This window comes from Silene latifolia, chromosome 2 (genome assembly GCF_048544455.1).
Source record: "Silene latifolia isolate original U9 population chromosome 2, ASM4854445v1, whole genome shotgun sequence".
NCBI lineage: Eukaryota > Viridiplantae > Streptophyta > Magnoliopsida > Caryophyllales > Caryophyllaceae > Silene > Silene latifolia.
In genome coordinates, this window is record NC_133527.1 from 158338272 (window position 1) to 158410360 (window position 72089).

At 38.9% G+C, this 72089-nt stretch overlaps 2 protein-coding genes and 1 non-coding gene across 5 annotated transcripts in view; 1 reads left to right on the forward strand and 2 right to left on the reverse strand.

The window, feature by feature from the left end:
• Positions 1-28702: 28702 nt before the first annotated feature.
• LOC141644637 (small nucleolar RNA R71) lies at positions 28703-28809 on the reverse strand. Its single transcript, XR_012544249.1, has one exon. It is a non-coding gene; the product is annotated as a small nucleolar RNA R71 (small nucleolar RNA).
• Positions 28810-68131: 39322 nt separating this feature from the next.
• On the forward strand, positions 68132-68611 carry LOC141641509 (uncharacterized). The gene has a single exon (XM_074450168.1). The coding sequence runs from the start codon at positions 68132-68134 to the stop codon at positions 68609-68611; it is 480 nt and encodes a 159-aa protein (XP_074306269.1).
• Positions 68612-68883: 272 nt separating this feature from the next.
• LOC141643188 (uncharacterized) overlaps positions 68884-72089 on the reverse strand; it is a 3539-nt gene continuing 333 nt past the window's right edge. Inside the window, exons 1-8 of one of the 3 annotated variants that reach the window (XM_074452227.1) lie at positions 72059-72089; positions 71323-71437; positions 70949-71020; positions 70790-70857; positions 70410-70551; positions 69581-69667; positions 69389-69481; positions 68884-69256 (exon numbers count right to left, since the gene is read on the reverse strand). The exon at positions 72059-72089 is cut by the window's right edge and continues 333 nt beyond it. In XM_074452227.1, coding sequence (XP_074308328.1) covers positions 69164-69256; positions 69389-69481; positions 69581-69667; positions 70410-70551; positions 70790-70857; positions 70949-71020; positions 71323-71437; positions 72059-72089 — 701 coding nt within the window. In that variant the 3' untranslated portion in view covers positions 68884-69163. Of the gene's footprint in view, positions 69257-69388; positions 69482-69580; positions 69668-70409; positions 70552-70789; positions 70858-70948; positions 71021-71322; positions 71438-71937; positions 71997-72058 lie in introns of those variants that run through there. The other 2 variants (XM_074452229.1, XM_074452228.1) reach the window with 2 other exon arrangements.

Below are 72089 nucleotides of genomic sequence, written 5' to 3' on the forward strand. Positions count from 1 at the left end.
TAGGATACATTGTTAGTCAACGAGGTATAGAAATAGACCCTTCCAAGATCAAAGCTCTAATCGAAATGCCGCAACCTCAAACAGAGAAAGAAGTTAGGGGGTTCCTAGGCAAGGTACAATACATAAGTCGATTCATATCGAAACTCACCATGATCTGCGAACCTATATTCAAGAAGTTAAAGAAAATAGATCACACTATGTGGGATGATGACTGTCAGAAGGGTTTCGATCGAATCAAGGAAATACTAGCCAAACCGCCAGTGCTCATGCCACCTCAACGAGATCAACCTCTTGGTAAATATCTCACGGTAACTGAAACGACCATGGGTGCCATGCTAGCTCAAACTGTAGTAAAAGAAGAAAGAGCCATTTACTACCTTAGTAAGAAGTTCTTGGAGTACGAGTGCAAATACACACCACTCGAGAAGATATGCCTCGCTCTTGTGTGGGCAACGAAGAAGCTACACCATTACATGCTTAGCTACTCCGTCAAAATATTCTCCAAAATGGATCCTGTCAAATACCTCTTCGAGAAACCCGTTCTCAATGGAAGTTTAGCAAGATGGACTTTGATTCTCTCAGAGTTCAATCTCAAGTATGTGCCTTTGAAAGTCATAAAGGGGCACGCCGTTGCCGAATTCTTCGCAGAAAATCCCATCAATGATACACAAACGATAGACACCTGGTCGTTTCCGGATGAGGATATACTCCAGACGGATGTAGACTCCTGGGACCTCTATTTTGATGGGGCTTTGAATTTAAGAGGATTTGGAATAGGAGTGTTGCTCATTTCTCCTGAAGGCGAGCATACACCAATCTCTGTCAAACTCGACTTCGAGGTGACAAATAACGCTGCAGAATATGAAGCATGTCTCATTGGATTGCAAGCGGCAGTAAGTTTAGGCATCAAGAATCTTCGAATACATGAGGCTTCATCCTTGATCATCAATCAAATTAAGGGATCTTGGAAAATCCGAAGCGAAAGCTTGGCACCTTATCAAGCCAGAATAGACCAAGTAGCCCAATTCTTCGATCAAGTAACCTACTTACATCTACCTCGAGAAGAAAATCAATTTGCAGATGCTCTTGCAAAACTTGCATCTTTGATTAATATGCCGGATAGCATGGTATAAATGTCTTTGTGCATCGAACGACGATCAGAGCCAGCTTACGTGCACCAAATCACCGATGAAGAGGAAATTACGGAGGAGCCTTGGTTCCAAGCAATCCTAAACTTCAAATTCAATGTCACCTATCCACCAGAAATGGACAAAAGGGGACAACGCGCTATCCGCTTGCTAGCTTCCCAATACGTCCTCATGCAAGGAGAGTTATACAAAAGAACACCTCTTGGTGTAATCGTACGTTGTCTTGATCATTCACAGGCACGGAAAGTGATGGAAGAAGTCCATGATGGAGAATGTGGCCCTCACATGAGGGGACCCATGATGGCAAAGAAAATCACACGTTTAGGGTATTATTGGACCACGATGGAATCTGATTGCATCAAATATGTAAGACATTGCCATAATTGCCAAATCTTTGGGAATGTGCAACATGTTCCTCCTTCATTGCTTTACACCATGACATCTCCCTGGCCATTTTATGCTTGGGGAATTGACATCATCGGTAAAATCACTCCAGCCAGAACAGGAGGTCACTGTTTCATCCTAGTAGCAATCGATTATTTCACCAAGTGGGTAGAAGCGGCTTCCTACACCAGTCTTACGGCCAAGAACGTAGCAAAGTTCATACAAACCAATATTATCTGTCGATATGGTTGCCCACATGAGATCATCAGTGACAATGGGTCACATTTCCAAGCTGAAACTGAATAATTGCTAGCCAAGTACAAAATTAAGCATCACCACTCCTCGCCATATAGAGACCACAAGCCAATGGCGCGGTAGAAGCAGCAAACAAAAACATTGTCACGATTCTCAAGAAAATGATTGACAACTATAGAGATTGGCCAAGCAAGATACCCTTTGCTTTATGGGGATACCGTACATCCGTTAGGACGCCCACTGAGGCTACTTCTTTCTATTTGACCTACGGCATGGAGGCTGTACAACCAGTCGAGCTAGAAATACCATCCTTGCGTATTTTACTCAAAGTTAAATCCCAGAAGCCGAGTGGAAGAGGGATAGATATGAAGAACTCATCCTCCTGGATGAACGAAGGTTACGTGCATTACACAATGTGCAAACGTACCAGGTGCGCATCAAACGAGCCTTCAACAAAAGGGTTAAGCCAAGGAACATTAAAGAAGGAGACTTGGTCCTCAAATCCATTAGGGCTCTTTTACCTGTCGATTCACGAGGAAAATTCAAACCCAATTGGGCCGGGCCATTCCTAGTCAAGTCCATACTTCCAGGGGGTGCGGTTAGGATCACAGACCTAGATGGGAACGAATTTGCCAACCCAACAAACCTTGACCAACTGAAACGGTACTATGCCTAGAATAGAAGCAAAAACGCGCCTCGCGTGGCCTCACGTGTCGCTCCTGTGGCACGAAATAAACGGCCCCTTGCTAAGCTGAATCGAGCTAATGTAGTCTTGCTCTTGCATTTTGACAATTTGTCATTCTCATATCACCAAATAAACTAAATTGCATTTTAGGAGTTAGTAAAGCTCATGCTTATTTTCTAAAGTTCACTACAAGCTCTTGCTTAGAATAATTATTCTTTTACATTTACTCGAACTACGCGCAAGGGTTTGATTTCATTTTTTTAAAGAATACGTAGGCAATCCTTCACGGGATACAACCCACTTAATTATTTTAAATGTAAATAGAAGGACATTTGCGAATGCATTTGAAATTCGACAAGAATAATAAAAAGAAATTCACAACGGTTTCATAACCAATTAAACTTTTTTTATGTCATTAATAATAATAGTACGTTACATAATAAAAATAAATAGGCTAGGATTCTAAAAACTCCACCTTCTTATTACAATAATAATAATAATAAATAATAATAAAGACTTAGGCTACTCTTCCATTTTCCTTTTGCCATTGTCGTTCCTATCATACTTCTTGTCCCGACCTCGAGCCGGACGCTCTTGCACCACTTCCGACCTAATCACCAATGGTCTCTCTCGTGATCTTGCTTTGCCCTTCCTGTCAACCACCATCTCGATGGCAGGAGAAGTCTTCGGTTTCTTCGAAGGATGAACAACTCGAAACCCGGCTTCTTCCTCTCCCTCAGTCAGATACTTCTCCTTCTCCTTTTCCACCTCGCGAACCTTGTAGTCAACAGGTTCACGCTTCCTTAACCTCTTACGCTCCTCCGGAGTAGCAGCTTTCCTCCACCGCAGATAGGAGTCTGACACCCATAGAGCACTGACAGAAGAATTCAGGAACCAAATATTCCACTGGGCCCATTTGATGGCCCATTCTCTTCGACTCTCAGTAGTAAGCGCCACGGCAGTTTGCGGGACAGTGTCAAGCTTCGGGATCCTCTGCTTCAATCCAACCCGCCTCATCAACCTCTCCGGAAAAATGCATATCATAAATTCCAAGCCGGGAATGCGAACAGAATGGGTAGGATTCAAGGAAGATACTCCAGTGACAGATTTAAGATGCCACCATGGTATGATCCATCTGATTAAGGGGCCATCTTCACTCTTCAATTTATTCTCCCAGTAATTGCAAACTCGAGTGAAGTCCACCATGTAAAGCCTGGTCCTCATTGCAATTGAAAGAGCACGATAAGCAGGAACATTAACTGGGGGCTCGATCAATCGAAGACGCTCCATAAGCCAGACTTACCAAAAGCGGGTAAAAAAAAACGAAAAAAAAAAAACAAAAAAAAAGAGAAGAAAATAAAAAGAGAAAAGAGTTCTTTTACCTGCAATATAATGGGACTTCCCAAATAAGGTAGGTCGCGATTGGCTTTCCCGTTATCTAAGCCCAATAGGATCTCTCCTAAACACAGACAAGCTGGGCTCCTGCGCAGCTCCATTTGCTCAATCAAGCTCAAGAGACGAGTGTCGCCTCTCATATCCTCATCAACATACCCTTGAAGGACATACACATGTAATAGGCCAAATCCGAATGCCCTTCGCCTCACAACATAAGAGACAGTGGGATCAGCCCTATTGATAAATCGATCGATGAAATCCAACATTCGCACTCCTTTAGAAGTCACAAGACGGTCAACATCAACTCTGGCCAATCCAAGCAAGTCTCTAAACTTGTTCTTATACTCTTGAGAAGTGGGGGGAATAGCAGGCAAATGTTCCGGGTCCCGACCACCAATCGCAGCAATCTCCTCGGGAAATGGGCAAATGTCGCCTCCAGGGAAGACAAATACATGATAATTCGGGTCCCAATAGTCAAGACAAGCATCTAGGAACGGTTTGACTACCTTGATCAACTTCAAGCTCAAAAGCGATCCAAAATTATAAGCACCCATGTCGTGTTTCTCCACATTGGAGAACTCATTTGTCCATTCTTTTAGACGAATCTCAAGAGTATTCATGATGTATGCTTATTTTGGGAGATTTGTGTGATAAGACGAAGAAAGACAGAAGAATTATGCGAATAAAACCTCCCTCGACGTCTCTATTTATACTAAAAGCTGTTTCCTAAAATCCGTCAGGACGGACGCACTGAAGAACAGGCGCAGCAGGTGCTGCGCCACTTCGAAGGGACGCAGCTCTTGCTGCGCCTCTTCCTCAGCACTCTTTCTGTGATTTTCCGCATTGGATCTTTCCTAAATACCTCAGCGAATAATTTCCTATTCATACGGGTTATTATTTTGGTAAATACGACAAGTTGCCATATTTCGTATTTTCTAATTTTGCGGACACGAATTTCGAGACGATATCGACATTTTCGTCATTTTAGCAAACTTATACATTTCTTTTTAATTTTCTTTTTTTGGGGAATCATTTCACCTATTTAATTTAATTTATTCATTTTTTTTCGAATCTATACATTTTTGTATTTAATTTAATTATATCATTTTTTTTTCAAACTTATACATTTCTTTTTAATTTTCTTTTTTTGGGGAATCATTCCGCTCTCCTTCCACATCACATTTCAAACTTATATGTTTTTATTTTTTCCTTTTTTAGGGGGTAACCCTCCCTACCGTCCGGTCATTTCCGACCAAATTTTTGCATTTTCATTTCTGGTCATATTTTTTTTGCATTTTCGAGTCATTGTTTTGCGCTAATTTAGGCCATATGTACAAATATATGTTCTATGAGATTTCTTTGTAAATTTCGGCAGCATGACGGCGTAAACCGTCATCTACCAAACCTGTTCAAAGCTAACCTGCAGGTACAAACAAAGCAACCCAGCAGCAAAGGCACTCAGGCCATCATATATACAACCAAAAGGGATATGTACACCAAACTGGGGGCTCGAGCCCCAAAGCAAGATCCAAATGTCCAAAAGTGGGTCCTAAAATGTATAAATGTACAAAAATACAACCAAAAAACAAGAAGCAACACGGAAGCTACTGCAGGTCGCCGTCTAGCTCAGCAACTTTCGCCTCGAGAGCAGAAACCTCGGCGTCGCAGACCTCGAGCTCCCTCAGCAGGCGAGCTGTCTCCTCTCGGGACTGGGCAAGCTCTCGCTCTAGCTCACGCTCCCTCTGCAAACGACAACAAAACTGGCTCATGTCAATCATTCCAAATATAAAGGAAGATTAGAAAATTCAAAAATGAAGTAAACGGAAGGTTCATAACTGACGTCCTCGGCCACCAGCAAGTTCCTCGACGGCAGTAGCCCGTAGCCGGTTGGCTACCCTCCATAAAGCCACGAACCGGGATGGCGCAACCTGTATTTCAAAAGGAAAATTCTTAGCGATTGGACAAACTTGAGCAAATATGTTCTTACACAAAACTATACGAGTTAGAAGACTCACCCTCCGAATCAGATGTTGCCACTCGTCCAAGGCAGCATCTCTCACCGCCACGTCAAAGTCACGTAGCTCAGAGATCGTCGTCATCCCCGTCGTGTCAGTTAGAGGTGATCATGGGCCGGGTCAGTGCGGGCTTGGGCCGGGCCTTTCTAACAAAAGCGGCCCATTTGAGTGGGTCGGGCCGGGTTGGGCCAAATGCGTGGCCTTATTTAGCAAGCCCAAACCCGGCCCTTATGGCTTAATGCGGGCTTTTGGGCCTAAATGGGCTTTTTTGGGCCCTAAAATTTACGACTTACCCTAGGAAATAATTAGCCTAATACCTTCAGTTACAACTTTTAAAACATACATAGTGTATAAAATTGTACAGAATATGATGAAATGCATATAAACCGTTCTCCAAAATAAAATAAAGACAAACATCGCCACTTTAGAATGCATAATCATGCATTCGTATATATGATTTATGTTATGTATACTTTGTTTTATAAATCTAAAAAAATATACTTGAGTTTGTAAAGAGTTGGATATAACTTTAACGCTACTTTTAGAAAAAAAAATATTCGTTATTAATAAATATGGGCCAGGCCGGGCCAAAATTTGGGCCAATTGCTTGGCCCAAACCCGGCCCCAAAATATTTTGGGCCTTTTTAGGCCGGCCCATGGGTTTTTTTGGGCCAAAACTAAAGGCCCAAGCCCTTCAAAAAAGCGGGCCGGGTTGGATAGGGCCAATGGGCTTGGGTCATTTGATCAGCTCTACTGTCAGTGTACTCAAGGGTCTCGGGGCACTCTGGGGGCTCGATGCCCGCCGCCTCGATCTCCTGCAAAGTCAAATGAGTTCCGTTAACCGATGATCTTTCATCGTATTCTCAAACAATAAAAAATGAAAGAGGATAAAGCACTTACCAAAACCGGCTAGTACGCTAACCTCCCGTAGAGGAACGCCAAGTAGTCCTCGCCAGCCAGGTCAGCGTCCCTCTCAGCCTCAGAAGGCTCCCTAAACATCGTCCGAGGAGGATCGATGGGAACCGTCAAGACGTCCCGAGAGCACTGACGAGCCAAGCGCTCACCCAAGTACCACACAGGACCCATCGACATCCTCAGCAGCAGCCGGCTCGAGCTCCTAGGTCGAAGGACCTCAGCCACGAAAGGAGGAGCGCCAGCGTACTCCTCCCAAGGCCTGAGCACCCACTAGAAAAGCAAACGAAGGGTCATTCTTATGATCAGTTCTAAAGTAAAGATGGAAGACAAACAAATGCAAGGTGAAAGTACTCACGCCGTCCAACTGAAGAGCGTACACCTCCCGCCGACAAACGTCGTGGAAGGAACGCCGACTCCTCGTGCGACACATCACCCAATCCCTCAGAACGGGATAGGCCTTCTCCACCGGCTCCGTCCTCTTGAGTGCGAGGCCCAGAAAGTATGAGTACACCCACGCCTGTAAATCGAGATAATCAATAACGATCTTTCGTGATTTGGTAAGAAAAGAAAATGATCTTTCATGAAAAGAAGTGAAGGTTCATACCTCCAATAGCAGTCCAGGGCCGACAGCAGCAGGAGAAGTCCCCTTCTCCATCAACTCCGGACGAACCATGACCCTCATGAAGCGGATGAGGACCGCAAAACCAGCAGTGACCCAGTCCCAATGGCCTAGGGAGCTCAGGTCAGAAAGAAAGGGAAGGAGCTTCGTCGAAAGCCTCTCTCCCTTGTCTCCGAGGTAGATCGAAGACAGAAACCACGATAGCCACAAACGGACCCTCTGCTCTGCAGTGCAGAAAGGAGGAGCCGTCTCCCTCCCCTCGATCACTACCGACGCCGGGGTCTTCCCCGCGAAGTAGTCCCGAACGTAAGAATTAGGCACCAAGCCAGGTACCGCAGTCGCCTTCTGCGCCAAGTTCCAGTCGATCAGCCTCCTAGCCTCCACCGAGTCAACCCTCATGGCTGTCTCCGGCCACTCCACCACCTCAGTCCCGCACGGCAGAACAAAAATCATGCCGTAGTCCTCTAAAGTGACCCCCACCTCTCTAAAAGGCATATGAAACGTGGAGGTCGTGTCCCAAAACCAGTCCAAGAAAGCTCGGACGAGACTGAGGTTAGCCCTAAGCTTCCTCCTCGCAATATCCCTCCAAGCCTGCACCAAGGCACCGAACGCTCCCCGCTCAATCATGGCTCGCTTCTCAGCCGACAGCCTCTCGTAGCACCCCATCACCGTCGTGTAGCCCGAGAACGATCTGACGTTCCCGGCCTCCTATGTTGAGTTGAAACAAAAGCTATCTTTAGCTCGGATGGAGAATAAAAGGAATGGCAAACAGAAATGAAAGAAGATGAATGAAGAGTGATGAATTCATTTTACCAAGCTCTTCACCGTCCTGTAGGACAGGTGACCCTCCGCAGCCCAAAGCAGGTGCCTACTGTCCTAGGCCTCAGCCCACGCAGGTGCTCCCCTCAGCTGGCGACCACCCCGTCCAACGTTGGCCCGTCTCGGGGCCTCTTCCTCCTCAACAACCTCGTCCTCGGCAGCCATCACCGCAGCGGTGAAAGCCTCCTCCAACGTCTCCTCAAGCACTTGAGAAGGGTTAACAGTAGTGTCCACGTCCATGGGATATCTCCCAGATGTAGAAGCCTCGTCACCTGCAACATTAAAGTAAATTTAGGCCGCGTCAAGTGACGACAAGCCTTGATTAGGGGATTTTCGAGTTTTCGGAGCTCTAAAATCGCTCTTTTCTCGCCATCTTTGGCAATTTTCCCAAAAACCCGTCCGCTCATGTGGTAATTTGGGTCAAGTCAAGCCTAAGTTGAAGCCTAGTCATGGGTTCGAGTCGGAATTTCGACAGCATTTCGTTATGGCGATTATGCCCTAGAAAGTGTCCTGAAAAAGCCGTCACAAATCAAAATTCCGAGATGGTAGGAAGTTTACCCATCACATAAGGATTCCAAATATCAAGTTTGGTCACAAATGGGCAAACCTAAGGCTATTTTCGAAGCGATTTACGGTTTAGCTGTGAAACCGTCTCAATTTCACTCAAATGCTCAAAACTCAACGAAAATTCGAAAAAAATACATGGTTATGATCCTTATATTACCAATTGGCCATTCACAAAGTCAATTTTGCAAGACAAAGTCGTTTGAGGGAAAAGCCCCAAATTTTCGACTAATTAGGGTCGAAAACCCTAATTTTGTCGATCCCATTTGATCAAACACGAAAGATAAATACAAGATTGATACACATACCTCGATTAGTCATGGCAAATGCAAGCTTTTGGATCAAATTTTGACGGAAATGGTTGGAATTTGAGAGAGAAATTGAGAATTTATGTTTCGAAATAATGAGATAAACCCTCTGTTTCATCGGGTTTTTACGCAGGAAAGACGCGCCCAGGAATAGATGCAGAAGGTGCTGCGCCTCTTCCAAGGGACGCAGCTCTTGTTGCGCCTCTTCCTCAGCCTCCCTTCATACGAATTTTCAAAAATTCGTTATAAGTTCGTTATTTTGTGGGCCCATCTTTGGTGCGCCTCTTCCTTGATGTCATATCACATACTTGGTCCGTTTGATGTATATTCTTCACCCGGATCCACACCTTCCAAGCCAGCAGCAAATTATCGCCTTATTTTTATCCAAGACCTAGCTTGTCACAATGAGCGTTCCTTCTTTGACAGGTGTTTCGACACACCTTTATTCTGTTCCCCCAGCGAGAGTACACGGATAGACATTCCCTCTCGAGACATGGAGATCGATTCCGATTATGTTCCCCAGCGAGAGTACACAGATAGACATTCCCTCTCGAGACATGGAGATCAGTTCCCGATTATATTCCCCCAGCGAGAGTACACGGATAGACATTCCCTCTCGAGAGATGGAGATCAGTTCCCGATTATGTTCCCCCAGCGAGAGTTCACGACCGACAGTCATTTCCTCTCGAGACATGGAGATCAACATCGACCCCAAAACCTTCCGGAGTTTGTTTGAAGCCGACCACAAGCAGATTTCTCCCAGCAGTTCCAAACTGTGTCCTGCTGTCTTCTCCCAATATCGCATTTTGTTTTCCCTGGAGTTTCAAGGAATTTCAGGTATGGTCTCTTCTTATGGCTGGCGAGCCTCCTTACGTAGTCTAATGGACTTTAAACGACCCTCCCCGATAGTCGACAGACTCTAAAATGTTCCCGACGACAGGTCCTTGGCTCAGACCCCTTGAGCCGCCTCGCGTCGCCATAGTCGTCAGGTTGTAATCTTCGATTGACCTGATGGCTATACTTTGACTTTCGCCTTGTCCAAGCCTCAGTCAAAGTGGGGGCTCTGTAGATACCTCATTTCTGCACCTCCCGCAAACCACCCGGTGATGATTGGGCCACATGTTTGGTATGGGGAATGATTTGTGACAGTTCGTAAGTTTATCATCAAGTGATCGCTCAAACACTTGTGTCTACCTCTTAAATGTCATCTACGTGCCGATACAGTCGTTTTGGCAGTAATTAGAGTACATTTGGAGCCCGGGTCATAAAACCGTCTTCATTTTCTAAAACCGAGTCAGAATGTTCTGGAATGTTCCGGATATTTCTATTCCGTATTTTACAATCTTTTAATCTTTGGCAAATAATTTCCCGTAATATTCACACAAAATATTAAGGAAAACAAGATTAATCCGTTATTCCATAACCAAAACACGAAAATCTTTCTTCCGCAGGAGGAAACCACTTGGGAAAGGACGCAGCAGGTGTTGCGCCTCTTCCAAGAGACGCAGTGCCTGCTGCGCCTCTTCCCAAGTCCTTCTCTGCGTTTTTTTCGTATCTTTTCATATCTTTTCGAGATTCACTTCCAAAGTTTCTCTGAAAACCCTATTTCCTCCGCGTGATTAGTATAAATAGAGACATTCGTCCTCACATATTTCTCACGCGAGTGTCCGCCCTTCTCTTCTCCCTTTGCATTCTAGACCACGTTCTTACTTTTTGGCGTCTACGTGCTTGAACTTTCGACCACGTAAGCTCGGATCTTTCTGAGTAGCAGCCTCGTTTTGCATGACTGACCAATTTGACCAACTCCACCATAATCAACATTAATCAATCTGTTTTAATTCCTCTTACGAGGACACTTTCGTCTACATTCGAGTCGAGCATCACTAAAATGTTAACTTTGTTCATCTCGTTTCGTCAAACATGTAAGTCTGAGGGTGTATAATCCCTATTTTATTGTTGTTATTTACTTTTGTAATCAATATTGTAAAATTTATGTCGAAAGTATTTCTAAAACCGATTTCTAAAACCTTGTTTAAAACCCTTTTTACGAGTTACCAGAAGATGACCGTCGAGAAAGGACGCAACACCTGCTGCGCCTCTTCGTGAGGCTGCCGCAGTTCCTGCTTCCTTTCTTCTTCCTTCGTCTTTTGTCAATTCGTCTCTTTTATTTTCTTTCGTTTGTCTTTGATTCTTTTGATACGATAATTTGAACATAATAACTCAAGCATAATAATCTGACATGTATCATCATTAATGTTTAATTCATCATAATTCCCGACATAAATCCCAAGTAATTCATATTTGCGGGTTTTCGTCATTAAAATCAAATTCGGTTTCTAGAAGTTCGATTCATCCATATTGAGTCTATGGAATTCGTCATTGATATATTTTTCACCTTTTGTTCATCGTCACAATCATTAATTCGTCATTAATAACATGTTTAATCTAATCTAATTAATTTGTTTGGTTTGTTTAATTACTTAACCTTTTAATCTTGTAAATAATTCGTTCTAACTATTTTTGTTCATGTTTTACTATTTTTATGACCCTCAATCATATGTAAATAACCTACTAATCACTTTCATTCGAGTCTAATATTCATAATCAATCACTAAATTAACCAACGAATATTAACGATTTGCAATTCCGGCTTCACAACCATAACTGAGCCAAGGAACAGACGCAGCAACTGCTGCGCCTCTTCCAAAGGACGCAACTCTGCTGCGCCTTTTCCTGGTTGATTTTTGTCTCTGAACTCCCGTTTTACTTTGACCTAGTTATTAGCTTACGTTTTAATTAACTACTAATCATATTATCGCCTAATTCCCGTTCGTTTGTTTATTCTTTCTCAAATTATCCGTTTTAGAAGTATTTTCGACATAAATCATTTAATCCGATGTAATTGTTGTAATTTCCTTTATTGTATTTATTATATTTCTTGTATTGTATTGTATGCTTTCACATGTAATTGAACTTAAATCTCCAACTTTGACCCAATTGCATGTTAAACTACGTGTTCACCGACTTAGTATTAATTCTCACATGCTAGGATTAATTGATTGGATGTTGCATTGCATGCATATAATCGACAATATATCGAGTATAGATAATTTCACTAATCATTAGTAGAGGCCGCTATCGAGGCGGGCGGGATTAGGTGTTCGATCAAAAGAGCTTCCTAATACGTACCCTCACCCCTTACTCCAGATCTCTGTGAACATCCGTGTTCATTAGCATCCACGAGAGTCATTCTAGACATAGAATGTTAAGGGTAACGAGTTCTTGGTGTTCATGTCACTACTTTGTGTCTTGACATGGCACGAAGTATTCGAACGGTTTCCAATTTTCCACAATAAATTAGTGGCGACTCCACAAATGCAAACGCTTGTTCTCCCAAGCGCCCCCGTGGGCCCGCGTCCACAATGATGTATTATTATATATTTTGTATGGATTTTTCAAGGATAAGTAGTCAAAGACTATTTCGGTAAAAAAATAGATGGTGCTAAGAAAATAAGAACGGTAACTCTATAATCCAACTATACCTCTGAATGTTAGTATACAACTGATATAGTTAAATACCAAATGCCACAACGCTTTCGTTGCGTTTTTTATTATAGGAACTGATGATTAATATGTCCTCATCTAAATCAACCACCGAATTTTTGTTTGCTTCCATTTTTGGCATAGTTTTACTTTTTTGTTAAATTTAATAGTTTTCTATTACCTGACCATGGTAACGTAAAATAACGTTTCTAGTGGTGCCATAAAATAAATACTACTAACTGACATTATTATACTAACTTAGTAACCAAACTATTTTAAAAAATGAGATAAACTACTATCTGATGTTGTCACAGATAATAGTACTAGGTGCCCGTGCATTCTATGTAATATAATAAGAGATATTGCGAGATGTCTATAAGAAACAAATACTCTTAATTGTAAATAGTCAAGGTAATATTATGCTGTAAGAGATCTAACATTTTCTCTCAACACAATAAATATATATAACTATGATGCCTACTGTTTTTTGTAACATCATTCAGTTTTAGGTAGTTCTGCAAAACTCATAAAGATATAACTATGTTATTAAGGGTTTATATTGGTGAGCTCCACCATATTTATAGAGAAAGCGTTTTGTATTTAATTAAAAATCGGTTGTGCCTTTAACAATGAAAAGGCTAGCGACATACTATAACTATGTCACTTGATGTCATACTAATTGATGGCAAAACGTTTATGCTAAAAGCACCAATTAATAATTCATCGGTTATCATCTATACCAATCACAAATTTTTTTTCATCAATGACGACATAGTAGGACTTTTTATCAACTTAAGAATATATTTTCACAGATAATCCTAATGGGAGCCCCGTGCATCGCACGGGCTTTCCAACTAGTAGGTAAGATTTGAAGGAAAATTGTATCCAAACACTCACACCCCTTATCCTTCCCTTCTCTGCCTTTCCCTTATCTCCTTCCTTCTCCCCTCCATTTCCCTCCACTTTTGTTATTCAAACACACCTTAAGAGGTCTCTTTGAAGAGACCGTTTTTATTTTGTCAAAGTTGATGGTAAATTCTTGTAAAGTAAGGATAGGATCTATTCGCATTCATGATAAGAGCAGATAAAAAAAGTGATGGCTTTCTTTGGTGTCGTTCGGTTGTTATGACGTAATTAAATGAATATAGGAGTTTCAATTACCTAAAGAGGCCTAGGTAATACTCCTCCATTATGGAGGAGTTACAACTCCTAAGAAAAATGAAATCATAGAATTTTGGGCAACCAAACAACTCTATTTTATTTTTATTTTTTTGCTAAAAGGTAAGCTTTTCATTGATAACTAGTTTTGTTACCAGTGAGATTCACGGTTTCTATTTCTTTTATCTACTATTTCATGATATTTATGTCAAATTTCGTTGTTTGAGGATAATATGTGTCGTACTTCTTTTTTCGCACACACTCGGCTTAGTGTAAAATTGCAGCTTTAGGTGTTAGCTCTTTATTTCAAATTAAATAGGGTTGAGTTGTTCAAAAACAAAATCAATATGATCACGCTAAGACATTTTAGTGTTTGTTTTGGGTTCTTTTTCTAACTCACCTCCCTAGTTACTTGTTTTCTCTAAACTATGAACTACAATTAGTGAACATAGATTGGATAAAGAAAAAGTAGATTTACTACTTTGGATTATCCAAAAGAGTGCCAATTATTTGGCGGCAACTATAGCACAATGGTGTATGTTACTCCATATTTGTTAACATTATGCAATTTTCCATCAATATCTACTAAAAAATTCATTAACCATTCTCTCATGTGGTGCTTCTCTACTAACTTTCGCTTCCATTATCGCGTCTCTTAATTTATAATCATAATATCTCCTGTGTTCCATGAAAAAAAAAGCCCGAAGTTAGCATAATATCAATTACATAAACTATTACTCTCTCACTCTATTCTATCATATTATGACAATAAATTGGAAATTCATAATCATAGAAGCTTTAAAAGAACCATCTCCTAATATTTATTTTGTCTTATATTAATATATTTGTCTTTCCTATATAAGATGATAGAAATTATATTTCATATTATTCTTACTAAAGTGAAGATAATGGTAATGTCGTATCTCTATATGTACGTATTTTTTGAGCGAATATGGAAATATCAAAAAAATAAACGGAAATGGACTACATAAAGCCAAATCATAATATACGCTATTTATTTATATCACTCTTGTAACTACAAATTCAATTAATGTAGGATAAAAATAGTTTTTTAGGAAAAAGAACAAAAATATAGTTAGATATTTTGTGGACCTATTTTTTTATTACTACCACCAAAAAAATTAAAATTGGAAATTAATCTAATAATCGCATAAATTTTAACTTCCGGAAATAAAGTACCTAACTCATAATTCCAAATCCCTTTTGTCGTTAAACCTGTTTAATAAACATGAGAATACAAACAAATATCAATTAAATTTCTTTCGCATAGTGAAATTAGACACTAACAAAGCATTTGAATTCGGCGACATAATGGTAAGACTAAATCATCAATACAATACTAAAAAAAAAATACAACAAAAACATATTAAAATAAAGGAGGGAAGAAACTAACCAAAGAGGAGGAAAATTCATGGAATAGTGAGCATTTTATAAGAAGATAAGGATTAGAGGAAGACTAACTTGAGTTAAGACTATTCCTCTTCTCCATGAAATGAATACCACGCATTAGACATTTAAATCTAATTAAATGGACCTTAGAATATAAAGCGACACAAAGTTTATCAATGCATGTAGACATATAGTAGTTTAATGTTGTTTTAATAAGATTGGATATAGGCAAAGTTGTTATGTAATCAATCATCAAATTAAATAATCACTACAAATTAAGGGATTCTGAAAATGTCAAGTGGAAAAAAATTAAATGCTTTAAGTAGCATTTTAAGTAAATTGTATAGATAATAATAGTAATAGTAGTAGTAGTAGTAGTAGTAGTAGTAGTAATAATAATAATAATAATAATAATAATAATAATAATAATAATAATAATAATAATAATAATAATAATAATAATAATAATAATTTAAGTAGATTGTATAGATTTAGAAATGATTGAGTTAATTTTAATTTGCCATGTCATATTTAGTTTGCCATGTCACATTTCCATGTCATATTTAATTTTCTATGTCACGTTAATTAGAGGTTTTAGGTAGCCTTTTAATAAGATTTTATAGATAGCACAATTACATCACAAATTTATATCGTACACAAAACACTATTTGAGTTCATATTTTATATGAGATGCACCTTAGACAACCATTGTGAATCTTTATAGGCTAGACCACATGGTTTACATTGAATAAAACGACTTCTAACAACCTCCTGAATCTGCTTCACTAAAATATCTGATCTTAGAACACATTGCTGCAAACGAGCAGCATTCCTTTGCATACACAGACAGTACCAATAGTCAAGTACAGTAGCTGTAGAAATAGCCTTTCTGAGTTTGCTCCGTCTTTTGTTAGTAAAGGACATCAGATTGTCCTCCCTATTAACATCAGTACTCAACCAATGACTCAGACCCTACAATACTTGTTGACTATATTGGCATTCAACAAACAGATTTAAATGATTTTCAGAGGTAAATGATTTTCAGAGGCTGGTGGCAAATGCAGCATAGATCATCTGCACTAATTTAGAACACCAACAGTTTATCTTTAAGCATCAAAGCTCTATGTGCAATGAGCCACCCAATAAACATGTGCTTTGGGACTGTCAAAGGACACCAGATAGCCCTTTGCCAACCCACGTGATTTCTTTTCATTCTTAACCACTCATAAGTCCCCTTAACTGTATATACTCTAGAACTAATGCTCCAATGGCCATCAACAAAACCTGCACTCACAGCCAGGTGCGGATCTAGCTATTGGGTTGTATGGGCTACAGCCCAACCTATTTTCAGAGATAAAATAAATTAGATTACTGTAAACTCACTAATGCAAAGTAGTCTAGCTGGTAAAAGCAGCTGACTTTTACTAGTTTTAAACCCGTGTAAGTTGCACGGGAATGTTGTTTTAATTTTGTTATATAAAGAAGTTAAAAACAGTTTAGATAATTTTTATATTAATTAGTCATCTCCTTTTAAAGTTAATTATCTTTAGAAATAAAATTTTAAAATAAAGTAATAAAATTTTTCCACTTTATGTCAAACAATTTTAAATTAAAGTCATATTTAAGTTAGATTTGAATCATATATTTTATTTGCAATCAGCTTAAATGATGCATTAGGGTTAGTTGGTTGAGTAGTTATTGTATTCCAATAATTCGTCTTAATTAACCAAATTTGAGCTTATTCTTTGTTTTATTACTAGGGCGGCTTTATATAAACCTGTAACACCCCCTCATACCAAGGTGCCTTACCAGGACCACCCTAGCATGAAAGAATGTTACCATCTCGGTTACCCGAGGTTAGTATATATCAAAAGCGTCTGTCCCAAACACATTTATTAAAAGTATTGTAAATATAAATGGTTACAATAATCCAAAATCCAACAAAAGTGAATCAAAATGTTAACAACTACATAATCATAAACTAAGACTCGCAACTGGGATACTACAACTGGTGTGACGACTCTCCCATAACCGCCCAAGCTCACCAAATGCAATCATGATAAGACAAATACACAAGGTAACCAGCTGTTCATCCTCCAACCCCAATCCTCTATCACACACAGTAACCGACTACACACCGAAGTGTGTAGCCCTGCCAGATTACCCAGCGCAACAAGTAATCCTCGCCGCCAGTGGGGGACCGCAGCCAATCCCCACCTAAATCCCGCTCATCAACGAGCAATATCCCTGTCCCTTAATATGCACATCCCCTCCCGTGACGGGTTCCACGGAGGGCGAACTAGGGTGTTAAGCCACTCCCGCAAGTGAATCCACCACAATCATCACGACACCACAACATCCACAATCGTCACAACACCACAACATCACAATCGTCACAACACCACAACATCACAACCACCACCACAACACCATCACTCCGATGATCAATAGATAACAACAATTACAATACAAACACATCTTAAATCAACCAACAGCCACTGAGTAGGGAAACCCTACCTTAGCAACAATCAGCAACGATGGAATCAATCACTAGAATGTCTCCTCTACGAAGTCCTCGCCTAAACAATAATCACATAACACAATTACACATTGCACAATTCCATTTCCCCCAAATTCATAAATAAAGCAACCCTAGAATTAACTATTAACAACATAGGGATAAGACTTACCGGCGAAAGAACGAAAGACTGAACGCGATCACTACGATGTCCACACACAGAGGAGAGATTTGGGAGTGATTAGGATGTCGTAAGTATGATTAGGGTTGTAAAATGGTGTTTAGAAACTGTTTTATCAAATAAATAATCCCTAAACACTCCCGCATCAAACCGCTGAGATATTACTCGCCAGACCGGATACTCGGTCGAGTATAGCATATACTCGACCGAGTATCCTCTACTCGATCGAGTATTCCTCATACCCGGCCGAGTATTCCTCGACAGTAGCCAAACAGACTACACTATCTACGCTACTCGGCCGAGTAGGCTCTACTCGGTCGAGTACTAGCCTAAGGAATTCCGTATTATTACAGTCTTCCTCCCTTAAAAAGAACTTCGTCCCCGAAGTTCATACACTACCCAACACAAACACAAAAAAACGACATCCCGACGCACATATACCAACATTATACAAGCTTAAAACATCACCAACTCGACTAGCCCGACTTAAACTAAGACAAAAACACGCATGCGACCATCTCCTACCCCCCTAAAAAGACCAAGGTTACGTCCCCGTAACCAACCATACCTGATCAAAAAGGTTAGGAAAACGCTCTCGCATAGCCTCCTCCGGTTCCCATGTGGCCTCTTCCACATTGTGATTGGACCAAAGTACCTTGAGTAAGACGGTCTCACCATTCCTTGTCTTGCGTACCTTGCGATCTAGGATCTCCTTAGGAACCTCAGCATAAGACAAAGACTCATCAAGCTCGATGTTCTCGACCTCAAGCACATGTGACGGGCACTCACATACTTCCGAAGCTGTAAAACATGAAAGACATTGTGGACTCTATCCAAAGCTGGTGGCAAAGCTAACCTGTAGGCTACCTCGCCTATGCAGTCCAAAATATCATAGGGACCTATAAACTTCTGACTCAGTTTGCCTTTCTTTCCAAATCTCATCACACCTCGCATATGTGACACTTTCAAAAGGACCTTGTCACCTACTGCGAACTTTATGTCCATGCGGTGCAAGTCGGCATAACTCTTCCGACGATCTTGAGCTGCTCTCATCTTTTGCCGAATTACCTGAACCTGCTCAACAATATCCTGTACCAGCTGTGGTCCTAAAACCACTGCCTCAGAACTATCATCCCAACACACTGGAGTACGGCACTTCCGACCATACAAAGCCTCAAAAGGTGCCATCCCGATACTCGTATGATAACTGTTGTTGTATGAAAACTCGATCAGATCTACCCTGTCCTCCCAGCTGCCCCTAAACTCCATAACACATACTCTCAACATGTCCTCTAAGGTCTTGATAGTCCTCTCCGTCTGACCGTCAGTTGTTGGATGAAAAGCTGTGCTCATCTTCAAGGTAGTACCCATCAACTCCTGCATTTCTTGCCAAAACTTCGATATAAACCTAGCATCACGGTCAGACACTATATCCTTAGGTATGCCATGTAACCTAACCACATGCCTCCTATAACCCAAGGCCAGCTACATCTTAGACCAGGTATCTTTCATAGGAACAAAATGAGCCGACTTTGTCAACCGATCAACAATTACCCAGATCATGTTATTACCTTGCTGCGACTTAGGTAACCCAACCACGAAGTCCATAGATATCGAATCCTACTTCCACTCAGGTACTTCCAGGGATTGAATCTTACCTTGTGGTCTCCGCTGCTCACCCTTGACCCTCTTACGGGTCAAACACCTAGCCACGAACTCAGCTACATCTCCCTTCATGTTTGGCCACCAGAAGGTCTTCTTAAGGTCTTTATAAAGCTTATCACCGCCTGGGTGAACCGAATAAGGAGTGCAATGAGCCTCCGTCAGGATCACTCTCCTCAACTCTGCATCCTCAGGAACACACCATCTCCCATCAAAACGAACACTCCCATCTGTGCGGATAGAAAACCTGGAAACTGTGCCGCTCTCCACTCTTGACTTCCACTCTTGGATCTTAGGATCAAGCTTTTCCTTACTCTTGATGTTCTCATACAAGTCCGGCTCGATCGTCAAATCCCCGATGGTGTCCCCTTTCCTTATCATAAAGATCCCCATCTTAGACATCTCATCCCTTAGCTTCAACAAAGACATAGATGTACATAGCGAATGAACGCTCTTCCTACTCAGAGCATCTGCAACAACATTAACCTTACCCTCGTGATAGATGATCTCCTTATCGTAATCGCCGATCAACTCCATCCATCGTCTCTGCCGCATATTAAGGTCCTTCTGAGTGTAGATATACTTTAGACTCTTATGATCTGAAAACACCTTAAAGGTTGCCCCATAAAGGTAGTGCCTCCATATCTTAAGAGCAAAAACAACTGTACCCAGTTCCAAATCATGAGTAGGGTAATTCTCTTCATATGGCTTCAGCTGCCTCGAAGCATAAGCTATAACTTTCCCCGCCTGCATCAAAACACAACCCAGACCATTCTTTGAAGCATCGGTATATACTTCAAAATTCTCACATCCCTCTGGCAAAGCTAGAATAGGAGCCGTGGTCAAACGTTCCTTTAACGTCTGGAACGCCGTCTCACAACTCTCATTCCAAACAAATTTGGTCTCTTTTCTCATCAAAGCTGTCATAGGCCGTGCTATGGTAGAAAAGTCTTTCACAAACCTCCTGTAATAGCCAGCAAGGCCCAAGAAACTCCGAATCTCAACGACACTCTTAGGTGACTCCCACTTGGTCACAGCTTCAATCTTGCTAGGATCCACGGACACTCCTTTCTTAGATATGACATGCCCCAGAAAAGCCACTTATTCTAACCAGAACTCACACTTTGATAACTTGGCATAAAGCTGGTTCTCTCTCAGAGTCTGCAAAACAATCCTCAGATGCTCCTCGTGTTCTTCTTTAGTCTTGGAGTAGACTAAGATGTCGTCGATGAAAACAACCACAATCCTATCCAAGAATGGTGTAAAAATCCGATTCATCAAATCCATGAAAGCTGCTGGTGCATTGGTCAAACCAAAAGGCATCACCACGTACTCATAATGACCATAACGAGACCGGAAAGTTGTCTTTGGAATATCCTCATCTGCTATCCTCAATTGGTGATAACCTGACCTCAGACCGATCTTGAAAAACACACCTGCTCCACTCAGTTGATCAAACAAGTCATCAATCCTAGGCAAAGGATACTTGTTCTTCACTGTGACATGGTTAAGCTCCCTGTAGTCGATACATAACCTCATGCTCCCATCTTTCTTTTTCACAAACAAAATTGGAGCTCCCCAAGGTGACACACTTGGCCGGATATAACCCTTGTCTAACAGCTCATGCAACTGTTTCTTCAGCTCAGCTAGTTCTTTAGGTGCCATACGGTATGGTGCTTTGGATATAGGACATGTTCCTGGTTTGAGCTCCATGCTGAAATCAACATCCCTCTTTGGTGGTAACCCCGGTATCTCCTCCGGAAAGACATCATCAAACTCTCCCACTACGGGTATCTCAGCAGCTGTCTATTACTCTACTCGGCTATCTCTCACGTGACAAAGAATTAAGGGGCACTTCTTCCTCAAACATGACTTTAAAGTCATCACAGCTATGAACTTATACTTAGGTCTAACAACAAACCCTTTATAAGACACCCCGATACCCTTTGGACCCCCTAAAGACACTTTCTTTTGCCGACAATCTATCTTGGCGTCATACTTACCCAACCAATCCATCCCGACAATCACCTCAAACCCATCCATAGGAAACTCTAGCAGGTCTACCGGTAAATCTACCCCTCCAACTAACATAGACACTCCCCTATACAACTTGACACATGACACAGACTCCCCAGAAGGTATGAACACATCATCCTTTACAAGTTCAAACTCCCCCAAGCCCATAGATAAAGCATGACTCCTAGACACAAAAGAATGTGTTGCCCCCGAGTCAAACAAAATAAAAGACGGTACATTATGAACAATGAAGGTACCGGTGACTAAATGTGCATCATTCTGAGCTTCTTGCTTATCCATCATGAAGAGCTTTCCACTGCTTTTCTGACCTCCTCCTTGGACCGAAGCATTGGAGGTACTCGGCTTGGCTGCCGAATAATGGGTGACACTGTTGTTCTGGCGCTGATAAGATCCATCACTGTTGCGATTATAACCGCCATTGTTGCTATGTCCACCCCGTTTGCCCCATGATCCACCCGACCGGTTGCTAGCAAAGTTATGACTTGGCCCCTGAGAGAAGCTCCCCTGATAAGCTCCCGAACCTACCCCAGTCTTGGCACTTGTGCACTCTCGCCTTCTGTAGCCTACGCCACCACAGTTGAAGCATGTAAGGTTGGAGTTGTCGCTCGTACTCCGACCACCACTTCTTCCCCAACCACGAAAACCCCCAGAGAAACCAGCCCCACCGAAAAAAGCCTTAGCATGGTTGAAGTTGCCCTTCTTGTTACCCGACTGATTGTTGTTTCCACTATCAACCTTCCTTTTCTCCGCACTAGTCCTCTCTATAACCTCTTTTAAGAGATCTACCATTTTCTCAGCTTGACCAGTTCTCAGGTACACATCCTTAAGATCAGTGACGACTCCAGCTGGTAGACGGTTCATGATCTTGGCGGACAAACACCTCTCAAATTTTAGAGCCAAACCCCTCTGCCCCAGCTGCATGTCCTCAGCATAACGAGACAACTCTAGGAACCGGTGATAGTACTAGGTGACTGTCATATCATCGGTCATGGTGAAGGAATCGAACTCTGATCTCATCTTGTGACGGATATGCTCTTCGGCACAAACTGCTCCCTCATGGCACTCTTCAGACCTGACCAGGGAATAGCTTCTAAACCCTCAGCTTGGTAGTAGGCTCTAGCATTCTCTTTGACGTTCTGCCACCACACGGCGGCCTCACCTCTCAGGTAGTACACTACCTATTCAACGATCATATCTTGCGGACACTTGACCACCTCCATGAGACTTTCCATCTCACGATGCCACTTCTCAAGCAACTTAGGTTCCCCAACGCCCTCATATGTGGGTCGGTTGAAGCGGGTATTGATGCTAAGCTGAGTAGCATCCATAGACTTCTCTACCCCCTTCCCCACATTCTTGAGAGCCTCAAGAAGAGCCTCTTGTTGCTCAATCATACGAGCAATCTCATCAATGGTCATCTCAGAAGCTTGAATTTGCACGGCAGTTCTTTTAGGCGGCATTTTGAGCTGATAAGAAACAAGGAAACATAAGCTCAAAAGACTACGACTTAAAATAGGTGTGACCTTTCGCCAAAGAAGCACTCGGCCGAGTACACAGCAATACTTGGTCGAGTAAGGACTACTTGGTCGAGTATCATTGATACTCGGTCGAGTAGTCTACTCCAGTAGCCAACGTCAAATTCACGAAACTCATACTCGGTCGAGTATAAAACATCACTCGGCTGAGTATGCTCTACTCGATCGAGTATGCCTAAGTACTCGGTCAAGTAAACACATCCAGTAGCCACTGCTGCTTACTGCTAAACAACACTCGGTCGAGTGCCTGTTTACTCGGCCGAGTACCCCCCTACTCGGTCGAGTACCTGCCCTGCTCGGCCGAGTCATGCCAAAACGAGCTACACATAATACACAGTATATCCTATCATGCTTTCTATCCCAACAATCAAACATATTACGATAGAAATCTGAATGCCACATAATAAACATGTATCATGCCAATCATTTAGATGCTAAAACCGTTTCCCAAGATTTCACATAAAAATTCTTTTCACTTCGTTACCAATTCTCAATATTCTTTCACCAATTTCACACACACATTCACCTTTTACCACATGTTCCAACCATTAGACTTTAACATACATACACATGCATTAAGCAACTCTCAACACATTCCCCAGTGACCGGCTTGAGTTAGTGAGGGTTGTATTGTGACTCCGGGACATCTCCCGAGTCCTTGCGGTAGCTCCAAACAACTCTCCCCGAGTTCATTTTATTTAGACTCCCTAACTTCATTGGGTTCATTTGTTTTAGGTGCCGGAATCGTTGGCTCTGATACTACTTTGTAGCACCCCCTCATACCAAGGTGCCTTACCAGGACCACCCTAGCATGAAAGAATGTTACCATCTCGGTTACCCGAGGTTAGTATATATCAAAAGCGTCTGTCCCAAACACATTTATTAAAAGTACTGTAAATATAAATGGTTACAATAATCCAAAATCCAACAAAAGTGATCAAAATGTTAACAACTACATAATCATAAACTAAGACTCACAACTGGGATACTACAACTGGTGTGACGACTCTCCCATGACCGCCCAAGCTCACCAAATACAATACATGTCACAGCCTTCTCACCATCCTCAAATGGATCACAGCAGATTCTACAAAACAACAACAACGGGGTCAATACTGTTCAATCAAGATAAGACAAATATACAAGGTAACCAGCTGATCATCCTCCAACCCCAATCCTCTATCACACACAGTAACCGACTACACACCGAAGTGTGTAGCCCTACCAGATTACCCATCGCAACAGGTAATCCTCGCCGCCAGTGGGGGACCGCAGCTAATCCCTACCTAAATCCCGCTCATCAACGAGCAATATCCCTGTTCCTTAATGTGCACATCCCCTCCTGTGACGGGTTCCACGGAGGGCGAACTAGGGTGTGAAGTCACTCCCGCAAGTGACTCCACCACAATCACCACAACATCCACAATCGTCACAACACCACAACATCACAATCGTCACAAAACCACAACATCACAACCATCACCACAACACCATCACTCCGATGATCAGCAGATAACAACAATTATAATACAAACACATCTTAAATCAACCAACAGAGATTGAGTAGGGAAACCCTACCTTAGCAACAATCAGCAACGATGGAATCAATCACTAGAACGACTCCTCTACGAAGTCCTCGCCTAAACAATAATCACATAACACAATTACACATTGCACAATCCCATTCCCCTAAATTCATAAATAAAGCAACCTTATAATTAACTATTAACAACATAGGGATAAGACTTACTGGCGAAAGAACGAAAGACTGAATGCGATCACTACGATGTCCACACACACAGAGGAGAGATTTGGGAGTGATTAGGATGTCGTAAGTATGATTAAGGTTGTAAAATGATGTTTAGAAACTGTTTTATCAAATAAATAATCCCTAAACACTCCCGCATCAAACCGCTGAGATATTACTCGCCAGACCGGATACTCGGTCGAGTATAGCGTATACTCGGCCGAGTATCCTCGACTCGGTCGAGTATTCCTCATACTCGGCCGAGTATTCCTCGGCAGTAGCCAAACAGACTACACTATCTACGCTACTCGGCCGAGTAGGCTCTACTCGGTCGAGTACTAGCCTAAGGAATTCCGTAGTATTACAAAACCCGACTTATATATGAGACAAAATTATTCGGATGAAAAATAACGCAAAGTTTGTAAAATTGAACGGGTCGTAATAAAGCTGCAAGCCCGTGCGATTGTTAAACTATTTTGTCATAAAGTTGGAAGCCCGTGCAACTGTCAACACTAATTTTCATTCAGTCCAACTCTTAGACGGTTGTAGGACTTGTGCACGAACAACATGAAGATTTTCACCCGTGCACGTTTAAAATGGCAATTTCAGCCCCCTTTTTCGTTTATTACATATAACATATGATCTCGCATTCATTAGTTTCTTTACATTTTACCTTTTTCGGTATATTCAACCGAAGTTTTACATTTCCTTTTCTTGGGCTAATATGTATATTTATTATAATATAAGCACCATTAAAAGTTACATGTATGTGAGGTAGTAAAAATTCGCATCAAAAGCAAATGTAAATAACATATGATGAATGAGAAAGGGTATTATTAAGTGGTAAATAGTGAAATAGACAAAAATTTAAAACTCTAACCCATACACGTTTGTTATACTTGCAAAATTGCACGGGTATGTTCTTTTAAACTTGTTATTATACAAAAAAAAAATTAAGATGCATTTTATATTGATTAATGATCTTTCTTTTAAAGTTAATTATCTTTGAAATTAAAGCAATAATATCTCTCTACCTTTTTCTAGCCAATTTTGTATTACAAAAGTAATAGCTGAGTTTTGTATAGTCATATTTATGTTTTTATATTTGAATTATAACTTTCAATTACAATTAGTATAAAAAAGATGTATTAGGTTAGTTGGCCACATAGTTGTTATGGACTCAACTTGTGGAACGGTATTTTTCTTGTTATCTAAATTTGAGTTTCCACTTTGTCTTGTTACTTGGCGACTTCCTCAAAATACAACATATATAAAACAAAATTATTAATTTGGATGAAAAATAACACATAACTAATAAAACTGCGCGGGTCTGAGTAGTTATAGACCCGTGTGATGTGATCAATATTTGAGCATATTTAGTCCCCGAATTAGCCTCGTTCCTATGCTTTTTAGTTCATATTTGGGTCATTTACTATCTTTAGTCCTTTGTTTTGCATATTCTTTGAGGTTTTGTTTCCTTGGTAGGAGAGGAGTGCAAACATTGCATTTTCACGGCAAAATAGAGCTAAATTGATCGAATCTAATGACCAAGCATCAAAGAGAAGACAAGACTAGAAGGCCTTTATACATAATGTAGTAGATGGGCACTGATGAAGAAGATCCTTGCATCCCCGACAAAATCCCGGAGAATTGTTGGAAGAAGAAAAGAAGAAAAGAAGAAATGGCAAGCTGAACTAAGATCCGAGCGTCTCACCTATCGGGACGCTCGTCCAGAAGCTCCACAGGCCGCTCATCCAAGATGCCAGGCCGCTCGTCGAGAAGCTATAGAATCCGCTCGTCCCGACCTTTTGAACGCTCGGATTTTCCTCCAGAGCAACACGTCCCCTTCTTTCTTCATTCGAGATGCGCATATTTTTGAAAGACTAGCTAAAAGGAGACCCGCGTCTTTTCTTGAGAGGAGCGATTCCTCAAGGACCAATCGTCATTTAAGCCCTTAGTAACCCTAATTTGTGCACCTAATCCACACTATTAATACCCCGTTAGTCTAATTAGATTATCATGTTCTTCTTATCAATTTTTAGTGTAGTTTATATTATTCTAATCTCTCTTTAATCTTGTAATCAACTTCTAATCAAGTATTAATACAAATCTCATTTCCTTAATTTCTCTATTGTTCATCTTTTATTTTGGGTAATTGAAGATTATTTTGGTTTATTGGGAGATTGACAACCTTCCATCAATCATCAAGTACTTCTATTATTCTTTGCATTATTATTTTGGAATCATCATTAGGTATAATTATCTTAATCCCTTTTTAATTATTGTTAATCATCTTCATTTATTCATCATGTTTTGCTTTGTTAATATGATTGACAACCTTGTTAACATGTTAAACTTGATAATGAGTGAGTAGTTTCCTTAACTAGGGTTAATGGGGAAATAGGGGAAACCAACATGGGGGATGATTCATGCTTAATTTAATATTTTCACATAATTTATTTGCTTGCTTGTTGTGATCTCAACTTATGCACATGTTATGTTTGATGAAATGCGAGCCTATGAATCCTTGCATTTTTTTACCCATCACTTACCTTTTCAATGAGACTTGTAAGACATAAACCAACTCGAGTCTCATTAGACCATGCATATAGTTGACTAGGGAGGATTAAGTCGACTTGTAGGTGTTGTACAATCAAATCGATTTGGCTCCGGGACCCAAACCTTCCTAGGATTGTAAGATATAAACCAACTTGATCCTATCACAACAATAATTTCTTGCTTATAATTTGAGAATATGTTTGTATGATCAATTCCCATGAATCCCCTATGAACCCATGACAACCTAGTGCTTTTAATCAATTGTTTACATCTCATTTTAGTCATCTTTCTTGTTTACTTTTATTGTTATTTAGTTTAGTGATCTTCTTATCTCAACCCAAATTGTGACACCCCTTGACACCACTACATGCAATCGAAAATCCTACATCAATACCCGTCCCTTGGGATCCGACCTTTACTTGCCTCTTTATTAGTAGTAGAGTTGTTTGTGAAGTAATAAATATTGTTTTGGTCTAGGTGCTCCTAACGACAAGTAACTGAAATCTAAGCTCAAAGCGGACCGACCAAAAATGGCGCCGTTGCCGGGGACGGTGTTAACTTGATTTGATTTTCTTTGATTGTTATTAGTTGTGTCTTTCTTTGCCTTGGGGAAGTAAAACTCCTCAAGGTTTGTTCTAATTGTTTTCGAGTTGTTTGATATTTTGCATGTCTAGAAGATCACAAGGTAACTTGTTACCCATTGATCACGAAATTGAAAGGACTTTGACAACCAATAGAAGAATCGCTAGAAATACTTTGAGAGGTATTGTTGAGGTTGTAGATATTCAACCAAATACTATTGAGTTCATCAACCCTTTTGCAAGAGAAGGTGAGGAGAACCTAACACAAAATCAACCACACAATCAACCCACAATGCCTAACTTCTCATCACATTCCGTATCAACCGAGGAGAACCTACCAAATGGTACTCCCACACCACAACACTTAACCGGAAATTTCATTGTAAAATCCGCATTTATCCAATTAGTCGAAAGAAGCCAATTTGGGGGGATGCCTAGTGAAGACCCTCACTCCCACATGGAGAATTTTTGTGACTATTGTGATGCGATTTCACAAACCGGAGTGGCTCAAGGCCAAATTCAATGGGTCTTATTTCCTTTTTCTCTAATTGGTACCGCGAAACAATGGTTGAAGAGCCTTGATAAGGCTACTCTTGGAATTGACTCTTGGAAGAAGTTGGCTCTAGCTTTCTACAAAAAATTCTACCCTCCGGAAAAGACTAACATGCTAAGAGCTCAAATTACGGGTTTTAAGCAAAGGGACGAAAAATCTTTGTATGAAGCTTGGGAGCGATTCAAAGGAATTTATCGCTCATGTCCTCATCATGGACTTAGCGAGTGGTTCTTGGTACAATAATTTTGGAATGGTCTTTATGAAGACTCAAGAAACATTCTCAACATGGGATCAAATGGTATGTTCACCGAAGTTGACGATAATCAAACTTGGAACAAGATTGAGGAAATGACGGTCCATAATTCACAATATAGTAGACCTCGCAAGGCTACTAGAGGAGGAAAGCATGAAGTGGACTCTATTACTCAATTGGGTGCTCAACTTAGTGCTCATATTGATACCATCAACTTGAAGTTTGAGAAGGCTATGGCTAAGCTTGAAGAAGCCTCAAAATCACCAAAGCATCATGTTAATTCCATGGTGGCATCTTCATCAATCCCAAGTGAGGTATTTGAGAATTGTGGAACTTTGGGACATGACCAAAGTGAATGTAGGGGAACAAATGAGAAAGTGAATGCTTTTCAAGCATACAAAAGTGGTACCCCTTATTCCAACTATTACAATAAAAACACCAAATTCCACCCAAATCTCTCATACAAAAGCCAAAATGTTCAAAACCCTCAACCAACATACACCCCACCTCCCATGAGAAACCAAAATCAAAGACCCTTTTACAACCAAAACCAAGGTTATCAAAATCAAACTCCATACAATCAACAAAATGACCAAGGTTTTGATGTTAAAAAAGCGGTCCTCCAAATGCAAAAAAATCAACAAGGATTTTTCATTCAAATGCAAAAAGATAGCCAAGCAAAAGACATCACCATCAACAACATCCTGGCCCACACAAAAATGTTGGAAACTCAAATGACCCAACTAGCATCTTCAAGCTCTCAAAGACAAAAGGGGCAATTACCACCTCAAAGTAATCCCCCAAGACACGAAACGGTTAGTGCCATTCACTTAAGGAGTGGTACGAGCTATGAAGGGCCAAAGAAGCAAGTTGAGGATGAAGTTGTGGAAGCAAGTGACAAGGAGAGAGTTGTGCAAAACTCTAAGGAAGAAGAACCCACCAATCAAGAAGTTTCAAAGAAAAGTGAAGAAAAGGCCAAAGAGAAGGAGCCCATTGTGATTAGACTTTCATTCCTGAGTTGTCAAGCTAAGCCTAAGTTTGATGACCAACTTGGAAAATTTATGGAAATTGTTAAGAATTTAGAAGTCTCGATTCCTTTCACGGAATTGATCAATCACGTTCCGGCCTATGCAGAGTACATGAAGGACATCCTTACGAAGAAGAAATCAATCCGGAAGCTTGAGACTATTGCCTTCACTAAGGTGAGTAGTGCCATCCTTCAAGGGAGTTCACCTCCAAAACTCAAGGATCCGGGAAGTTTCTCCATTCCATGCACTATTGGTGACACTACAATCAACAAAGCTTTATGTGACCTTGGGGTAAGTGTTAGTGTCATGCCATATTCGGTTAGCAAGAGGTTAGGAATGGGAGAACTCAAATGTACCAACATCACGCTTCAAATGGCGGATAGATCAACAAAGACACCTTTAGGGGTATGGGAAGATGTTCCCGTGAGAATTGGAAAATTCTTCATCCCGGTGGATTTCGTTATTGTTGACATGGAAGAAGACTCCAACATTCCTATTATCTTAGGAAGACCTTTCTTGCACACCGCGAGAGCGGTGATCGATGTGAAGCATGGAGAACTCACCCTTGAAGTGGGAGATGAAACCATCACTTTCAATCTTAACAAGACCATGAGAGCTCCCCGATTGCATGAGCCATGTTTTATGGTTGATCACTATAGCTGGAAGGATGATAGGAATAAGTTGGAATTTCAATGGAAAAAGAAAGTGGATGATGCTCCATCAAAAGAACAAGGAAATAGCAACAATGAGAGCTTGAAAAGCTCACCCATGACAAGTGAAGAAGATGGCCTCATTGGCCAAGATAAGAAAGAAGGAGAGTTGTCTCCATCAACTCAAGAAATTTTTAGTGATCAAGTAGACGAAGTTTGCGGTCTTTGGGATGATGAGTTTGAAGGGATATTCAATCCCTATATTGGTAATGCTATGAACCAAGACCATCATGGAGAACAACAAGTGCAAAAATCTATTGAGGACCTTTATCATGATAATGAGCAAGCTTTCGACTACTTCTTCAAGGTGTTGAGTAACATCAACAACACCTTGAACATGCCCCCTTGACATCTCATATTGGATGAGAGTTTGGTGGAGTCCTCCCTAAACCACCATTTATAAATATTCTAACTCCCTAACTTGCATTTCAATTATTCTATTGCATTTTTGTCATTTTTGGATTTATATTTTTGTGCCTTGATCAAGATATTCATCATTTTGAGAGAAGTGAGGGAGGGACTTATGATTTTATTGATGTGTAGTGCTTTACCTTAATGTGGGGATAACAATTGCCTAGGCTATTCATGCCTTTGTAGTGCCCCTATAATAAAGAACACGAGAATTGAAGAAAGAAAATGACACAGGTTACGAAGTACCCACGGATGGACCTGAATCCGTGTGGTCAAGGAAGAATCCGAGCGGCCAAATGGACAATCCGCTCGTCCTGAAGAAACCCGAGCGTCTAAGAAGTCACCAGACGCTCATCTGGTAGAGCTGCAGAAATCAAAAATCTGGTCTGACTGTGAATCCGAGCGTCTCAGCTGAGAATCCGCTCGTCTCATTCTGGACGGTCGTCCTTCAATAAAGACGCTCGTCTTTTTGCTGCAAAATCTTGGGATTTTCCCTGTAAAGGAATCCGAGCGTCCACCCAGAAAGACGCTCGTCCCTCCACAAAGAATCCGCTCGTCTTTTCAGAAAGACGCTCGTCCTGTGGTGTCTTTTCCTGAGCCAAATTCTGAAGAATCCGAGCATCCCGACACCTGGTCCGCTCGTCTTCCACTGCATTTTCAAATATAACGGGTATTTTAAACCCTCTTCTCCCTTTCATTCTCATTTCTTCAACCTACAAACACTACCCAAAACCCAAAAACCCCCAAACCCTCATCCTCTCCATCAACAAAATCTTCAATTTCCTCAACCAAACTCAACCAAATCAAATCCAAACTTCCTCACAACAAAAATTAATCACTACTTTTGCAACAACAAGTGATTCAAACACCAAAATCTTCAACTTTTGAGTCGATTTTTAGGATACAAAGCAACATTCATTCATCCTAAATCGATTTGGGTATCACTAAAAATTGAAGATTTCAATCTTTCATTGGTGTAATCAAGCAAAGGAGAATGTCAAGAACTAAAGGAGGCAACAAGGCACCCCAAAAGAAGACACTTTCCAAAAGGCAACTAGCTCTTCAAGCAAAACAATTGTCAAAGGCTTTGGTAGTCCATGAGGAAAGGTTGGAGGTTCAAAAACAAGATCCCCCTATGGAAGCAACAACATTAACAACTCCGGTCATTGAACAATTATCCAATTATCCGGAGGTAATTTTCACTTCCGACTCTCATAGGGAGAAATTCGTTCTCTTTTCTAAGAAAACCATCACGCCTACTAAGTTTATTTGTGAAGATGCATTGTCAAAATTGGGTGTTCTTGAACAAACCAAAACCTTCTTTGAGTCTATGGGGTTGGGTAAATTGTTTACAATGAAAGAATTGACATACCCCTCCCTCACCTTGGAATTTTTAAGTTCTTTGAAAGTCACAAGGGTGGAGACTCGAACCAACATCGAGTTTCCTCTTAAAAATGTTGATAGACGCATAACTTATGGCGAATTGGGTAAGATATTAGGCCTTAGTGATAACCCCAAATATACAAAGACTCCTATCAAGTATGACCCAGCTCCTCTTTGGATGGCAATTTTCGAAAAGAAATTCATACGATTTCATGATTGCCGTGCTCTCTTAGTCCACCATCCGGGCATTAGAGTATGGCATAAGGTCATTGGGAATACTTTGATAGCTAGAAATAGCACAAATCATCTTACCAAGCTCGATTGTATTCTTCTTGAGTCGGCCTTGAACATTGGGAGGGAATTTACCAAGCCATACAATGCTCTAAGACTTTTGGTTGAACGATGGCTTAATGTCGATTATGGCAAAGAAGGCACCACCTTTATTGTCAATGGAGGACTAGTTACCCATTTGGCTAAGCATTTTAATCGGGATTTCAACAAAAAACAACACTTATGTGCCGGTTAAAGGAGGTCATCTTGTTGATATGGACACCATGATTCACAAGTTCAAGTGGGTCAAGCACGACACTCTTGACAACAAATATGGGTGGTTAACAAATGAAGCTAGATCCTTCACCTTGCCTTCCAAAATTTGCCGATTGAATGTTCACCGACCGAACTACCTTCTCCCACTCTCCGAAGAGACCGAGTATATCATTCAACAACAAAGGGGCGAAATTGCCGGGGTCTCCTCCTCCATTATCACCCCACCTTACCCATTTGAATACCACGAGTTCAAACCCAAAGATGTCAAAGTGGGAAATGATTACTTGACTCTACTCATGAGGGAAATGCATATGCAAGCTTACAATGATAGAGTGGATGCTTACAAGGCCCAATATCTGCCCCTCCTACATCCAACTAGGCAAGGACTTCTTGATCCGTCTTGTCCATTGCGTAGTTGGGCGGATAGGGAAGTATTTTTTTCTAGCATTCCTAGTGGTGGTAGACCGGGTGGAGAGGAGTTGGTTGTTGAAGAGGGTGGTGACCAAGAAGGCGAAGAAGAAGGGGTTCAAGAAGAAGAAGTCCAAGAAGAGGAAGAGGAAAGTGAGGAAGAACAAGCAAGTGAAAGTGAGAGTGGACATGATTTCACATCTATGGAGGTTGATAATGCCTCAAGAGATGATGATGATGATACGATGGGTGAGGATTAGCAAACTTTGGAGGCTCCTACATTCTTACACCTCCCTTATGGTTTGTCTACTTCTCTTGTTTTTTTTATTTTATCTTGATCATTTTGTGGAGTCCTAGCAACATTGGAGGACTAACACCTTGGCTTCATTAAGGTGTTCATTATTATTGTTCCCGACTTGTAAAATCCAAAATGACAATCTTTAGTTTCATGCATTGTATTCCATGTGCATTAACTCCCCCGAAATTCATGACATTAGAAATAATGTCTATTTTAGTTTGGGAAAGTCCATGCATATGCATTGTGAGCTAATTTAAATTATGCTCTCCACCATAACAAAAACACATGCATCATGTAGTGTAGCTTAGTATAGTTTGCATTTAGTTTAGAAATCATGCATTTTCATTGCATAATTTCCTATCGTATTGGCCATTGAGGACAATGCCCATACTAGTGTGGGGATGGGAAATTCTAACTTGACTTTTATTCAAAATCCAAAAAAATCAAAAATTTCGAAAAATCCAAAAAAATTGTAAAATTGAAAATCCAAAAACAAGTTCATTTCCTTTGCAGTGTAGTCTTGTATATATTGTTTTGTATATATTGTGTTTGTTCATCCTTGTTCACATTGATTGACTACGCCACATCCGAGACATGAGGATATTGAAGACCGCATGGTATGATCTTTCCAATCTCCTTTTTCCTCTTTATGTTAATGACTATGTGGCTTTATTTTGATTGATGCGGTAAAAACAATGTGAATTTAGGACTTGCATTTAGATTATTTGGCATACTAGTTGGTAGAAGCATATCCATTAGGATGTATATATGTTAGTTGCATCATGGCATATAGATTGCATGTTAGAAAATTTTTGCGAAACCGTCTATTTGGGAAGTTTGACAAATGTACATAGGCCCTAGTAGATGCTTTTTCTTCTTAAGACTTTGCTTGTTAGAATACTTGTAAAACACCCTAGGATGTGTCATGCTAGTATCCTTTGACCCATGGATTAAGGCCTAGTCAAGAGTACCTTGTGGTGTGATAACTCCTTGGCTACCGTTTATTCCAAGGTGACCCTTGAAACCATGCAACCATCATTCATCCATGTTCTACCATATTTTGTTACCAAAGGGAATGGGCACAAAAATTATTCAAATTTGAGTTCAAGAAATGAAATAAAATGTCAAAAACGTTTGCAAATTGCATCAAAAGAAAAGAGGAGTAACAAAAATGAAAATAGACTCCTATGCTTCAAATATAAGGTACCCTCGTTACTAATTGGGGGGACTTTGAAAATGTTCAAAAGAAAATGCAAAAAGTTGAAAGTTGTCAAGTATTGAAATGCCAAACATCAAAGAAATGGCAAGAAAGTGTTCTCAAGTGTCAAATGCCACAAGAAATTGGGGGAAAAAACAACAACAAAAGCAAACTCTCAAATAAAACTCAAATACTATTAATCCCTTTTCCATCGTATCCACTTTTATGCATGGTAGAGAGGGGGCGACCCTTCTTCTTGTCTAGGCAAGAAGGGGAATTCCGCGATCCTCCAGTGTTTCTAACACCATAGGGAGTTTATTCTTGACAAAAGCATTTAACGATTGAGGACAAATGTACCCTAGCTTGACACAACTTGGAGGTGATTTATTGGTATCCTTCTAGGCTTAGTAGTTTGTAGAAACCATATCTATGAAGGAGCGTGTACCATTGAATTGCTTCTCCTTTAGATAATTTCCGCCACTTATATGAGGAAAGTGACTATTCTTTTTGTAGATGCATCCATTACTTGATTTTGTGTGCTTTAATGATTGTATGTGTCGCCATTTTGGAAAGACCCACCTTGCCTTGCAAGAAGGCATCCTACCTCATGGTTGTCTTGTTGTGAGTTGAAGGGGTGGAGTGAGACCCGCTAACTGTCTCATATCGGCTATATTAGTAGGATAGTTTAATTAAGGGTCTTAGTTTTCTCACCTCTTTACTCGGGACGAGCAAAGGTTCGGTTTGGTATATTTGATGTGATCAATATTTGAGCATATTTAGTCCCCGAATTAGCCTCGTTCCTATGCTTTTTAGTGCATATTTGGGTCATTTACTATCTTTAGTCCTTTGTTTTGCATATTCTTTGAGGTTTTGTTTCCTTGGTAGGAGAGGAGTGCAAACCTTGCATTTTCATGGCAAAATAGAGCTAAATTGATCGAATCTAATGACCAAGCATCAAAGAGAAGACAAGACTAGAAGGCCTTTGTACATAATGTAGTAGATGGGCAATGATGAAGAAGATCCTTGCATCCCCGACAAAATCCCGGAGGATTGTTGGAAGAAGAAAAGAAGAAATGAAGAAATGGCAAGTTGAACTAAGATCTATGCGTCTCACCTATCGAGACACTCGTCCAGAAGCTCCACAGGCCGCTCGTCCAAGCTGCCAGGCCGCTCCTCCAGAAGCTATACAATTCGCTCGTCCCGACCTTTTGGACGCTCGGATTGTCCTCCAGAGCAACCCGTCCCCTTCTTTCTTCATTCGAGATGCGCATATTTTTGAAACACTAGCTAAAAGAAGACCCGCATCGTTTCTTGAGAGGAGCGATTCCTCAAGGACTTAATCGTCATTTAAGCCCTTAGTAACCCTAATTTGTGTACCTAATCCCCACTATAAATACTCCATTAGTCTAATTAGATTATCATGTTCTTCTTATCAATTTTTAGTGTAGTTTATATTATTCTAATCTCTCTTTAATCTTGTAATCAACTTCTAATCAAGTATTAATACAAATCTCATTTCCTTAATTTTTCTATTGTTCATCTTTTATTTTGGGTAATTGAAGATTATTTGGGTTTATTGGGAGATTGAGAACCTTCCATCAATCATCAAGTACTTCTATTATTCTTTGCATTATTATTTTGGAATCATCATTAGGTATAATTCTCTTAGTCCCTTTTTAATTATTGTTAATCATCTTCATTTATTCACCATGTTTTGCTTTGTTAATATGATTGATAACCTTGTTAACATGCTAAACTTGATAATGAGTGGGTAATTTCCTTAACTAGGGTTAATGGGGAAATAGGGGAAACCAACATGGGGGATGATTCATGCTTAATTTAATATGTTCACATAATTTATTTGCTTTCTTGTTGTGATCTCAACTTATGCACATATTATGTTTGATGAAATGCGAGCCTATGAATCCTTGCATTTTTTTACCCATCACTTACCTTTTCAATGAGACTTGTAAGACATAAACCAACTCGAGTCTCATTAGACCATGCATAAAGTTGAGTAGGGAGGATTAAGTCGACTTGTAGGTGTTGTGCAATCTAATCGATTCGGCTCCGGGACCCAAACCTTCCTAGGATTGTAAGATATAAACCAACTCGATCCTATCACCACAATAATTGCTTGCTTATAATTTGAGAATATGTTTGTATGATCAATTCTTATGAATCCCCTATGAACCCATGACACCCTAGTGCTTTTAATCAATTTTTTACATCTCATTTTAGTCATCTTTCTTGTTTACTTTTATTGTTATTTAGTTTAGTGATCTTCTTATCTCAACCCAAATTGTGACACTCCTAGACACCACTACTTGCAATCGAAAATCCTACATCAATACCCGTCTCTTGGGATCCGACCTTTACTTGCCTGTTTACTAGTAGTAGAGTTGTTTGTGAAGTTATAAATATTGTTTTGGTAGTGCTCCTAACGACAAGTAACCGAAATCTAAGCTCAAAGCGGACCGACCACCGTGCTGCAAATTAAAGTTGTTTTCATTTTGACAATTTCGTGCACGTTTAAGCCATGGAAGAAAGAAAATTAAAATTGAGACCTATAAATAATTTGATGATAATTGATCCGAAAATGACATGAGCTCGCAGTGACCCGGGCCGACCGAGCTGACCCGGGCTCTGCAAATCCAAAATGACCCAGCCGAATTGACCCGTTTGCTAGATCTGCTCTCAGCCCTCATCCTCATGACTCCAACTTTTTTTTTTCACTTTTGATGGAGAATTGTTTCTTCTGCCATTTATATTTATATTTATATTTTTTACTAACTATAATCGTCATAGGACTTACTAAAAATATACCCTATACTCGTACCAATTGAGGGAGTGTTGTGGTACTCCATTGTCAATTTTACCAACTCCATTGACATCTCTCTACCTATAATACATTGTTGACGGTAAAAAAAGATTAAATATAAACAATTGTAATTGTTTAACTTTTAGCTTGTTTTTAAAACATGTTAAATTTATACGAATTATTATTAACCACAATTCTCATTTAAGACAGACATATCCATCTTAACTTTAAAACGGGTCAAGTATTACACGTAAGACGACCCAAACGTATCGTATATTTTTGTTGACCCCTACCATCTATGAGCTTGTGAATATATATGTTCATCCGAACATGGGTTGATATAATAATAATAATAATAATAATAATAATAATAATAATAATAATAATAATAATAATAATAATATTTTATTTTATTTTTGATTTTTTTTATTGGTTGGGGCCATGTGTTCCACACATATGGTGTAAGACCCGCCGGATAACTTCTTGGCAAAAGTTAGCCCACAAAGCTATATAATAAATCATCTAAAATAAACATATATAAAAATATTGATCCTTCCCTCAATCTTAATGGCAATGTGTTTGGATTCTTTAAAGGAGAAAGGGGGTTGAGACAGGGTGATCCCCTCTCTCCTTTACTGTTTACCGTGTGTATGGAATATCTTTCAAGGATCCTTTCCTATTCTACTGGGGCTAATGACTTTAATTACCATCCTATGTGCAAATAAATGAAACTTACCCACCTTATGTTTGCAGATGACCGTGATACGTGCATTTTATATAGTCTTTTTAGCCTATTTTATGCACGTATTTCTATGCTTTTATCGTGGTTTTATGCTACGAAATGCCCCGAATATGCTACTTTGGTTTGTTTGGTCCTAATTGCAGGAATGAACCGGAAAGTAGTGAAATCAAGCCTTTTATCGTCCGTTTAGCATGCATTTGGAGGAAGAGTGAATTTAGAGCGGGAATGTAGCTATTTTGAGATGCGCAAAGAAGAAAGATAGCTAGGCGAGCAAAGGAAGAACTTCAAATTGCTAGTGCCTACTTTGGAGAGCCATATCTCGGGTTCTACAACAGATATTCAGGTGATTCCAATTGGAGATGAAAGTTTGTCCTTTTATCTTTCCAATGCCACCGGAATCACCCTGCTTTCCCAAGTAACGAAGAAATGGCAGCCGTTTGAAGTTCAGTGCGCGAAGCAGGAAATTGTGCGCTGGAAAGTACTCGATCGAGTAGAATTATGCTCGATCGAGTCCTTTTTCTACTCGATCGAGTAGTTGCACTTATTGGTTTACTCGATCGAGTAGATTTTCTACTCGATCGAGTGGTTTAAGCTTTAGTTACTCGATCGAGTGGTTTTAAATCACTCGATCGAGTGGATTCGCTATGGGCTTGGGCTTTTTAGCTTATTTCCGTCATTAGGTTAATTAATAATCCTATTTTCTTATAAATAGGAGTTAGGACGTGAGTTTAAAGGGGGGCTTCTCCTCTGGAACTTTATCATACAGTGTTACTTTGCTACTGTTACTTTCTTCCGGATCTAATTCAGTATTTCTTTCTTTCCCTTTCTTTTCCTCTTTAATTCATGCTTATGTTATTTGTTCTTCCTTTATTTCTTGTTTTTCCCTTAATCATGTCTAGCTAATTCTCTTAGTATGCTAGTATTAGGGAAGCCGTGGTAGTAATATATTAGGATCGACTTGATTAGATTAGTCTTGCGATAAGAATTGTATTAAGCAATATAATTGTTATTAGGTTAAATGAATGCATGCAGGAGACCAATTTATCTAGTTAACCCCGACCTGGATCGAAAGATTGGAAGGGAAGACTTGCTTAATTACAATAGGTAATACCTAATTAGGGCGAAAGCTAAGTTAGGAGACCCTAGGGCGGTTTAAGGACCGAAAGGTGACGACCATAGCTCTTCTTATCAACAGTTTAATCGACTCAGTTGACCCGATAGTGTAGCTGCCACGGTAGACCGACTCCTAGCATATTCCTCTCCCTTATCTGTTAATTTCTCTCTTTCCTTTACCCCTTGCTTTAATCTCTTAGTCTAGTCAAAACATTTCAAACCCCCAATAGTGACATTAGACAGATAGAATAGACAAGTAGATAGTAAACTGCCTCCCTGTGGATATCGACCCTACTTACCGCTAACTTCTGTTAGTAGTAATCTAGGTATTTATTTTTGGTACAGAAACGACCGTATCAGACCTACTTTTATTTTGCAGAGGAGATTGCCCATCAGTTATGACAATTCTAAGGTCCTTTGCAACTTTCTCCAAATCATCAGGTCTGCATATGAGTAAGGGCAAGTTAAATGCATATTTCAATGGAGTAAATGCTGATTTGAAACAGGATATTTTAAGGATTTCAGGTATGGTGGAGGGTTCACTCCCTTTTAAATATCTTGGAGTCCCTATCAAAACCACAAGACTTAATGCTAAGGACTGCAAGCCTCTCATTGATAAAGTTATTCAGAGAATTAGAAATTTGGGGGCTAGAAAGCTATCCTATGCAAGTAGACTGATCCTGGTTCAAGATGTCCTTAAGAGGCGCATAAATTGGGGATTGTTGATGAGGATACCTGTACGATCTGTGGGATGGGCTCAGAGACGGATTCTCATTTATTCTTTGAATGTGAATATAGCTCCAGGATTATTGCCCTCATTGGCAATCGGATCAGGGAGAACATTCCTGCAGACAACCACACAGACTGGCGGAGAAGATTAACTGGATCTCGGATGCGAAAGGGGATCATTAATGCTCTGTTAACTGCCTCAATCTATGCCATATGGAGACAAAGGAACCTGTGCAAACATGTGCTTGTGCTGCTTAAACCGGAAAAGGTAGCGACGATGATTATTAAAGAGGTCGCAAATCGTATCTTAAACTTTCAGGAGCAAATTGGAAGTCGAGAAAGAGAATTGATAGAGAGATTGCAAGATTACAGTGGATGAGATGAGTAGTTGAGGATTTTTGGGACGATTGTGTCCGGAAGACACCTGGTTTTGATGATAATGTTTGTTTAGGCATGTCGGTAGTGATAGATGCTCACTTTGTTGGGTTGTGTTTTTGGTTCTATTTGTTTGGTCCTAAGAAGTTTGGGTTGGGTCATTTACCACCGTCTTCTCTTGTATGATGACGTTATTTTTTAATATACTTACATTTTACCGAAAAAAATAAAAATATGGGTTATTTAATGTCAATACTCTGAACTATAGGGTTGCTGCTCAAAATACTCCAAACTTTCGTTTAACTACCAATAAAACCAACTAATATCTCCATTCGCTTTTATTATACTGTGGCGACCGACAACCTGCTAAACAAGTAAATAATTTTTTAACACTCCTTTAACCCCTCCTCTTTTCATTTGGCTGTTAAAATTCTTCAACGCCATTAAACCCCTCACTGTTTATCTGTTTAACATACACTGGAAAGTTCATTCCCTCCAAACTCATCAATTTTGACAATTGAAAAAAAACACCCAAAAATCAAACTAAAAGAAGAAATTAAAAGCGCTACTGGAAACCACCAAAACAACACCATTATTTAACCCAATGACCCAAAACATACATTAATCAAACCAAAAGATGCCTTATTAAACCAATCAAGCCTCTCAATTTTAATCAAACCAAAAGATGCCTGAGAAATCTCTTAGATGTATGCTCATGAGGAGAGCTCAGATAATTAGTAAAACCCATAATTAACCCACCGCATGAAAAAGATTAATCTTTCACTTATCAAACTCTTTTAAAATAAGATCTTTAATTGTAAAAAATGATCACATTTGAAACAACCCACATTTTGTTGAGCAGATCCTGTTCAAGCGAAAATCCCATAATACCCACGTCACAATTTACCCCCTTTCCCCCCAAAATTCATCAAAAATCAAATCTTTTGATAAAAAAAAACCCGTACATATCAAACTTTTATGTAATTAAGGTGTGGGTTATGAAAATGATGGTTTTTAGTGAAAGAAAGGAAGAAATTAGTGACAAAATGTGATGCATATGAGGTAGATAGATCTTAACCTGTTGAACGTGAAAATGTAAATCAAGGTGCAAAGAAGGTTTAAATTGGATTTATTTTGAAATTTAGTGGTCTTTGAATGTTTTTAATATTTATAATAAAAAGGTTTGATGCATATCCGTATTCAGGGTATCGCTAACAATAAGTGAGAGAAATGAGGGGAAGTGGTTGTAAAAAAAATTTACTGGTAAACAGTCAAAGGGGAGATGATGAAGATGAAGATAGGTTATATAAAGAGAAAGGTGGGGTCCGCGCTATTTTAACCTGCTACTACATGTTAACAAATGACCGATTCTATTTAAAGTGAACAAGGGGAAAAGTTGGGTATATTACTAGTTAAAATAGACTTTGTAGTATTTTGAGAAGCACTGTAATACTTTGGAGTATTCTTATTAAATAACCCTAAAAATATTGATCCACCAATTTATCCCATATAACTAAAAAACCTACCCTCGCCCCATATAAACTCATCTTCCATTCGCTCTAAATAAAATCCTTGTTTCAGCCTACATACATCTATTCAATACCTCCAATTTGGCAATTTGGCTCATGTTACGCGCCTCACTCCACACTTTTAATTTCCCTTAATCAAAATCAGTCTCAATATAACCATTTAATCTTCATGCATGAAGGGTAGATGATAAGGATTCAAGGAAAAGTATGTATGGATTTTATCTTAGATGATTTATGTCTATTGCTGACGATAATCCCACATTTTCAATTGATATTTTGTATTTGTATATTTTCATTAACCCGATTTTTGATCAATTTTATTTTTCTGGAAAATTAGTACAAACAAATATGATTTTAGTATATGCATACCAATCGAATATGATAAAAATTACATATGCATACCGTGCAAAAAGCAATTTTACTACAAATATGTTACAAATGGTTTCTAATATTTTGTATATGTATTAGTGCATTGCCCATTTACAGAGTATCATTTTAGCCTTTTAGGTATCATTTAACTCCCATAGTTATCTTTGAAAGAATAACTTGATTTGTTAATATGATGAAGTGGTTTACCATTTTTGTCAATCCTATTTTATTATTTTACGTGTCATTTAATATGACAACAATTGATCAAACTGTATTTTTTTATATTAATTTTTACTCAGTTTTAACTATTTATTTTAAATCAGTGAAATTGTGTTTAATGTACGATTAGGTCTCTGATTATGTAATCATCAACTGTAATTTATTTCTATCAAATTTTCTATGTAAAATTGATATTAATGTTGGACATATTTAATATTCGACATAATTTATCGACAATGGAGATAACTGTTTATTAATGAGAAATTTTATTATTCTCTTTAATGAATTAATTGACCAATGATGTTAATATTTCAAGCCAATGTATAAAGTAAATAAACATGAACAAATCAGCAATTAAATTGTAACATGAACGTGGGTGAGAAAATTTAGCAAAAACAAATGCACCTTTGAATATTTGACTTTCAACCACAGAGCGACACATAAGCTCTGTGGTTGTTGCTTTAATAAATAGGATGTATTAAACATTTTTTATCTTTTTGTTTTCCCCCCAAAACTTTATTATATACAACACATTTTCTTTTTTTTTAACACTGTATGTATTTCATATATTAGTTGTTCATCACATACGTTGGCAATTGTAAATTGTTAGTTGCTCCTTAATTAAATCAATAGTAATGCGTGAGACGATCTTATAATATGAGACAATCCCATTTGTATAAAAAGATCACTCATTTATTGTCAGTAAATACATATTTTTCTTACAAACATGGACCGTCTCATAGTATGAAACAATCGTACTCTATAATTTACGTAATTAAATTGTTCGTGGCATTACCAAACGTAAATACGTACTAGTAGTAATTATTAAGAGAAATATGAATTGCATTGTAAAAGATTTGATACTAGTATAGATTTTGTTTTTACGCATATATTTTTATAAGACAGTTTCAATATTGTATCATTGTTAAGAAAAATGGTCTCGCTATACGTACGTCAAGGTTGCAACATTACACCACACGTACGCACAACCTTATGACTTCGCATGACTAACAATCCCCGACTTCGGCCTAGCCCAACATACTTTTAATTCCTGGATCCGCCCCTGCTCACAGCATCCTTGACACTGCAGATCTTCCTCCAGTAACAGCTGCACTCAGAAGAAGGAATATAATCAAGCCAATCAGAACCTTTTAAGTAAACATTGTTCACCCATTGAACTCAAAGTCTATCTGGTTGAACAACTATCCACCACACTAGCTTCCCTACCATTGCCACATTCCAAATCTGACTTTGTTTTAGCCATACCCCCCTCCCCCTGCCCCCCTCCCCCCTCTCTTTGGTACACAGTTTATGTCATCCAACAGAGGATGCTTTGCTATACTCTGAGTTGCCTTCCCACAGGTAGTTCATGCAAATATCATCTACCCTCTTGATCACTCTTTTGGGTAGTACAAATATTGCAGCCCAATAATTATGCATAGTGGACAAAACACAAGAAACTAATACAAGCCTCCCAGCATAGGAAAACTTCTTAGCTCCTAAACATCTAATTCTTTCCACAATTTTATCAATCAACATAGAGTAATCCTTTCTCCTTAGCCTATCTGATGTGATGAGGACTCCTAGGTACTTAAAAGGCAAATTACCTTCTATGAACCCAGAAATGGATATAATATCTTTCTTAATTCAAACTTGAGCTTACTCCATTAAAGTAGACATATGACTTTTGAGCATTCATTTTAAGGCCGTATGCCTCAGAAAATGTAGAGTGTGCTCTCAACAAGGGCATCATGGATTGGGCATTCCCCTTGCAAAACAAAATTAAATCATCTACACACATGAGATGGGTTAACTTCAATGATTTGCACAAGGGATGGTACTGGAATGGCATTTTCTCTGTGGCACAATGCAAAATTCTACTCGAATATTCCATACTCAGAGTAAATAACAAAGGTGACGTGGATCCCCCTGCCTAAGGCCTCTTTTACCAGGGAAGAATCCAAATATTTCACCATTTAAGGCAATTGAAAAGGATGCACTAGTCACACATTCCATCACCAACTCTCTGAACCGAGGAGGAAAATTGAAAGCGGTTAGAATTTCACCTAAATAACTCCAACTCACTGAATCATATGCCTAAGTCCATTTTGAACATACACCTGCGTGAACAAGCTTGCCTATTATAAAGCCTGACAAGATCTTGACACACTAGGATATTTTCAATGATACTCTTACCCTTGATGAAACCCCCCTGGTTCAAGCTAATCAATACTTCAGCAAGTCTATTACAGATGAGCTTGGAAACACACTTATATAGCACATTGCAACAAGCAATGGGCCTAAACTGGGTCATATGTGTGGGCGTATTGGTAATACCCGCCCTGTTTAAGGACCCTTTGACCGACCTTTTGACCACGGAAGACTTTAGGAGGGGATAGGTGAGAGGATAAAAGACTTATGTCACTACTACAAATGAGCACTTGGGCCACGGCTAAATTCGTGGCGCAAGTGCTAAATTTCCGTGGCTAAATCATTTTGCCACGGGAATACCTTCAGTGGCGCAAGTGGTCGTGGCAAAGAAATAGCCACAGGAAAAACAAGAACGTGGCTATTATCGAATTTTTGGCCACGGACTCTCTCATGGCTAATAACTCCCATGGCCAAAGAAATTTCCCGTGGCCAAAAAATAATTCCCGTGGCAAACAATATATATGAAAATTAAATAAATAAAACGTAAAATAATTTATTTATCTTTCACAATGGGTATTTTATCATATACGGAACTGTGACAATCTAGGTAATTGTTTCGCTAGTTAACTCGATTCATTTGAACGTTATTTGGTTTCACCAGTCATGTATTTGTGAGCATCGGAGAGGCTTCCCAGGAGGTCACCCATCCCAGCATTACTCTCACTTGAGCACGCTTAACTGTAGAGTACTTTTGACGTGCCACCGAAATTGAATGTTAACTTTGTTGATATAATTAGCACTTTGAATCCTTTTAAAGTTATTTTTTTCCTTTCAAATCTTACCTTTAGTACTATTTAATTACGTAAATGTTACATGACTTACAAAATTTTGCGGGAAAAACATTATTTTGGCCGAAACAATTAAATTTTCGATATTAACCTCTTGACTAATAATTTTGACGTCATTTTTTTGCCGAAGTCAGCAAACCATTTTCTCCAAAAAGTAAACTTAATTGTATTTTCCTAACATTTTTTAATTTCTCTTTTTTTATCGACATTCTTATTTTCTTTTCTCATGTACTCATTTTTTTCGTATATTTTTCTACGCAAATTCTATTGTATAACCGTCGTAACTGCGATATGAAAAACGTGACCATTTTTTTGGTAAAATAATGACCGCTTTTTATAACTAAAAGTCTTTTTTCCTCAGAGTTATCACTATTCACTAAAAAGTAGTCACTTTTTTACCCAAAAAAATTGAAAAAGACTATCGTACAAAAGAATCGCTTATTTTCATAAACTGATTTCTCTTTGTTATGATTTATCATTTCTTTTCTCAAAATTTTCACATTATTTGCACACGTGACTTTAAATTATTATAATTTCTATATTTTTCCCCGTGATGCGCTCATTTTCAATGAAAAAAAGTTTTCCCAATTTTTTTTCTTAGCAAGTTAAATTTTACGTAAATTTTTAATGGTACCCTCGAATTTTGACAGATTACATATGATACCCTTTTTTTAAAAGTTTTTACATATGGTACCCCTGTATTTACCTTTTTCAGTGCTAGAATACCCTTTGAAAAACTTTCATCATAACGCCGCTACTCATATGCCATGTGACACCTTTTTTTTGTTATCTAATACACTATCAATTCATCATCAAATAACTAAATCCTTATTTTGTCTAATAAACTAACATTTTGTACCTAAATAATATAAAAATAACAACATAACATACTCAATTACTCATCAAATTACTTATAGGAGTAACGACGTTATGACGGAATTTCGCCAATAGGTATTCTGCGAATGAAAAAGGTAAACACAAGGGCACCATATGTAGAAACTTAAAATACGGGGTACCATGTGTAATCTGAAAAACTTCGAGGGTACCATAGGAAATTTCCGTAAATTTTATATCAAATTCAAATTTTTCTATAAATATCCTACAAATAAAGTTGGAAATCAAATTTTGAATGAAATAGTTTAACATATATTAAATTTAGACTTCTCTAAGATAGATGGTAAATAGCTTTTTTATTAAATTTTATATGCTATATCTTTCAATGTGATATGATCATTTAAGATTGTTATTCAAGATTATAAATTTTAATTTAAAAAAGTAAAAGAAATTCATGACTTTAATAAACAGAATTATATACTAAAACAAATTTCTTAAATTATCAAAGTTTTGAAAAATCTAAAAAACATAAATGTGATTAGTAAGAAATTCAAAAAATTTAGACGATAAACTTTTCTTTGCTTGCATATAAGTTTATAAAATTTTAAATTTTTTTATTAAAGTAAACAAAACAATAAAAAATATTAATTAAATTAATCAAAGTGTTTCTAAGATTTTATATTTAAATGTATTTTCATATTATTATATTTGATTAAATTTCATTCAGATTTAAGTCGGAGAAGATACTCGCCACGGGTGTTTATTAGTTCGCGGCTAAAACAATATTTGCCACGGAGCAATTCGTGACTAAATAAAATTTCGCCACGGGTGTGACATAGCCCGTGGCTAAAATGATTATTTGCCACGGGTGTAGCCTAATTCGTGGCGAAAATGACTTTTTGCCACGGGAAAAGTTATCCCGTGGCATAAATTTTTTTCCAAAATAATGAATAAGTTTTTCCCGTGGCTAAGCAAAATTTGGCCACGAATTATAAATTCCCGTGGCATAATTCGTGGCGCAAGTGACAATTTGTTGTAGTGTGTGAAGATTTACTCGACCTAGTATGGGCTACTCGGCCGAGTAGTGGTAACACTCGATCGAGTAGGGCTTACTCGGTTGAGTATAGTCGCTGTTGACGCGTTATTATAAAACGTGAGTTCGTGAGTCTTATTTCATTTTCGACGGTTTTATTTCTCTCTAACCCTAATATATCTCTCTCTCACCTATCATCCACCTTTCCTTACACTCTCGTCTAGCCTAGACACTAACCATGGAAGGGGATGAGGTTACATAAGGAGTATGCAAGTAAGGATGTCGTCGTCGTCGGGCCGCACCGCTAGGTAAGTCGTTGTTTTGATGTCGTCTTTCAGTAGGCTTCTGGGTAGTCTTATAATAGGATGTGGTTACCAGTTTTAGGATGTGTCTCAGAGTCTTGCTTGGCTAATTATTGGATGCATTTTCATTGATTGACAATAAGGTAGGGTTTCCCTACTCAATTACTGTTAATTGATTTAAGATTTTGTTTGTATTGTGTACGATTGATAATCTGTTGATCACTGTTGCAGAGTTGGAGTTGGTGTGGTTGTTGTGATGGTTGTTGAATGGAGTCACTGATGTGACTCATAATTGCGCACATTTAGTCCCCTAATTGAACCTATTTTGTATACTATTATATCATTTTATGACCATTTTATCCTTCAATTCCTTCCTATTTTTCTTTCCTAGTGCATTTCATATGTTTTGTAGGGAAGAAGATAAATGAGGCAGAATTCCCGTCTCCCGTGCATATTTGGAAGCTTTTTTATGATCTTGGATGGACTAGTATGAAGAGGAGGCAAGAATGATGACCAAGGATGTAGGAATAAAGAGTATATAGAAGGATCATAGGGTTAAAAGTAAGGATGACGAGAAGGAAGGCATTACAAGAAGAAATTGCTCGGAACCAAACCGAGAGTTGCTCCTCTGGCTCTGAAAGTATGCTAGATGAAACGGCGTCGAAAAATTAAGTGATCTAGGCTTTAAATCACTCCATAAGAGTCCGGATGAGAAAATGACGTCCGTTTTACAATCCGAGCTCAAATAGAAAAATTGTCCGCTAGGACGAGCGTCCCGAGACCCAATCCGCTCGTCTCCTGCAGGACAAGCATCTCCCCTTCAAGACGCTCGGATTTTTTGGCAGACAAGAATGAAGAAGAACACTGCCTTAAGATCCGAGCGTCCCGTGCTTGATCCGCTCGTCTCCCCTGCTACAGTCCGAGCGTCCCGACCCCCAATCCGCTCGGATTCTTCTCTAGTGCAGACCGTCCCTCAGCCAAGCCGCTCGGGACGAGCATATTCTATGAAGACCACTAAAACAGAGATGCTCATCTCCTTGGAGAGGAGCACTTCCTCAACTCAACAATTAGCATTGTTATTTACTAATTTACCCTTACTTAACCTAATGATGTACTACTATATGTACTCCATTTGTAATAATCAAGAAAAAAACCCTCTTAGAGGAGAAAAAACCTTCCTTAGATTAGATTAGGAGTAGATTAGAATAGGTTAATCTCAATCATTCCACAAAATTACACATTAATCTTTCCTTAATCATTGTTCAAGTTTATTATTATTGGGTAATTGAAGATTATTGGGTTATCATTGGAGAATTGACAACTCTCCATCAATCAAGTTCTCTTCTTTTATTCTTTGCTTTATTATTTGGAATCATCTTCATAGGTATAATTCTCTTTACCCTTGTTTAATTATTGATGATCACTTTTATTTACGCATCATGTTTTGCTTTGTTAATATGATTGACAACCTTATTAGCATGCTGAACTTGATAATGAGTGAGTAGTCTTTTAGCTAGGATTAATGGGTAATTAAGGGAAACAAACATGGGGAATGATTCATGATTAATCTAATATGTTCACATAATTTATTTACTTGCTTGTTGTGATTCCAACTTACGCACATGTTATGTTTGATGAAATGCTAAGCCTATGAATCCTTGCATTTTCACCCATCACCTATCTCTTCAATGAGGCTTGTAATACATAAACCAACTCGAGCCTCATTAGACCATGCATATAGTTGAATAGGAAGGACTAAGTCGACTTGTAGGTGTTGTACAATCTAATCGATTCGGCTCCGGGACCCAAACCTTCTTAGGAATTGTAAGATATACACTAACTCGATCCCATCAACACAATAATTGCTTGCTATTTAATTGAGAACATGTTTGTATGATCAACTCCCATGAATCCCATATGACCCCATGACATCCTAGTATCATTTATTATTTGTCTACACCTTTACTTGCTTGTTTTACTTTGTTGCTTGTATTAGTTTAGAACACAACTACAAACCCAAATCAATTGTGACACTAGCATAAATTGAGATAGATAGACTTAGAACCCAAAGCACACCGTCCAATGGATCGACCTCGACTTAACCACTAACTAGTTGTTTGTTGAGAATTATAAATGTGTTTGATTGGAAGACACGACGACACTCTCGTCAAAATGGCGCCGTTGCCGGGGACGGTGTTATGTGATTAAGTTCTTATTTGTTTGTCTATTTTAATTTTGCTCTAACCTTGAGGAACTTGTTCCTCAAGGTTCGTTCTTACCATTTTTGTGTAGTTTCCTTGGTTGTAGTTGTTTTCTTGTCTTAGCTATGATGGCTCAAGACTTGACATATGGAGTTTGTGGTGGATCTTTTGAGTATGACTATGGGTATGGGGAGCAAGTCAACACAAACCTACCTTACAACGCATACAATGAAAATCCTAACTACTACCCCAACATTTCCCACCAAAATTCACACATCCATTATCCACAACAACCACCCACCCAAAGCTCACTTTACAACCAATTCCAAATGCCACAATATGAGCACTTTACACCCACCCACAACAAAAAGATGAGCCCAACTTTGACATTCAAGATATGGTTATCCAAATGATGGGAGACCAACAAAATTTCTTCACGCAAATTCTAGAGGAGAGCCAAAATAGGAACAATGTTCTCCAAAGCATTGTTACCCATGGTGAGGAGTTGGAAATTCGAATTGCCCAAATGAAAGCAATCCAAGAAACAATTCAAACAAACACTCCCCACCAATCCTTGAGCATTGAACATGAATGTGAATTTGAGGCAATGACCTTTGATGAAGAAGATGTGAAGTGGGAAGAGCCAATTTCCTTGAGCTCTTGTGAGTATGAAAGTGTGGTATTTGATGAGGAAGATATGAGGTTGAGTAAGCCAAATACTCTTAGCCTTTGTGAGTATGAGGGTGTGACTTTTGATGTGAACAATTAGGTGTTGGAGAAAGAGTTGATGAGAAAAAGTGAAGCCCCTATCTATGATTCGTATGGAGATAGCGATGATGACAAACCTATGGAAGGAGCTTATGCGAAATATGTGTCTTGCAAGGACTTATGGAATGAAGAAGAGGAATGGAGTTGTGATATTGCCTCACTTGAGGACCCCATCCTTTAGAAGTTTGAGGTATGTTTCCATGAAGAAGATGAATGTCTCTTTTCTATTGCTTATGAAGATCATTTCGCACCCACCATGGAACCTATGATTGTTGGAGATGATATGGTGGACCTTCTCCAAAAAGTCAAATCGTCATATAAAAGGTACTTGGTGGAAAAGCTCAAGAATAAAGTTGCAAATGAGCTTACTTGTGGAAATTTGGCACCCACAATTTCAACTCCAAAGGTACCCCGTCATCAATGTTATGAGAATTATCCTTCTACTTTTAAAGGATTGATAAATCCAAATGCTATCATCATCACCAAAATTGGAGGAGAAGTTGGTGAGTGAAAGTCTCCGGACGAATATAAACCACACTTCATACCTTGTGTTGACAAGAATCATGGACTTGTTGGTTTGAAGCATTGCAAAGACTCAAGTGCCAAGGGCAAGGTGAATGAGAGAGTAAGTGACAAGCTCCCTTGTCCAAGCTTCATTTTGAATTGGAACAAACCGTATTCATGCTTGTTTGAAGATTGTGCTCAAGCCTTTGACCGATTATTGAGAGCATTGAGCAACATGGACAATATCAATAACCATGGCAACAAGGAATGAGTTTGGTGGAGTCCTCTCTCAACCCACCATTTGTAAGATATCCTTTCCTTTGACTTTAGCATTACATTTACACTTGCACTTACTTACATACATATACATTTAGCTTGCATTTGTATTATATCTCATATTGCATTTACATTAGTTAGTTCATATAGTATAGCTCGCATTGTGATATATCTCACATGGTTCATGTAGTTTGTTGCATATAGACTAAAATTCATGCATAATCACTAATGACCAAAGCTCATTTCTCCTACACTAGAAATAGTGCTTAAATCGGTTTGGGGAGGTTTGATTATAGGTGAAATCATGCATCATATAATATAGTTTAGATTGCATTCATTTGTTACATATGTCATATAGAATTGCATTTAGTTAGAGCATGCATTCATTCATATCATTGCATTTATTCAAAAATCCAAAAAAACATGTACTTTCTCTTTTCATTCCTACTCCTACATGTACATTAAGGACAATGTCCAAAATAAAGTGGGGGATGGGAATTTATATTCCAAAAATACAAAAAAATTGAAATTTTTTGAAAAATACAAAAACATGTCTTTTTATTTCATAATCATAAAAACCATAAAAATTTGAAAAATGCAAAAATTCAAAAACATGTTCATTTCCTTTATAGTGTAATCTTGTATATATTGTGTTTGTCTATCCTTTGTCACATTGATCGACTACGCCACATCCGAGACATGAGGATATTGAAGACCGCATGGTATGATCTTTCCAATCTCCTTTTTCCTCTTTATGTTAATGACTATGTGGCTTTATTTTGATTGATGCGGTATGAACCAATGTGATTATAGGATTGCATTAAGATTATTTGGCATACTAGTTGGTAGAAGCATATGCATTAGGTTGTATAAATGTTAGTTGCATCATGACATGTAGTTGCATGTTAGGAAAAATTTTGTGAAAGCGTCTATTTGGGAAGCTTGACAAGTGTATATAAGGCCCTTGTAGATACTTTTTCTTCTTAAGACTTTGCTCATTAGAATGCTTGTAAAACACCCTAAGATGTGTCATGCTAGTATCCTTTGACCCATAGAATAAGGCCTAGTCAAGAGTACCTTGTGGTGTGATAACTCCTTGGCTACCATTTATTCCAAGGTGACCCTTGAAACCATGCAACCATCATCCATGTCCTACCACATTTTTGTCATAAAAAAAGGGGGAATGGGCACAAAAATTGTTCAAATTTGAGTTCAAGCATTGAAATGAAAGTAAAAAAGTTTGCAATTGCATCAAAAAAAAGAGGAGTAACAAAAATGAAAACTCTTATACTTCAAATACAAGCACCCTCACTACAAATGGGGTAGCTTTGAAAATGTTCAAAAAGAAAATGTAAAAAGTTGAAAGTTGTCAAGTATTGAAATGCCAAACATCAAAAGAAATGGCAAAGAAAGTGTTCTCAAAATGTCAAATGCCACAAGAAATTGGGGCGAAAAATAACAACAAAAAGCAAATTCCACATGAAACTCAAAAATCTATTGATCCCTTTTCCATCGTATCCACTTTTGTGCATGGTAGAGAGGGGACGACCCTTCTTCTTGTTTAGGCAAGAAGGGGAATTCCGCGATCCTCCAGTGTTTATAACACCATAGGGAGTCTACTCTTGACGAAAGCATTTTAACAATTGAGGACAAAGGTACCCTAGCTTGACACAACTTGGAGGTGATTTATTGGTATCCTTCTAGGCTTAGTAGTTTGAAGAAACCGTATCTATAATGGAATGTGTACCCTTATATTGCTTCTCTTTTAGATAATTTCCGCCACTTAGATGAGGAAAGTGGCTATTCAGTTTTGTAGATGCATCCATTACTTGATTTGTGTGCTTAATGCTTGGATGTATCGCCATTTTGGCAAGCCCCACCTTGCCTTGCAAGAAGGCATCCTACCTCATGGTTGTCTTGTTGTGAGTTGAAAGGGCGGAGTGAGACCCGCTAATTATCTCATATCGGTTATATTATTAGGATAGTTTAAATAAAGGTCTAGTTTTAGTCACCTCTTTACTCGGGACGAGTAAAGGTTCGGTTTGGGGATATTTGATGTGACTCATAATTGCGCACATTTAGTACCCTAATTGAACCTATTTTTCATACTATTATATCATTTCATGGCAATTTTATCCGTCAATTCCTTCCTATTTTGCTTTCCTAGTGCATTTCATATGTTTTGTACGAAATAAGATAAATGAGGCGGAATTCCCGTCTCCCGTGCATATTTGGAAGATTTTTGATGATCTTGGATGGACTAGTATGAAGAGGAGGCAAGAATGATGACCAAGGATGTAGGAACAAAGAGTATATAGAAGGATCATAGGGTTAAAAGTAAGGATGACGAGAAGGAAGGCATTACAAGAAGAAATTGCTCGGAACCAAACTAAGAGCTGCTCCTTTGGCTCTGAAAGTATGCTAGATGAAACGACGTCGAAAAATCAAGTGATCTAGGCTTTTGAATCACTCCAATAGGAGTCCGGATGAGAAAATGACATCCGTTTTATAATCCGAGCTCAAATAGAGAAACTGTCCGCTAGGACGAGCGTCCCGAGACCCAATCCGCTCGTCTCCTGCAGGACGAGCGTCTCCCTTTCAAGACGCTCGGATGGTTTGGCAGACAAGAATGAAGAAGAACACTGCCTTAAGATCCGAGCGTCCCGTGCTTGATCCGCTCGTCTCCCGCTGCTACAGTCCGAGCGTCCCGACCCCCAATCCGCTCGGATTCTTCTCCAGTGCAGACCGTCCCTCAGCCAAGCCGCTCGGGACGAGCATATTCTATGAAGACCACCAAAACAGAGATGCTCATCTCCTTGGAGAGGAGCACTTCCTCAACTCAACAATTAGCATTGTTATTTACTAATCTACCCTTACTTAACCTAATGATGTACTACTATATATACTCTATTTTTAATAATCAAGAAATAAAAACCCTCTTAGAGGAGAAAAAAATTTCTTTAGATTAGATTAGGAGTAGATTAGAATAGGTTAATCTCAATCATTCCACAAAATTACACATTAATCTTTCCTTAATCATTGTTCAAGTTTATTATTATTGGGTAATTGAAGATTATTGGGTTATTATTGGAGAATTGACAACTCTTCATCAATCAAGTTCTCTTCTTTTATTCTTTGCTTTATTATTTGGAATCATCTTCATAGGTATAATTCTCTTTACCCTTGTTTAATTATTGATAATCACTTTCATTTATTCATCATGTTTTGCTTTGTTAATATGATTGACAACCATATTAGCATGTTGAACTTGATAATGAGTGAGTAGTCTTTTAGCTAGGATTAATGGGTAATTAAGGGAAACAAACATGGGGAATGTGTAACACCCCCATACTCCAAGTGCCTTACCAGGACCACTCGGGTATGAAGACATCACCATCTCGGTTGCCCGAGGTATGATAATCAAATAGACAAAACAGAAACAACGTTTATTATAAATAGTTTAATGAATGAATACAATCCTCAAAGACTGTTCTAACTGAAATGTAAATAAACTAAGGCTACAGCGGAAGACTCCTATCATCTGTCGTGGCATCCCAGCTATCCCAGTACTCATCTCAATACCTGCTCAATATCTGCTCACCATCCCCGAATGGATCACCGCAGGTTTACAAAACAACACCGGGGTCAGTACTAATCACACAATCAATATAGATAACAATAACAAGATACACAGACAGCTGAACTGTCACACACACACACACACACACCAACTCCCATCATCTCAATACCGACCGTCCTTTGGACCTTACCCGCGATGGGGGACCGCAGCCGTTCCCACCTAAGCCCCGCTCATCGTACGAGCGATAACCCTGTCCATTAATGTGCACATCCCCTTTCGTGGCGGGTTCCACGAAGGGCGAAACTAGGGCGTGAGATCACTCCCGCAAGTGACCCCACTCAGCCGAGAACGCATCTCGAGAGCCATAGAGACCAATCACAAACACAATCACAATCACAATCACAATCATCGTATCACACAACTAACTACAAAGACATCACCAATATCCCATTATGGGACTAATGCGAGTAGGAAATCCTACCCGGAAAGCACAACACGCAGAGACGGTATCTACAAATTTTGTATCAAAATGGCTCCTCTACGAATTCTCCTCCTACCATACAACACATAGATGCTACCATTCAAATACTACTCATAAAAACCCCCAATTCCTAAATTAGGGTTTCATCAATCTTAACAAAACATTATATAAATTATATTAAAAGCTTACCCTGGACGCAAGGAATCCAACGACGCGAACTACGATGCGAACTGACCGTCTGAACTCCGGGAATTGTCAAGAACGCGATTAGGAAGAAGACTAGTTGCTTTCTCTCTTAAACAGGTTTTAGGTTTTGTAAAAAGTGATTTAAAACAATTACGAATATGTTTAAATACCTTAATCGCGTAATTAACAAAACCCGAGAAAACTCCCCCAAAAATAGGACACTCGATCGAGTACCCAAGGTACTCGATCGAGTACCCCTTACTCGATCGAGTACCCCAGCTACTCGATCGAGTACCCAACAGGTCAGAAACTATTTTATTTCGCAACTTGCCCTTACTCGACAGAGTAAGGGCTACTCGATAGAGTACCCCAAGACATATAAATACGGAGTATTACAGTCTTCCCTCCTTAAAAGGAACTTCGTCCCCGAAGTTCAACCCATACATAAAAACAACCATACCGACTCGACCAAGACACAACAACTTAGCTAAGGACTCAAGAACTCGACCGAACATAGAACATGAACTCTTAACCCCATTCTACCAACTATGTTTACTTCCACAACATGATCACTATATCGTATCTACCACATATATATATTTCTCACGACACCAACTCCATACATAATCAATTACCATCCTCTAATGCTGCTAGCTCCATAATATCATCAACTATCAAATCTAAAATCAAGACACTCATAGACATCAAACGGAATGTTACATTCTACCACCCTTAAAAGGAACTTCGTCCTCGAAGTTTACTCACACTCATAAACATCCTCGTTCAACTGCCAAGACTATCGAACTCATAACCATCATCATCCAACTGTCAACACTATCCAAATATTCTCACACTCCTAAACATCGAACTACTACCAGTCCGGTCATGACCTTTAACAAAATTAACCACAACACGAATCAACCTTTTATTCGACATCAAGACTCAAACTTCCAAATATATTACCATATGCACACCCATCAAAATCTCTTTTATCACATCCTACTCCTCTTAAGATAAATGTTACGTCCTCGTAACTCACTAATACTAAATCCTAGATACATCTCATTACCCTCTTTACCACCACATGTGCAAGACAACCGTTTATAAACCAAACACTCACCATGCATATATCTAAGGCTCTCTTACTTAAACAATTCTCATACTTTAATTCACTCATCAAACCACCTAACTTATACCTCAAAATCTTTAGCTTAACCCAAAACTTCAACTCTTCCACATTACCGCAACCCGACATACCTCTCTATATAAACTATATAAAACTCTCATTGCCAAAAGCATAACTCACGATCCACACTTGTTACGTACACTCACACTAGATCCTCAAGTTCTTTCTTCCATTACCGCAAAACTCATACATAACTCAACATGGCACTAATTCCCCAACATCCTGCACTCACTGTCTTCAATAAAGGATTATGAACCACCTGCATCTTTCGGATCATTACCACACATGTTCTACGACTCACTTGCCATTACCATGTCTACTGAAACCTTAACTAGAACAGGATCAAAATTACTGTAACAACCTCTCACAACCGTGTCCCATCAATAGAACATCACTATACCATGACAACAACGAAAACATTTTCAACTCTATTTCATATCATACTCTACCTCATTCTTAACTTAACCTGGTAAAGAAAACATCAATAAGCAAGACAACTGTCTATCTGCACAAACTGAAACTCGCAGGGGCAACATCAAACAAAGCAACAATCTATGTATAACTGGTATGTACTTTCGAAACTCGAATCATAATCATCCCGCCTACTCCACCACAACCGGTGACGGCATCACAACACCGCCACCAACAGCCACACCGTAGTGCGAAAATACCCGCATCACAACACTATGTACCGTGCCCGGATCACCACCCGAGGCATCACAACCACATACACCGATAGACATCACAACTGCATACAATTCCCATAAACACTGACTCAGCATAACTTTTCAGACAAGAAAAACTTACTCAAATCCACTTATTAATTCACCACGCAACATATGATATGGATAAACAGATAAGCATCTCATGAACATCATCTCTACCATTTCACGGAATACAAGCGTGTTATTAATACACACAAAATTATAACTAGCCATGTTAAATTAATCAAATTATTACCCTTTTGGATATCATTCAATTAGTATACCGTACCCAACATAAATTACAAAACAATCATATAACAACTTTATAATTATCACACCATACCACTTCTTGTGAGGTCAGAACCTCACACAAACATTTATATATAACATAGACCCATAATCACATCCAACCAATCAATCCTGATCACGTAAGTTACCACTCAACCAAGGTTACCTGTCACCCGAGCTTAACTCGCATGCCCCTCATCACATTCTTCCATTCGCATGCCCAACACCTTCTGCCATACATAACCATATAGCTAACACTCACTATGAGAAACCGCCTCCCAAGACTATGTCTTATACTTCCTCACAACCATACTTATCAATTTAGTCTCTACAAAATCAGCCTCTTTAGAATTACCATCTCTCTAACATACCGTCACTCTTAACCATTAGTCAAAAACCATAACACTACCACTATCCGGACATTGAACCCTTTTCACTCATCTCTAAACATCACGATTTCTTTCCTATCTTTGGTTAACATCCCAAACAACGAACAACAAACCCATCAACAAAATTACCTCAACATTATTCCCAATACTATCTTATTTGTATTGTCATCTAACTCTCCACCAAAATCTCATATCATGCAGGTATTCTACCAACTTCTTGCTTTCCTTAATTCCTCAAAACTCAAAACTAATCATGTTGTTCTGGAACTTCTATATAACTGTAAACTCAAATCCTCATGATAGTATCATACATCTCGACGATTCCTTACTTTTATATCACATGACCTCGTTGGACATTTCCTTAGTTTTATTCCCCTCATTCTTTTCTTTTGCCCTTGACAAAATCCCTTATTAACTCAACTCTTCATTATTTCTATCTAACTCTCTAGTGCTCCGGTTACCTTCTCATTGTTCAAGAACTCACATCTCATTATTTTATATCGATATCATCTCCCTCTTCCTTACCATAGATATCCTCTTATTATGCTATCACTCACCCTTGCCACTAATTTATCCATAAAATCAACGTTCATTGTTCAAACAATTGCATCTCCTTTGTACCTCTCTAGAAATCCAAATTTATTTCATACCATTAATTGCCCAAGGAAGTCACACATTAGTTTCACCTCTTAATGAACCAAATCTCCCAATCTCACTCACTATCCGCAAATCTACGTCGCGACACGCCTCCATTAAGTTCGCTATATACCACTATTTCCAAACGACCTTTCATTACATATGTTCTTACTCAACACTATTTCTAACCATCTCCCTCCATAATTTATTATACATCTCAGGTTGCTACTATCCACATCCTTTCTTTCACTCTTTTCATTCTCACGTTCCTTAAACTTACATCATGCCTTGCTCACATTCACTTACATTTTCATTACTCAACATACAATCATGTCACTCATCTCGTCTCACACAACATGCTCTATACCTCAATTAAGTCTTACCAATCCCAACACATATAAATCATGTCCTCCCCACCGAACTCATACTCATCATAGGTGCCACTCTTTACACCACAAAATTGGGTAACTTACGCGTCAAGACCAACATACATGTAAAACAATGCATAAAGAAGCAAAATGACGCCTTTGAATTAAACATAATATGCAACGAAGTCAAAAGATAAGCATATGACCCAAAACAGGGGTCACTAGATCGAGTACGGGCCACTCGATCGAGTAAGTGACTTACTCGATCGAGTAGGTGAAGATCGAAGCACGTAAACAAATTACCAGGGCTACTCGATCGAGTACCCAAGGCTACTCGATCGAGTACCCCCTACTCGATCGAGTATCCTAGTTACTCGATCGAGTACCCCAATTCTCAGCACTGTCCAGTTTTCGTAAAACAGTCATAACTCACTCATTACTTGGTCATTTTGGGCGTGTGACCTATCGTTAGAATCGTAAAAGGACAAGCTATCACCTCCAATTGGAATCACATCAAAATCATTTATGCATCTCAAGTTATAACAGTTTAAAGACAACTTCTTTATCATCGAAAAACACAACTATTGATTTTTACTTCCCAAACGACTTAAACAACAACAAGGTAGACAAAACGACCCAGTACTCATAAAACCAATATTGCTAATCTCATGTTACCATCTTCAAAAATCAAGCAACATCATCCATCATGCACATATATTATTCAACTTACCAATCACATATTACCCACATGTTATCTCACATCTCCCAACATACTAAGCAACATTATAAACGCAACATGTGATATAGCTAAGCATGAAATTTTATCAAGCTTTTCATATAATCAACGAAACAGTGACGTCATATTATCAAATGCCACATAGTAATCATCCAACATGCTTTTCTATTCCAACAACAATTCTATATATCTCATCAATCTTTCAATTCAGATCCCCTATCCTCCACATACATGCATCCATCAATTCATACAACATACTACTACATAGATACACACAGCACACAATCAGCACATAACGATCCCGACACATATCCCATGGTGACCGGTTCAAAATTGTAGGGCGAGTTCGCGACTTTAGGACGTCTCCCAAGTCTTTGCATTAGCTCCTACAACCTTTACCCCGGGTTCATTTTAATTTGACTCCTATATTCATTAGGTTCATTGGTTACAGGTTTCAGGATCGTCGCTCTGATACCATTTGTAACACCCCCATACTCCAAGTGCCTTACCAGGACCACTCGGGTATGAAGACATCACCATCTCGGTTGCCCGAGGTATGATAATCAAATAGACAAAACAGAAACAACGTTTATTATAAATAGTTTAATGAATGAATACAATCCTCAAAGACTGTTCTAACTGAAATGTAAATAAACTAAGGCTACAGCGGAAGACTCCTATCATCTGTCGTGGCATCCCGGCCTATCCCAAGACTCATCTCAATACCGCTCAATATCGCTCACCATCCCCGAATGGATCACCGCAGTTTACAAAACAACACCGGGTCAAGTACTAATCACACAATCAATATAGATAACAATAACAAGATACACAGACAAAATTTGAATGAATGTCACACACACACACACACACACACACCAACTCCCATCAATCTCAATCGATCGTCCCTTTGGACCGCCGCCCGATGGGGGACCGCACCGTTCCCACCTAAGCCCCGCTCATCGTACGAGCGATAACCCCGTCCATTAATGTGCACATCCCCTTTCGTGGCGGGTTCCACGAAGGGCGAAACTAGGGCGTGAGATCACTCCCGCAAGTGACCCCACTCAGCCGAGAACGCATCTCGAGAGCCATAGAGACCAATCACAAACACAATCACAATCACAATCACAATCATCGTATCACACAACTAACTACAGCACATCACCAATATCCCATTATGGGACTAATACTGAGTAGGAAATCCTACCTGGAAAGCACAACACGCAGACGGTATCTACAGCTGTATCAAAACGGCTCCTCTACGAATTCTCCTCCTACCATACAACACATAGATGCTACCATTCAAATACTACTCATAAAAACCCCCAATTCCTAAATTAGGGTTTCATCAATCTTAACAAAACATTATATAAATTATATTAAAAGCTTACCCTGGACGCAAGGAATCCAACGACGCGAACTACGATACGAACTGACCGTCTGAACTCCGGGAATTGTCAAGAACGCGATTAGGAAGAAGACTAGTTGCTTTCTCTCTTAAACAGGTTTTAGGTTTTGTAAAAAGTGATTTAAAACAATTGCGAATATGTTTAAATACCTTAATCGCGTAATTAACAAAACCCGAGAAAACTCCCCCGTAAAACCGGACACTCGATCGAGTACCCAAGGTACTCGATCGAGTACCCCCTTACTCGATCGAGTACCCCAGCTACTCGATCGAGTACCCAACAGGTCAGAAACTATTTTATTTCGCAACTTGCCCTTACTCGACAGAGTAAGGGCTACTCGATAGAGTACCCCAAGACATATAAATACGGAGTATTACAGAATGATTCATGATTAATCTAATATGTTCACATAATTTATTTACTTGCTTGTTGTGATTCCAACTTATGCACATGTTATGTTTGATGAAATGCTAAGCCTATGAATCCTTGCATTTTCAGCCATCACCTATCTCTTCGATCAATGAGGCTTGTAAGACATAAACCAACTCGAGCCTCATTAGACCATGCATATAGTTGAATAGGAAGGACTAAGTCGACTTGTAGGTGTTGTACAATCTAATCGATTCGGCTCCGGGACCCAAACCTTCTTAGGAATTGTAAGATATACACTAACTCGATGCCATCACAACAATAATTGCTTGCTATTTAATTGAGAACATGTTTGTATGATCAACTCCCATGAATCCCATATGACCCCATGACATCCTACTATCCTTTATTATTTGTCTACACCTTTACTTACTTGTTTTACTTTGTTGCTTGTATTAGTTTAGAATACAACTACAAACCCAAATCAATTGTGACACTAACATATATTGAGATAGATAGACTTAGAACCCAAAGCACACCGTCCCATGGATCGACCTCGACTTAACCACTAACTAGTTGTTTGTTGAGAATTATAAATGTGTTTGATTGGAAGACACGACGACACTCTCGTCAGTCACTTGCGGGAGTGGCTTCACGCCCTAGTTTTGCCCTCTGTGGAACCCGCCACAGAAGGGGATGTGCACATTAATGAACAGGGTTATCGCTCGTTGATGAGCGGGGCTTAGGTGGGGATTAGCTGCAATCCCCCACTGGCGGCGAAGATTACCTGTTGCGATGGGTAATCTGACAGGGCTACACACTTTGGTGTGTAGTTGGTTACTATGTGAGATCGGGAGTTTGGAGGTGGATGATGTTTAGCCGGTTGCCTTTTTGTACATATCTTATTTTGTTATACAGTAAATTGACCCTGTTGTTGTTTTTGTAAAACTGTGGTGATCCATTCGGGGATGGTGAGCAGTTGGTTTATCAGGTACAATTGGTCATGTTGCTTGCGGGCTTGGAAGGGATTCGAGTCATCACGCTACCGAAATAGAAGTTCTTGACGCTCAGGCCTAGTGGTCTTGATAGTTAGTCTTGTTGTATCTTGTCACTTTGTTCACCGTTGTAACGACTTAAAAGTTATTTAATAAATGTTCTTTTATTGTTGTTTTGATCTACTACCTCGGGCAACCGAGATGGTAACACCTTTATACACTGGGATGGTCCTTGGTACGGGGGTGTTACAATTTTATACTTAGGTATAAGTGTAAGAATAGTGGCATTTATTTGTTTAAGCAGTCTTCCAGTTCTGAACACATCCTGGATTGCACAACACACCTCATCACCAATGATACTCCAAGAGTCTTTAAAAAATGCACTTGAGAACCCATCTGGGCAGGGAGCCTTGTGCTTTGGAATGGAAAAAAATTGCCGCCTTAATTTCCTCATTAGTAACTGGCTTAAGTAGCAAGGAGCAATGATTAGTAGGGTTGAGCAAAAAAATCTGAACCGCATTTTTAAACCGAAACCGGACAAAAACCCGAAAAATGAAGACCGAAAAATTCGGGTTTTTTCCGGTGCGGGGCCCGAACCGAATTTTTAAGCACAAATGAGGTGCGGGTCTAAATAAAACCAAACCGGAGACCGCTTTTAAAACCGGATTGACTTTTTTCTGAAAAACATAATTTCATCTATGAATTAAACACACCCAAGCCAAGACTTAAGCCAAAAACATCAAAACCCTATCTCTCTCATTCATCTCCTGCCCTTCAGTCTCTCACCCCCTCTCTATCATCTCTAAAAAAAACCAAAAATTCTTTATGAAGTAATTTTAGATGTCTGTGACTCTTTAATTGTAGTTTTGAACATCATTTACATGTCTATGACTCTTTGAACTTTAATATGTATGACTTCTTTATGAAGTAATTTTTAACATTTGACAACCAAGATCTTCAAATATTCAAAATGGCAGCATGGTTATTGTGCTAATCAAGAGCATTCAACCTTAAACAGGGTTCAAAAACTGGTTCGCGTAACCGGTTTTCAGATCCGGTTTGAAAATTCCAGAAAAACCGGTTACTCGGATTAAAAGAGGTGCAGGTGAGGTTTAAGAAATCTATGGCTTTTTAAAATCGCGGACCGAACCGATTTGCAAAACTGGGTCGGGTATCCGGTTTTGCTCAACCCTAATGATTAGCATTACAAATAGCTCCACTCTGAATGATTTTGGCATTCACCTTGACAATGTGAATTTCTTCACCCAAAAATTTCTTGTAGTAAGTCAGGAATGCTTCTTGAATGTTCTGAGGATCATCTTGAACCTTGCCATTTATATCAGTGATAGACAAGACTTGATTCCTTAGAAAATGGCTCTTAACTACACCATGGTAATACTTTGAATTACAATCCCGTTCTTTAATCCAACTAGCTTTGGCTTTCTGCTGCAAAAAATGAGAACAAGCTTCCTGCATCTCCTTGTATTCAACAACATCAGCCTGTTCTTTATTTAGCCAGTATTTATCCCCTATATTAGCTGCAATTTGAGTTTGTATGTATTCAATATTTTTCACAGCTAACATAGTACTCTTCTCAATATCACAAAAATGCTCTTTATTATAGCCTCTGAATCTGCTCTTTAATTGCTTGAATTTGGATACAAGGCAGAACATCTTGAAATGACATATCCCACCAGCTACTTAAGGTATTAAGATAAATAAAAGCCTTCCACCCCCCCTCCCCGCGCCACGCAAGAAATTAGCATCTGAGTACTCCACTCCCTATTAATTAACACCCTATCCAGCCTACTATACACCCTAGTAGAAATATCTTGCTTGTTGTTCCAAGTGAACAACCCCACAGCAGGGCTATCAATTAATTCACACTTGGCCACACAAGCTTGAAAATCATCTATCATCAGTACTATTCCCTCCAATTTTTTCATAATGAGCCAGCACAGTGTTGAAATATCCACACACTAGCCAAGGGCCATTAACCACAGATGCAAAATTACCAAGCTGTTCCCACAAAGCCTTCCTCCCAGCTAAATTATTAAACCCATACACCATTGATAGACAAAAGCTCTTATTTGTAACTATTTCCAGTATTCTCATGTTAATGCATTGAACAGAGTACTCCATAAAATCAACTTTGAAAAGTGGAAGGATTTCATAGGATCCAAATCCCCCCCCCCCCCTTTATGCCATCTATTATTAGTTGTTAAACTCCAACCATCCATAAGAATACCCTTAAGACAATTTAAAGACAAAGATTTTACTTTTGTCTCCAGGAGACCAAACAAACCCACTTTATTCATATGCATAAACCATTTCACATGTCTCTGTTTAGTAGGATTATTTAGTCCCCTTACATTCCAAAACCCAAAGTTATACATTCCCCACCCCTTGGGGAGGAGCACTACCACTTGTCCCAACTCCTACTTTGGGTGTATTGGTTTTGTTCAAAGCTTCCAAAAAACTGTGTTGCCCAAAGGTATGAATGCTACATGCTCCTTTAGTAACCTCCTGCCCACTCAGATCATCCTGACAATAGGTCGAATAGGTGTAGGTCCCATGAAATATGCACCATTTTTGTGTCATACAATAGGGGTCTGCAATTGAATTTCTACTGAATGACCTGAATGAGTCACCACGACAGGGGTATTTGGGACAACTGCTTTCCCGTTACCTTGTCTAGTTGATATTTGTTCCACATTTTTAGGCCTCCTGACTTTAGTGACTGACTTAGACACATTTGGTGCTTGTGCATGTTTTTTTGTTTTGCTCTTCTGCATTCAGCAGCAGCATGTCCAATCCCTTTACACACAGTACAAACCACAAGTCTCTATGAACTCATGATTCAGAGAATATGATGATGAAATAATTGACTTGAATTATTATTAATAAAGTTGTGTCTTACATGAGATGATATGTCTAGTATATATACTAACTCTAAACCGACTTCACTTAGTGCTGACATCAGCTTGTAACTAACTTCACTATAGCTTATAACTAACTTACTTGACTTAGCTTATAACTAACTATAGTCATAGCCCCCCCCCCCCCCCTTCTTCAAGCTGAACTTTCTGAATATTTAAGGCCTAGCCTGAGAGAAAAGACCTTATGCCGATTTTGTCCTAAAGGGTTGGTCATCAAATCAGCTAACTGGAACTTGGTTGCACATGTTGTGTCTTCAAAAAACCTTCTTGTTGCTTATCCCTTACGAAGTGACAATCAATGCTTTAGTGTTTTGTCCTCTCATGAAAAACTGGATTGAGGGCAATATGTTGAGCAACTTTGTTGTTACACATTAGAGGTATAGGCTTTGATATTTATATCCTTAAATCAGCAAGAACTTTGTCAAACCAGACCATTTCAGAAGTAGTGTATGACATTGACCTGTATTCTAATTCAGCTGAGCTTTTGCTTACAGTAGGTTGCTTTTTCGTTTTCCATAACACAAGAGCATTGCCAAAGAATATACAATACCCACTTAATGACTTGTAACTGAAAGCACATTGCCCCTAGTCTGCATCACTGTATGCAGTCAGAGCCAAATCTGATGCTGAACTATAAAACAGTCCTGTATTAATTGTTGTTTTGAGGTATTTGACTACATGTAATGCTGCTTCCATGTGAGGTGCTCTAGGCTGACAAAGAAATTGGCTTAAATGCTGCACAACATATGAAATATATCAGGTCTTGACATATTTAAATAGAGTAACCTTCCCACCAGTCTTCTGTATTGATCTAGTATCTCACTTGTATCAATGCATAACTTCAAATCCCTCTGCATTGGAAACTGATTTGCTGTACAGTTTTCCATCTGTAAGTCTTTAAGTATATCCAAGATATACTTCCTTTGGTTTAATTTATTAACAACCCTGTCTGATTCTTGGATATCTCTAACCCTAGAAAGTTTCTGATGTTTCCCAGATCCTTAATAGTAAATGCTGAATGCAAGCCTTCCTTTACTTGCTTGATAATAGTTTCAGATGTTCCATTAAGAAGAACATCATCAACATATATAAGAGCAACAGTAAAATTATTGGTATTGGCATCCAATCTGGTGAACAAAGAATAATTATGCTTAGACTGCTCAAACCCTATATTGTGCAAATATTTTGTCAATTCCTTGTTCCACTGTCTAGAGGCTAGCTTCCATAGTCTCCATTCATACTCAACTTCTATTTCAACTACTTCGCCCTGTTCATCTAAAGACTTCACTTTATCCGGCAGAGGGTTCCCAAACACTAGTTCAATCATAACCCGAGCATACCCAAGCCTTGTTTTCTCATCAGTGGCCTGATCACACTTAATAAACTCACCCAAAAGACCAGAAATACGTGGTATCACCTTTCCCTAGAATTTCGACACTTAGAACCAATTTAAATAAAATAAAAATGAAAGTATGATTTTGAGACGTCTTAATTTAGGACACTCGAAAATAAAACGTATTGAATTAGCAACAAGTCTTGTTATAGAGAGATATATTCGTCTATAGCAAGAGACGGGTCAAATACCCTTAAAATGGTGACATTTTTAGGCCCACCACGCAAGTTCTTATTTGTCTTATGTGTAATGTGGTATATTACTTGACCCGTCTTTAGTTATAGACGGATAGTTGTCGTCTATAATGAGATTTTGGGTTGAATTAGATTAGATTGACAAGGTTAGGATGGGACCCCTTCGAATTTCCGCGAATTCTACACGTGCAGTAGTGAGTTACCGTGTGACGCGGGAAGTTCCAACAATTTATTCAACTATGGCGAACGTAACAATGTAACATGCGTGGATGATAAACAATCTCACTTTTTTAATTCTTTTTCGAAACAACATATGCATTTCAATTGTCAACTCATTCATTATTATATTGATAAACTGTCGTAACTTGCCATATGAATCTTCCTCACCCCATTTTTTTAGCCGTTGACTTTACCAATTCACCTATATAAATCGAAAGGAAAACTAAAAAAAAATCTCAAGCTTTCTACCATTATATTCCTACTTCAATTTCAAATCTTATTGCTCGTGATCGAGATTAAAATACCTTGGTCGTTATTTAGACGACTAACCCACATTCAATTACTTTGCATTTTGCAACGATTACAAGTAAGAATAACATTGCGTACATAAATAGATTTATTGTAGCTAAGCAAACATGGGAAATTACGCATCATGTGCGTTAGTCGGACCACAAGGGAAGAAGAACAAGGGCGCAAAAGTCATAATTCCATCAGGGGAAATCAAGCAATTTGATCAGCCTACAAAAGTAGCAGAACTCATGCTAGAATTTCCCAATTATTTCCTCATTAACTCCAAGTCTTTACAATTAGGGAAGAGATTTAACGCGCTAAATGCAGACGAAGACCTCGAGATTGGGGTCGTTTACGTAATGTTTCCCATGCAAAGGCTTAATTCGTTTGTTAATACGGCTGACATGGCCGCTCTTTACCTTGCTGCCAAACGCGGTGCTCACAAGGTTATTAGGGTGGCTCCTGAGTTAGACGCGCCACAAACGAAGGAGGAGCTAGAAGGGGTTGAGGAGGAGTTGTCAGAGTTTCAACATCGGAGGTCATTTTGTCGGTCTAAAAAGCCTTTGCTTGAGACAATTGTTGAAGAAGTTGTGAAGTCTAGGTGATATGTGGTAGACTGGTAGCGTACTTGCTCCGATCAATCCATTTCTTTACATTTTTCAAAATACGCGAGAAATTTTTTCAAAAAATGTATTGAAATGGCTTGAAAAGAGGTAGTGTTTTATTTTTTTGGGAGATTATTCAAAAAATTGTTAGTGTACATAAAATATAGTCATATATATATAGGGGATTAAAGTTAGATTTATAGTAGTTACTACGAGTATAGTTCACATCCAAAGGAACCGAAACTAGAGTTCGGAACTTCTGAACTCTGTAAGTGAAGAGCCCTTCATATTAATTAGTAGAAGAAATTGATATATACAAAGATGTAAACAGATACGGAGTACATCATAACTTTTTCCGAATAATTATATGAAATCCCTCCATATATAAACTTGCATCTTTCGTCTTCACCTTCATTGAATCTTCTGTGTTATTGGCACTCGTACCATTCTCTGGCCGTCTTACAAGAATCGGCCGCAAGTTTGAAGCTGGTGTCAGTCATTAAGCACTTGAAAGGATTCATGTAGGAAAGTCAGCATCATGATTCATTAAAGTTAGTGAATGTGGATTAGATGAGATGGCAGGTGTGGTGGTATTAGTTCGTTTTCTTCGTCTGATGTTGAGAAATGGAAATCGGCAGCTGGTGTCTGTAACATAAGGGCAGAAAAGAGGCATAAGACCATGAGTATTGAATAATTTTAAACAATTTTCACAAAGGCGGGGAAACGTTCCAACTCAGTAGGTTTGTACATAAAAAGGAATTCAAATGGTTCACTGACCTGTCTACGATCTCTGTGATGACGGATGATGCTACATGCTTTAAACATGACAAACAATGGCAGCAGAACCCCAATTGTCCTCAGCATCAACAACTACAAGTAGTTTATGCAACTCAGTGAGTATGTACTCTACATTTCGACAGTAATTCGACAGCATGAATATTATAAGGGCTGGACAAAAGGGTCACTCACTGTATATAACATAAATGAGTATTCTCCTTCTACGGCACCATTAAGGATGATAGGAAGGGTATGGCGTAAAACCAGCAGAACCAAAAACTGTATCAAACAACAGAAGCAAAATATGGGCGTCATTATTCATGATTTATACAGATTGTCAGGAAGTAGCTAAAACATACGCACTTGAAAAAATTTCCCATGACAAGTGAAAATATCGATACTTATGTGCACATAATACTACAAAAATCCCACAAAATAATTTCTAATCGGTAAGAGGTACTGATATAAATGAGTTCACTTTGCTCCAAGATGACTGTAAACTTGTAAAGGTAGGTTTGCATTTCTAATTGAGCTGAAGACTAATTATTCTATGATTCTAGATTATGATGGAATAAAAATAAAAGGTCTCGCTGAACTGACTTCTTTTATCGTGAAGTAGCGGTTGATGCAATTCTCAGCTCAATTTTCTAAAAACCACATGTGTATTGTCAACACAGGGGTAATGCTACGTGCAGTTGGATATGTTTATTGTTGCTGTCTACTCGTCTATGGAGGCAAATTTTCGAAAGCAGCAGTTTCATAATTCTGCATTTTATATTAAAAAGAGATCTCTGCATATTTTGTTCATAAAATCTGAAAAACTACCTTGCGCTTAACATGTCGTTTCAGAAGGCATAAGTTCCCCATATACGACTATACAAGTAGATTTCTTTGTTTTAAATCATGGATGTCACAAATAAATCAGATAAAAAGGATGGTGTAGAATCAAATAAGGCAACAAATACTGATGTTCAGCACATATGAGCAAATAATAACATAAGAAGAAAGGGCAAGACAGTACTATAATTGTGATTATCCGACAACAGAATATGCTTGCAGTTGGAGCTGCGTAGTCATCAAAGATTTGATTGAAGAAATTATGTTCAGCACCAAAGACTGGTGGGTGATTATATTGATCAGTCCTCGGTAATTCCCAAGGTTCCCTGAAAACCCAAAAGGAAGGAAAAAAAATATCGTTAATCACTCTCTTTGGCGTCCAAGCCAACAAGATTACAAGAAGCAGGAGGGAGAGACAGAGATCGCTGAACAGCTTCTAAATCTCTTTGCAGTTTCTTCAGTAGAAGATGGCAGGTAGTTTAGTTGGTAAAATTTTGAACTGACAGCACAAAATCTCAAAATAAAAGTACTCTTGGAGAGTAATTTAAGTCACGTGAGACGTACCTGAAACGAAGTGGGATGATAGTGATAGGTAATCTAGGGGGCGGAGTAGAATAACCAGGCTTGAATTCCTACAAGTCATAAAGTTGAAGAAACCGAAACTGAAGTAAGTATCTTGTTTATTTGCACATCAAAGGATAAATCTAAGAGAACAAAATGAACCTGCAGGCAAATCTCGCAGATAATATTGCCCTTTTGGTTGCACCACGTTTGTACACATATACGGTGAGCATACTGCAAGAATCACAAATTACTGTCTGCCTTAGAAGATGATGGAAACGGCTAGAATAAGCTCTAAAAAATTACTATGTACTTATTCAATGATCAAGGATAGAACAGGCAAAAGAATTCAGAGTCCAAATCCAAAAATTAACGAGTGTCAATGCGAATACTTTAGTGAGACCAGTCCGTTTACTCAATAGTTACACATTAACACATTTAATCCACCCCTAATTAATTTTATGTCTAGCAATTTCTATATGTGAGACGACTCTCAGGATACTAACTCGCAAGTATAATGTGTCTTAAAAGCCTACCTTCAAGCTACCACGACATGAACATGGCGCTTCCATCTTCTCTGGTTCATCTTCATCGTGACAAATCCTGCACAATGCTAGTTTCCCTGAAAGCAATACACCATCCTCATCCATCCTATAGGGTAAATAGTTCAAAACTCAGCCAAGAAGAGCCTCATTTAAATGCATTCATTCCCAATTAGCACACTAACTCAATATTGCCACCAACAACTCCAAATTTATAATTCAAAAATATACCCTGCACTGAAATTAAAGTAAAAACACATTCATCCTAAAAAAGTATAGAATTTGTGAAACCAAAAACTAGTTAGAACAAAACCTTCGCAATAAACCCAAATGGTAGTTATACCTCCCCAAGCAATTTCAAATCAATTCAATCTAATTCATCAACGACAATCAGTAAAAGAATCAAACCCATGTGTCTAACAGTTCTCATGTAAGGCCCTTCTGTACAAAACATTTGTAAAACCAAGTAAATCTTACACAAGAATTTGTATGTCGAAATATTGTAAATGACACAATCGACAAACCAACCATGATCTAAACTTCATGAATATAAACCCATATCAAAAGCTTAATCAAAAACCCAATTCCTAATGATGACAAAGAACCAACCTTTAGCAAAAGGTGATACAGAAACACAAAAGCGTTTGCCATGTAAATGTAGTACAGAAATCCCATATCAAAAGTAACATAAAAAAAAACAAAAGAAAAAGAGAAAGATAAACAAACTTACAAGGGATGGTTTCTTGTAAACTTGTATTCTG

Bases quoted from the DNA above. Each gene is read 5' to 3' on its own strand.
- LOC141641509 (XM_074450168.1), top strand. From the start codon at position 68,132: ATGGGAAATTACGCATCATGTGCGTTAGTCGGACCACAAGGGAAGAAG.